The following is a 72,089-nucleotide window of genomic DNA, read 5'->3' on the forward strand; positions in this document are numbered from 1 at the left end:
TTTTAAGGCCGTTTTTGACGAGTTTTGCGGCGCGGTTTCCGCGTAAAAAAACTCATCAAAAAACTCTGTGTGAACATAGCCTTACTGAGCTTTTTTTACGCTGAAGGATTGCTTCTGGGGGCGTATATGTCCAGAACAGCTCCATACGGAGGACGCATACGGTAGCACACAGACTGCATACAGCTCAGTACTATAAAAACGTAGGGACTCCGTGTAGCTCTATACAGCTTCCCTGCACACGATTCTGCAATGTGCATGAGGCCTTATTATAATTATACTATAATTACATTTCTAACATGCAAACACTATGTAATGTGCACAGTGACACCATTTTTTACTTCTCTATAATGCACTTTATGCAAACAGATTTATGATAGAAAACATAAGACAACATGTTTCAAGGCAATTTGGATTTGAGGAAGACCAGTATTTGCAGTTATAGTCATTAAACATTTCCTTCTTTGTTCCCAGACTGAGTTTTGTGTTGAAACCCAGCGTTGCCGATCTGCCTGTCTAATTTGGCAATGCTTACGTTAGCTGCTGCTGTTTGTCTATTGTTATTCAGTGACGCAGGACCAGCAATCGAATGTTAGACGCTGGAACTAGAGAAGAGAGAAAGGACAAGGGGAGAGGAATGCTGGGAAATCAGCCAGAAGCGGAATGAAGTGGAGACCGAGACAAGTGAAAATATACAGGGGATTTCATATGATGATAAAATAAGCACTTGCGGTAGATCATATTTTAATTTTGCCCCATGAATTACTGCTGAGACCCTACATGTCTGAGTAGATATGCCAGGAGCCACCAGTACAGACAAGAGCCCACCAGGACAGTCAAGACAAGCCTGGGTCAAGCCGGGAAGACATACTGTAATTGAATACAATAGAGCGATGCAGGAGAATAGTCTAAAGGCTTAATTTTCCAGGGCGAATGTAAAGAAATCCTGTGAATTCAATCAAAAGTATGATATGCCGATTGTCGCTAAATTTACGTTTACACCAGGCAGTGTTGGCTAGTGCTCAGCAACAATGATGGTCTTCATCTGGCTGGGAGTAGTTCCCGGCCCGCTGGCTGTAAGGATTGTCCTAATATTTTACTTATCATTTGTCCATGGTTTAAAAGTCATGGCATGTAAAGGAGCCATAGCAGTCAGTATAAAAAAATATTGAAAACAGTACAATTGAGGCAAAAAATAAGAGCGAGGACAACCTGTTGAATCATGACCAGTTTTAGTGGGTGGCAAACTGGCTATTGCCCAGGGTCCCCTTTTCTTAGAGGCTCCTGAGGACAAGGAATCCAGGAGCAACCTGAGAATGGCGCGAAAAAGTATTCTGCTCCACTGTCAGCTGCTGTAGTCTATAGATATCTCATTTGCTCAGAGAGCTGTGCGAATGTTAAATGACAGCTGCACAGTATGTTTCTGCTCTGCACTGACCTATATGGCGGTATTAGGTGGGCTGTAGATGCAGTATCATGTGAGCGCTGTATGGGAGTTTTATTTAGGTAGTGTGCGGTGGTATTATTAGACAATGTATAGCCGTTTTATTTGGTCATTGAGAGGCAGTATTGTGTGGGCAATGCATGGTAATGTTATAGGGTGCTGGTAGTATTATTTAGATAATGTATGAAGGTATTATTTAGGCATTGCATGGCGGTATTATTTATATATATATATATATATATATATATATATATTTATAATACCGCATATGTATATATATATATATATATATATATATATATATATTTATTTATTTTTTATTTATGCAAAAAAACTGTATAAAAATGGCAACCGGGAGTGATAGCTAAATGTCTGCAGATATAACACTGTGATGTCCACAGGAGATTAAGACAATAGAAACAGACATGATAGAATTTTAATGTTTTGGTAAATTTACACAGTGTAGGAGAAAACCAAGCAATATGTATAAAGACCTAACCCTCCTCCTAAATGTGGAGCATGGAAGCGATGAATATCCAGAGATTCTTCAGAGGAATGACAATGTCCCTGCCTGTAGCTTAAACATCAAGAAATTGGGTTATGAAACTTGGCAATGCATGACAATCACTGACAGAGTTACTCAAACAGAAGCAATTCACGCAAAAATCCACCTTGTATAGACATTCATCTTGTGAGCTGAATACATATTCCTGAGAATTCAACCTGAGGTCTAATGCAGTCCAGGGCAGACACAGACAACAGAGGACACCCACACAAGAAGAAGTATACGCGCCCTTGCTGTTGAATAGCTCAGCACAGATCACATCCCTTAAAGGTGTTCTACAGGATTAGAAAAACACGACTACCATGGGTTTTGTCTAGTATTGCAGCTCACCTTCATTGCAGTGAATGGGGCTAAACTGAAATACCACACACAAACTGTGGACAGGTGTGGCAGTGTTTTTGGAAGAAAGCAGCCATGTTTTTTTTTTTTAATCCTGCACAACCTTTTTTAAGTCTTTAACAATCCACCAATAATTGTAATCAATTAAATTGATTAGTCCCTTACATGTAATCTAATAGACAGTAGGAACTGCTTTTATGGTTCGTTTACACATAGCCTTGTGTGGCTTTTCTTTTTTTTTTTGCTAAAAAATACAGATGTAGCAATCTTAAACTTGAGGGCACGTCCAGACGTGGTGGAATTGCTGTTGAATTCCGCTGCAGACAGTCCGCAGTGGAAATCCGCAGCAGACAGTTTGTCCATTGGTTTCCACACCTTTTTAGTTATCTTCGTGCAGACGTTGCGGAAAACTCCACTGCGGACCATAGGCTGCGGCGCAGAATTTTTTGTCCACAGCATACACTGTCTGTTGCGGACTTGATGCTTACTTGTTGCGGAATTTCTCCATTGACTTTGACTTTGGAGTTTCAAAATTACGCGATGAAATCCGCAGATGTAATGTGTGTTGCGTTGCGCATTGCTTTCAGGAATAGGATATTTCATCATTCTGGCTGGACCTATGAGTGTCGAGGTCTATACCCAGACTGGGATGGAATGTTTGAAAGAGAGCAGGATGTGATCTGAACCTGAATCCGCAACGACAAATCCGCAGCAATTTACTTAACATTTTAGCCAAATCCGCAACTGAATCTGCAACGCGGATTATGTGCAGCATTGATGCGGACAGTGTCTGCAGAATTCCGCCACGTCTCAACATGCCCTGACACTTCAATGGCTTATGTTGTGTTAAGTGATAATTTGTCACACAGTAGCAAATAATCAGTGTCAAGTTAAAATTTACTACATCTGTACATAAAAAAGTCAGCATTTTTTTAAATAGTACATACATACATTTTTTAATGAATCTTCTCGTGTTTTTTTTTATTCATTAGACCAGGATCACACACATGTAGTTTTGATGCAGTTTTTGATGCAGCTCAGTATTTTGAGCCAAAAGGAAGGAAAGGTATAAAGAAAAGACTGATGCATTTCCTTTTTTGTGTTCACTCCTATGATTGGCTCAAAAAACTGAGCCAATAAGGCTATGTTCACACGGGGTATTTTGCCGAGTTTTTTGACGCGGAAACCGTGTCGCAAAACTCGGCAGAAACGGCCCGAGAACGCCTCCCATTGATTTCAATGGGAGGCGTCGGCGTCTTTTTCCCGCGAGCAGTAAAACTGCCTCGCGGGAAAAAGAAGCGACATGCCCTATCTTCGGGCGCTTCCGCCTCCGACCTCCCATTGACTTCAATGGGAGGCAGGAGAAAGCGTATTTCTCGCTGTTTTATGCCCGCGGCGCTCAATGGCCGCGGGCGAAAAACGGCGCGATAATTGCCGCGAAAATCGGCGTGCAGGGAGAGGAATATCTGCCTCAAAGTTCCAAACGGAATTTTGAGGCAGATATTCCTCCCCCAAAATACTCCGTGTGAACATAGCCTAACTGTGCCAAAAACTGCATCAAAACTCTGCGTGTGATCCTCACCTACAAATTTAAGTTTAGAAAATAAAAACTTTTTGCACTACAAATTCAAACCTATTAAAAGGAGTTGTCGACTTTTGGAGAAATCTTTCACAAATGTGACCACTGGTTTATAGCCAAACATGTGAGCACTCCTGTCGAAAACTTTTTTGATCCTGGGATCAAATCTGCTATTTTGTGCCAAGAAAGAAACAGCTCATCAAATTCGAAACAAAGAAGCATTATTCTTTTGCATGGACAGAAATCTTGGTAACCTTAGCGAATGAGCCAGACAATTCTTGAGCAGTAAGCAGTGTTTTCCTCATACCAAACCACATTATTATTATTAATATTTATATTTTTATGCAGTTATGTATTTAGTTTTATGAAAGTAATGTATAACTTTAGTTTCCATAGTTACGTTAGAGAGCTTTATCAAGTTTAATGTTGATACATCTTGAATGTATTATTATATTGTTCTGGGAAAAGCTCCAACAAGACTGAAGAATAGATGTTAGTAATAGATATTTCTAATATTGCTTTCATCAATTCCTTCTGACTAAATGGATGTTTGAGTAATTGGATAAATGGTCCTAAAAGCTTACAGAAGGTTGTAAAACATCTTTTTATCTTGGCTTAAAAGAAAATGACTTAAAAGAAAGTCTCTGCTTCCTTCTTACCTCCTGTTAATAGTTCCATGAAGGTCCCTCATAATTTGTGCGGGTCACAAATGTCACGAAAATGTTAACTCGCGCAATCTCAAAATTTCTGCGTGAAATCTGACCTGTGATGCGGATTTAAAATCAACATATCTTTTTATATTGTCGATGTTCACAGAAGATTTCACTCCTTTCAATAAAAGGGGCCATATCCACAGCAAAATCCACAGCTAATTCTGCAGAAAAATCCACATTACACGTGTGGATGGATTTTGCTGCATATTTGCCAAGGACTTGCGGTGAAATCTACACAGGCCAATTTTCTATAGATTTTTCTGTCCAGCATGGATGTACATTAATAATGAAGCATCTATCTCCAATCTGTGGCATGTGGGGGAGGCATAAAAATCAGATTGAAAGCAAAGTGTTTTTTCCCCATGAAACCTTAAAAATAGGATCAAGTGATATGGGATGATCGTGTGATGCCTTCTGTTCGTCGAGGTGCCAGTTGTCGCCACTTGTCGCAAACTGAAAGGGACAGAATCCTTGAAGTGAGAGGCCTTGGTTACCCCTCTGGCAGATGGCTATGCGCCTAGGCCGAGATGTCAGCACTGTTCAACATTGTGTGTCCCAGAGGTTGGGAGAACAACAACGAACGAGAATGGCAGATCTGTATGGACGTATCATCTGATTGGAAAAATGGTGCGTAGAGATCCATTTTGTACTGAAAGTGAAATTAAACATCACATCCCAAGCTTAGGGCGGCAAACAGTGTTGACCCAACCAATCAGAAGGCGTTTGCACGACATTGGGCTACGAGCCAGACGTCCAGCTACAGGTGTTCCATTGACCACATTCTACCGCTCTCAAAGGCTAGCAAGGTGCACCGCAAACGGCAATGGAGGATGGAATGGAGGTCTATCCTCTTCAGCGATGAGTACTGCTTTTGTTTCAGACACAATAATAGCCGGAGATTGGTCTGGAGATCACGGGGGCAACGCCAAGAGGCTTTGACAAGGGAACATCATACTGGTCCTACTCCTGGGATTATGGTGTGGGGTGGCATAATGTATGGTAGCCAGACCCCTCTAGTCTTCATTTCAGGTACACTAACAGCTTAGCGTTACATTGATTTGGTCGTGGAAGCTGTTTTTCAACAGGACAATACCAGGCCGCTTGTTGATCGTTCTACTGTGAGCCGCCTGCGTGGCCTAAATGTGCTACCATGGCCTGCAGCGTCTCCAGACTTGTCTCCCATCAAGCACATCTGGGACGCCATTGGTCGACAATTGCAAAGGGAGCTGCCAGCAGCCAATCTTGATGATTTCTATGCCCAAGTGCATTCAGCGTGGCATAACATTCCTCAGATAATCAATGAAAATGTCATTGATAGCATGCCAGGGCTTGTAAGTGTATGTATTACTGCGCATGGCGCTCATACTCGATACTGAATAAATCAAGATGTTTGGAATATTTTGGTTCCATTTTTTCTATCATTTGCATGTGATTTCCACAATTCCAAAACTTTTCCTTCTTTGTGGTGCAATTTAAATCTTGAGTAATGTAGAATATGCTGGACACTTTATGGCAGAAATTTGTTTTTTGTGCAGTTTCAACACTGAACTGTGTCCCATGTCAATGAGTAGCAAGCAGTTTGATTAAGCAGTTAGGCCTGTTTCATTCTTGCCATATCTTATTTATATAGAAGCCACTACTCTGCTCTATTGTTCTATACCCTGGCCTTGGTCTGTGAGCAGTTTCTCAAATGCTTCCGAATTTTTGTTATTTTTTAGCTTTTATCCTAATTTAAACACTCGCTGGTTGTTTAGTTCATTGTGATCCTGTAATGTTTAACTTCTCCTCACCTAATAATACCTGCTCCTATGCTGCTTGTCCTGGCATCAACTTTATTTGTGTTCCACATCTGACCTGAGATACACCCCTTCCACCCGTCATGATTCTACTAGTCCCAGATGTAATTGTTTGCTTCTAAAAAAAACAGCAGCAAACAAATTACAGTATCCAGACATGAGACTAGGCAACAAATTACTAAGAAAGTGGTAAAAAGAAATAAAGGAGTCTAATATACAGTGCTATCTTGTATTTACAGCTTATATTACCCTAGACAAAGTGGAGCTCCACTTAGAAATAAATGTCTACAGCCATTTTATTTATTTCTTTTTTACAACTAATTGGATTTTAAAGGGATTGTCCCATCTGTAAAACTATAAACAGAAGACAGGGAGGAGGTGAGGAGGGGGATGCACCCGAAACTTCTCACTCTGTGTTTCAGTGAAATTGCATGCGGGAGAGTGGGAGCAGCAGAGAGGACACATCTGATTGGCTTAGATCACAGAGCACAGATCCTACTTTACACCCGCAAGAGAGGGGGGGTTGACTTAAAATTGTCTTTATAGATACAAAACGTAATACATTAACAACGTGTGATTATGATGTTTTTTGGTTACGATATGTACACTTAAAGCCAGTATATTCCAAGTCGTCATATGACCAGTATCCAGCATTAATTCCAATTACAAAAATGCTCCCAATATCTCCCAAAAGAAAAATATATGTCCTTATCGATGCTGAGAGTGTCTCCTAATTCTTTACAAAGTGATAGACATTTCTTACCACCCATTACACTGGAGGAAATAGAGGACTTGGTGAGTTCTTTTTAATACACCACCTGGTGGTGCACTGCACATTTGAATGGACCACTGGGGGCGCCCAAACTGTCAGTGCAAAAGACAGATGGGCATAGTAAAATGACCTAATCGACTGGCAGAGATGGACTTAATTACCAAAGATTGGTAGCAGTGTTTATTTCAACTTGGCAGCGGAACTTTATTTTCAAACCCACATATAAAAGGATTCAACAGGACTCAAATATTGAATTATTTTATTATACTTTTATAAAAAGGTATAACTTGAAGCACCTGGGCCCCAATGCAAAATCTGTAACAGGGCCTTCCACCTACCATGTGCCATTTATAAAACTTGGGGCATCTTATGTGGGCCTTTGGGCCACCTCATGCACCAGGCCCCGGGTACGACTAGCACCTCTTATAATTAAGCCCTTTCTACTATACTATTAGCTTTTACTTTGATAAGGAAAAAACAACATGAAGGAAAGTTCTGTCCTCACTGCAATCTCTTAAGCTATGTTCACATCTGCGTCAGTGTGTTCCATTGTTCTGCTCCTCCAGAGGAGCAGAACAAGGGAATAACAGAGGCAAGGGTTCCGTTGGACTACGGGTACCAACCCAGATGTGAATGAAGCCTTACTGTGTACTCATCACTGCTGCAAATTTTTAGCTACAACAGTGTTTGCCTTACATCAATTGTAGTATGTAGAAAGCCCAATGAGACCTAACCTAAAGGCAGGTCTGAAATGGCCCACTCTGAAAAACCCTATGGAATAAAAAGCATGGATGAATTTTTTTTATTGGTGGAGGTCAGTCACAGCATTTATTGATTATAGACGGATAGATAACACTTACCGTCACTGGCATCTTAATCAATACCTGGCAAAATGGAGACATGTTTATGCTCGGCACCATAAATTACCACCATGAAATTACAAGTAGACAAACACGCAATAAAAATCCTTCTATTTTATTTATTTATTATATAATATTTTCATCATTGTGTATAAAAAAAACATAAAAAGAAAGGAAACAGCAAGCAACAAAGACAATCAAATATGGGAGGGCAGGCAGGCAGCAAGGAGGCAGCTAACAAGGGACACTATATGCCAGTGAGGCCACCGCAGATCATTACAAGTGGGCCTCTCACCTATACTGCATTACTTAACCCCTACATAACTCTAAACCTCTGTAGTTGAAAGCACGCACCTGCTAATAAAAATATAATTTTAAACATATCCTTGTATACAGAAAATATTTAGTTAATATAGTCTGAACATCTAGGTGAGAAATTCTTAACAATTAATGTCAATATACTTATAAATGAGAATCAAAGACAAATGTGTTCATGTAGGAGCAAGGGCATACATAGAGCAGGACCATACCAAAAATAAAAATGGCACCTACCCACCTGGAGCTGGTTTCTCACACTGCACCAACTGATATCAGGACATAAGGGATAGGCGGACCTGGCACTTGTTTGTCCAGATACTCATTTCTTCTTGCAGGATTGTGATTGTCCAGTCACTTACCAATACTGTGGTTAACCCTGCCCACAGGTAATAGATCGAGGGGCAATCTCCGCTGAGGCACCATCTTCTTGTGCTCCATAGTAATCACATAGTCTTCTTCTATGATACAAATTAGTCACCCCTCTTTTAGGTTTCTTCAGTTTCCTGTATATCCAGAATAAGTGCTTTTCCATTTTTTAGATTATAAATGTAAGTCATTTTATTATATTCTGCTTTCAGCATAGCAGAGAGCACACATTAAGGCTGTGATATATTTTTTTTTAACACAGTGGAATCGCACATCAAAGGTGTAAACTGTATTTATTGTGCCTCTGACACTTATGTTCTATTTAATCCCCAGGACGTGAGCTGGTTTTCCTCCTTCTAATCCTATCCGTCTTACTTTTTCAGCATTTGAACCTACTAACGTGACTTCCTATGTCTGCAGTAATGATCTGAACTCAAGCTTCTGCAGCTACACTGCTGTCTCCTCGAGCACAGTCTTGAGGGGGTTAATAATCCTTAGATCTGATTCCTAAGCTCCATCATTCACTGCAGAGGTAGGGTCTGTAAGAGCATGGTTAATAGGGGTATTGGAGGCGGAGAGGTTATGCGTAGAACAGACATCATGTGACTATTAGTGTTTTGGTACCCATGCAGGCAGGATAGTTCTCGCATCAGTCAATACAAGGGATGGCAAGGGTTGTGCTAGTCTCTCCAAGAAGCTATCAAAACATGTGTTACATTGCTTGAACAGACGCCTTGGGTGGATTACCGGGGCTGGGATTGAGCCGTCACACAAACAAGGGCAGGAGGCTTGGTGTAGGGGGGATTATTTATCAGGTGGGGGTCTATCCTCTCTGGATAATGCATCAAAGCACCAAGCTTCGTTCTCTCAGCTTGAGCTGTCCGGCACGTTCAACCGATGATATGGATTCTGCATTGGGGGGTCAAGGAACAGAAAAACTGCCACGGCCATGTGGGTCTAATCTGGGGTAAGAACCATCATCATTATCAAGAGACCCCACTCACATCTCCCGTCCTCTGTTGTCCCAACCCTCACATTGTTGCTGTTGTTCACATTACAATACATCTCCTCCGTCACCTCCTCCATAAACTCCCTAAACCCACAGTCTGTGCCAAAATGAATAGAGAAGCAGCAATCAATGTAAATTATGGTGTATATGGCAAATGAAGCGAGCAGTGATGATACATCAGTGCTGGTTAATGTCAAGCGGGGAGGGGGTATTATCAAAGGGACCGAGCTTAACAGCCTCCAATGTTTTGTCATTTTCTGCATCGAAGGAAAAATTCTGATCTCTGTGCACATAATGCGGGTCAATATGAAATTGGTTATTAAAGAATCACAGTCTATATATTTTATAGGCTCATTTCAGCTTTACTATAGTGCACATTATATACATTGTCTCTCGAGGATGTGATGAAGGATCTTGGTAGACTATAAAATCCATAAGAGCTGTTCCTCAAAGATAGCAGCAGGCAGTGAAATGAGAAACACAGATGACAAGAGTCTGTTGTATCTCCAACATCAAAGGATGTTCTGCGGTATTCACTCCGTGACATTATCATATACTGCAGTGTCTATATCTGAGGGGAACGAAAAGTAAACTATGAGGGAAACAGCCATTTGTATTAGGAAGGATGACAGGCGGTCACTGGAGAATGAGACTCATTTACAAAGTCATCAACATGATCTTTGATCTAACACCGAAATTGTGAGGACATGGATTAGGCAAAGTAGGAAATACCGGTCTCTTGTGCCTAGTTACTGCAAAATCTGCAAAGCCGAAGGGACTGAATGGTGCATAGAAATTCATGCAAAATACAGAAAGATCCTACCAGGATCATGTTAATGGATTTATGTACAGAGGATTTTGACAAATCGATGTGTTTTATCTTAATTGGTCAATGCATTGCTGCTCAGGGGAGATGTTAATATAATGATATGAAGAATACTCACAGGACACAGGGTCCAGCCTTTTTTTTTTTTGGGCCCTACACATTATTAATAACCTGTGACAAACATGCATAACAGTATTTCATAATGTGCAGCGTTCTGCTGCGTTTCATAGAGAATAAACCAAAAATAGCGTTTCCTAGGAATATCCACCCTTATCCCGCGTGCAATAAAATTAGAATAATTTTAAGGGTTAATAGAAAGAGATTATTAGATTTGAGGGCACAAACTGTGAAATCACCAATCTCCTTCTGGCACCAAGACCCTTATCTGTGGCCATCTGTGTCGAGAGCAAGCCAGGTTAAGGGGAGATGGCAGCGTTAGCCGGGATATTTATCCTAATGAAAACCTGAATCAGCAGCCTATATTATTCTCCTAACCTCATTGTCACGTATCTGCAAAAACAAACAAGGTTCTTAACAATTCTATAATTGATATTCACATGTAAGATATAATGTTAGTGTTTATAAACAATCCTATATCCACTGTGATACTTCCGAAGCCATTGTGCTACGCTTGCCTCCAGCTTTTTTTGTTATTTTTGCTATATTAAATCCAATTCAAGCATGGTAGGTGGTAATGGGCCTTTAAACTCATGCATCAGACATGATAAAGGAAAATAAAGCCTAGATACCATCGGTATAAATATAACAAATGACTTTATCTTCAAATACAGATTACTAAAATATATATCACTATATATAAATGTATATACATTGCAGCCAGTCATACTAATGGACTGTAGGACTATAGTATGAAGGTGGGGTTCACACATCACTGATGTTTCTTCTTTGTTGCCGAGACTTTCTCCTCCCCTTTTAATCAGATCTGTTTTTTTGGGTAAAAAAATATAAATGGCTGCACATGGTAAAAATGCTCCAATGTGTGAACCTGGTCCGAGACTTAAAAAGTATAAATACAAAAACCAAGACTACACAGCAGAATACTTAAAGTTAATTTCCTGCCAGTAACAGAAAACTCATACATATTTTATCTACTAGTTCCACTCTTTCATCCCAGTGTTTTTTACTCACGACTCCGAGTATCTGAAATGGGATAGTTGTCCCAGTCACGGTTCCAAGGTTCATCTGCAGGGCTGCCTCCCCCAGGTGCCATAAGTACACCTCCGGTAGCCCTGACCAAGTGAGCATTGTGTTATGCATGTACAGCTGTAAGGGTATGTTCACACGATTAACAAAATACGTCTGAAAATACGGAGCTGTTTTCAAGGGTTTTTTGAGCAACTTGCGTTTTTCGCTGCGTTTTTTATGGCCGTTTTTGGAGCTGTTTTCAATAGAGTCTATGAGAGAACGGCTCCAAAATCGTCCCTAGAAGTGTCCTGCACTTCTTTTGACGAGCCGTCATTTTACGCGCTGTATTTTGACAGCGACGCGTAAAATGACAGCTCGTCTGCACAGAACATTGTAAGACCCATTGCAAGCGATGGGCAGATGTGTACCGACGTATTGGAGCCGTCTATTCAGGCGTAATTCGAGGCGTAAAACCCCTCCATTACGTCTGAAAAGAGGTCGTGTGCACATACCCTAAGAGTCTAGGTCGCCCTGGCTACTAACATTGAAGCCACTGGGTTACCTGAACGAGGCAGACTCTTCTCAGGTACTTAAATGGGTATTCTTTTAATGTAATGTCTGTATAATTATAAGTTATACAATATTCTAATATAATTTCTGTATTAATTCCTCACGGTTTTCAAGATCTCTGCTTGTTGTTATTCAGTAGGAACATCCAGTGAATACAATTCTGTCCATGGTCATGTGATGGACGCACAGGTGCATGGCTCGTTACAGTATGTGTATCAGAGCTGTGTCTTCTAATGATCTCAGCACCTGTGTGTCCATCACATGACCATGGACAGAATTGTATCCACTGGAAGTAAACAAATAATATTCCTACTGAATAACAACAAGCAGAGGAATTAACACAGAATGTATATTGGAAAATTGTATAACTTTTGATTATACAAAAAATTACAATCATTTCAGGGGCGGACAGAAACATCTGAGGGCCCCTGTGCGAGAACAGTATATGGACCCCTTACTCTCCAATATCTCATCATAAATTAGCCCCTTATGTTCCTCTTACTATCTATCAGTAATTGTTAGCCATAAAATTTATTAGCTCAGGTATTTACATGCAATGTAATAGACAGAAGGAGGCTGCTTTGAGGTGACAGTGGGCCCCTGTACAGCTACAGAGGTTGCACCAATGTTATTTTTACCATTGATTAATTTGCTGAAACTGGACAACCCCTTTAAAGTACACCTAGGTTGAAGTAACGCTCAATTACATATTTTAGTTAAAGGGGTAATCCGGTTACAACAAGTTACCCCTATCCGTAGGGTAAGGGGTAACTTGCTGATTGGTGGGTGTCCGACAGCTCGGACCCCCATCGTTTACGAGAACGGGGATCCTAAAGTTGCCCGAACCCCAAGTTTTAATCGAGCTACAGGTTTCTCATGCGCACTGCCGCTCCATTCATTCTCTATGGCAGCGCTGGAATAAAACGAACACTGCACTCGGCTATCTCCGGCGCACCCATAGAGAATGAATGGAGTGGCAGTGCGCAAGAGCGACCTGACGCTCGGTTCAATCTTGGGGTTCGGGCAACTTCGGGCTCCCTGTTCTCGTAAACATTGGGGGTCTGAGCTGTCGGACACCCACCAATCAGCAAGTTACCCCTTACCCTACGGATAGGGGGTAACTTGTTGTAACCGGAATACCCCTTTAAGGTCAATAACTAACAGATAAATGACAAGAATACGTGACTAGTCTGATGCAGCACATCTATCAAAATGCAAGAAACATGGTTCCATCATGGACCATATTTAATCATGTTTGGCCCACCAAAGGTTGCTCTGATGGGCCCATGAACTAACATTACAATGGGACCCAGCCATGAGGTCTAGTAGTAGGTAATCCCACCTAAAGATGTTTATGGGGTTACCAATTGTTTGGGGTTATCTCACAAATAACCTGTTAGTCCTTACTCATGGATATGATCAGTATTTGCAATAATAATAGCCAAGTTTATTGTACAATTACAATTGTACATGTATATGTCATGTAAAGCTGTATGGCTGGCCCTCGGAATCATTAACTCTTGAGGTCCAATACTGTGTGGACATATAAGTAAAAAGTGAATCTTATTTTCTGTGCATGATCATTATATTGAGTGATCCCTAAGGAATATAAATATTTCAAGAGTTTAACACCACTGAAGGTTTTGATCATGGGGGTTGGTAGATATTTTCACATGATAGCACTTTCTTTTCATCAACGCCATTGAATAGCAGCCCAGACATTGTCCTCTATTGTAAACATTGCTTGATCATCGGCTCCCAGTCAGCATTTGTTTCTATGTCTGGTCATTTATTAGCAGGGGTAAACTATAACCAGAGAGCGATCATTGTATATTTTACAGGCTGAAAAATACGATGCTGGTTTAGAAAACAAACTAACTTATTTCCAAACCGTTTTTTAATTTTGAGAGTGTAATTGATGCGCATTTTGAGCTTCAATTACGTATTTTGTAAACATTTTTCGAAGTCCACTGGGGTTTCAAATAACTTAATTCACAAGAAAAACTCCCCAACCTCCACCTGGCACCGTTTTGTACACTGTTATGCATTGTTTTGGGAAAAGCATAGCTCACCTTTTTTGCCCCCAAAAACCCATCTGTCTAAAAAGAAAATGAGCAATTCAGTGGTGCAAAGCACATCTGTTGACCAGCAAGCCACATATGACCAGTCATTTGGTACCAGTGTATTTGATACCAGTGTATGTGGAGTGTATTTTCCGACCTCCCAGAAAAGTGGGAAAAATCAGCTCGTGAAATGCTTTAAGACGTGACATGCCCCTTCTTTTTTTTAAGCATCTTTAAGTCCAAATGTGGCCTTAGAACTTGTATGGAGTGAGTTGGTCTGTCATTTCTTTATGGCGAAGGGTCCTTGTGTAAACGAGCGCTGATCAATGAGGCAGCTCGTTGATCGGCGCTCGTTTGCTCCTTTCACAAGGAGCTATGTAAGTGGACAAGCGATCGTTACTACGATCGCTCGTCCCCGTACATTTCCATCATGTCGGCAGCACATCTCCCTGTTTACACAGATGTGCTGCCGACAAAGATAATATTTCATGCTGCATAAACGATTCGATCAATCGGTAATCGAGCGTTTGCTCGTTTACACAGTGCAATGATCGGGAACGAGAGTTCATATGAATGCTCGTTTGCCTGATAATGGGCCTTTAGTAATATATATTATGTTTGAAGACCTCTGCTGTTTTGTATAATACATTTGAATACATTAAATATGGTGTTTATTTTCTCAAAGACATATAGCTATGTATTTAGAATTTTCTGCTGGCAATGAAATGTGTTATTTTATGATATGATCTTAAAAGCACTTAATGTGACCAGTGGTAGTTTTTGTGCGTGGCGAAAGTATTTGAGGCTTGCCTACAGTACATGTTCCCATGCCAGTAGGGGGATTCAAGGGTGTTTTCTGGCAGGCCACGCAGCCTGCCTGTATGGTAAGATCCCAAGTAATAGTTGTCATGACCCACTGGTTGCGAAACCGTTTCCTATACAGGATTCAGGGAGGGTCATGATATCAACTGCCCGGGACCTGAGCATACAGACAGGCTGGAGGAGCTGCCTGCCGTAAGATACCTGTGGATCCCCTAATTGGTGTGGACCACATAAGTGAGACTTTAGGGCTGGGGTGTGCACCTCCACTACCGGCAATAGCTGTATTTTCAGCCTTTACTTGGAATATAATTTTAAATAATTGGGGCTTGAAGAGGATTTGCACCTGGAATCAAACAATCACTAATATGTACCGTATACATTTTTGAGATGATTTCTACTGTAAAGAAATAAACGTTCATTATTTTTTTTTCTATTTGTTTTTCAAGAATAATAGGTAATAGGAGCCATTACAACTCCAATAGGGACTGGCTGAATCTTAATCCACAATACAGTGTGAGGTCCATGCTGGCTGACTAAATTCAGCACATAATCTTAAAAAAAAATCAGATTGTGAATTGCTTTTAGGAAAATTGGCTGTATAGCCGCTAAAGTCACTTAGTTTTTTCTTTTTTTTTATCAACATTAAGTTTTTTATTTATTTATTGGATACCAGGGGAATAAGAAAATCTTATGCTATTAAACCTCCATTCTTTATACCTAATTGTAGATATTGTCTCCTCAGTTAAGAGTGTATTTCCTTTTTTCTATTACCATCGTGAATCAATGAGTTCCTTCCTGGAAATGCTATCGCTGTGGAATGCGGGATTTGACTTCCATGGAGACAAAACACTGAATCATTGAAAATACTGATGATGCATAATCTATCATTACTTACATTTCCTGCAGTTCAGTATTGGACTCATTATACTTTAGCAGTAAATTGTAATTGATTTGGTCTACATTGTCTGGGTGCCAGTACTCTCCATTCTCTGATTTGGAGTGCCCATGTAAGGTACCGGTAGGCAAACATTTCATTAGGAGCCGAACAAACCAATCTTTAATGCATGTGTTTATAGCCTGGTCATTGGTCTAGTAACTAAAGGCCCTATTACATGGGCCAATGATCGCCCAAACGAGCGTTCATAAAATTATATCATTATACTGTGTAATTAGGGCAACATTCAGTCGATGAACTAGCAAATGCATAATGAAAATGTATAGGACGATCGATCGCATTAACAAGCGCTTTTCCCTATACATATCCAATCATTGCTCCGTGTGATAGGAGCAAACGAGCGTCGATCAACGATCTGTCTTGTTGATTGGAGCTCGTTTACATAGCCCATGTCGTACCATGTAATAGTACTGTAAATAAGAGGAATTCTCTGTTTTTCTATTTATTTTGTTTATTAAACCTGATCATGTTTTAAGCTTGTATTTTTTAATATATTTTCTTTTGGATTTCTAACCCTGAGAATAGATATTTTAAGGACAGTAGTTACTATTTGTTTAGGTCCAGCATGTCCAAAATGAGATATATCTACATTGGGTACTATATTCACATGATATGTCCATGGATGTTCTGGATGTAAACAAATACATCAGTGCCAGTAGCCATGGTCCCTGAGGACTACTTTTCGTAACAGAATTCCAATTGAAGACAATCTTAAAATACCAGGCGATGATTTGTTTTTTTTCAGCTAACATTATTAAAAGATGACCTGTCACCTCTCCTGACATTTCTGTTTTAGTAGATACTTGTGTTCCCTCCCCCAAAAAATATTTTTTATCACTTTTTCTTAGAACATTGTTATGCCGTTCCTCTGTTATTCCTCCTATAGTTTTTTTTAAATAAATTAACAACTGGGTGTTACCAGTGGATGTGTGTCCCTTCACAGTCTGACACTGTCCAATCAGTGCTCAGACGTAAACTGTGAAGGGACGCGCCCCTTTGACAAGGAGAATGGTAACACCCAGTTGTCAATTTATTCATACATTTTAAGGAGGATTAACAGAGGATCGGCACAACACAGGGCCCTAAGAAAAGCTGTTACAGAATTGGTATTCACTGAAACAGACATGTCAGGAGACAAGTTCCTCTTTATGGCTTCATTCAGATGAGCGTATTGTATCCGTGTCTTGGGCCGTATGCACACGTCCGTGCAGTATTTACGGACCATGCTGTAATTTGTATAGAAGCACCATCCGTGTCCTATTTCTTTGCAGCTCATTTCTACGGCCCGGATAAATATACGGGAAGGTGTCTGTGGCCGATAGAAATTAATGTGTCAGTATTTTATCTGCAATTACGTATCCGTAATTGTGGATAAAAACTACAGATGTGTGAATGAGGCCTTAAGGCCCTATTACACCGGCCGATAAGCGGCTGGTGCAGCGAGCGCCCATCAACGAGACATTGATGATCGGCCCTCGTTTGCTCCTGTTACACGAAGCTATGGATGGGGACGAGCAATCATTACTCAGATTGCTCGTCCCCATACATTATTATCATGTTGGCAGCGTGTCTCCCTATTTACACAGGAAGATGTGCTGCCGACAATGATAATATTTCACTTTTTTAAAACAATACGACCAGCAGATGATCGAGTGTTTGCACAGGACAATTATAGGCAATGAGCGTTCTATGAACTCTCGTCTACATGAAAATCGCCCAGTGTAAAAAAAGATTCAGCCAGTCCCTATTAGCGTTGTAATTACCTATTGTTCTTGAAGAAAAATGAGAAAAAAATGATGAACGTTTATTTCTTTAGAGTAGAAATCATCTCAAAAATGTATACTGTACATATTAGTGATTGTTTGATTCCAGGTGCAAATGACCTTCAAGCCCCAATTATTTAAAGTGATATTCCAAGCAAAGGCTAAAAATACAGCCATTGTCGGGAGTGGAGGTGCACACCCCAGCCCTAAAGTCTCACTTATGTGGTCCCCAACAATTAGGGGATCCACAGGTATCTAACGGCAGGCAGCTCCTCCAGCCTGCTTGTATGGTCAGGTCCCGGGCAGTGGATGTCATGACCCTCCCTAAATCCTGTATAGGAAACGGCTTCGCAATCAGTGGGTCGTGACAACTATTACTTGGGATCTTACCATACAGGCAGGTTTACACAAGGAGATGTGCTGCCGACAATGAAAATATTTTACTTTTTTAAACCGATACGATCATCAGATGATTGAGCGTTTCTCGTTCATCTGCTGATCGCTGCCCTGTTTACGCAGGGCAATTATCGGCAAAAAGCGTTATATGAACGCTTGTCTGCCCGATAATCACCCAGTGTAAAACCCCTTTACTGTCCATATTCTGGATCTAACACTTGGACCTCCCATGGTTCTACTTAACCAAACGTACAGCATCATTGATCCCTAAGGGCTTAAGGTGTTGCGTTTGCAATACTGACGTATAAAGACATGGTCTTCTATGCCTAAGCTTTGTGAATCTATATTAACAAGTCTACGATACATTATTGCTGCCAAAATTTTATTCCATCTTGGAATGATTAATTAAAGCAGTAATTGTTCATCATAGAGCATTTCCACAGTATTTATACGTAGATGTTACATAACTTAGACGTAAAAGTTTACAGGTGGATGCTGCGTGTCAGAGACACGCAGGAACCGCTGTCACTGAAACCGTCAGGTCTGTGGGACTGACGGTTTCAGTGAATAGCAAACAATACAGCTGCTCTGTATAGAGAATACAGAGCAGCTGTTTATTAAAAAGTTAAAATATTTTTTTAATAAAATGTATTTACAAAGTTTATTAACACACACTAATACAAAACCCAAAAAAAAAACACTTCCAAACATTTACATAGCCTTTAAAATGTAACTTTCCCTTGTCCCTTCTTTGTTATTTGGATTTATTGGACTTTCATCTCCTTTCCTTCTCCTTTCTCTTATTTGCTCACACTACTGATTTGCACATCGCTGTGAGAAGCACCTTTGTTGTATTGTCATCACTAGTTATCTGGATTGTGTAACAATGTGTTTTTGTATTCAAAGATTATTTGGTTGTTCCGATGTATATGCAAAATTGACTTGTATTATTTGTTTTACTAACCCCCCCCCCCCTCCATCTACTTATTTCCTAAACCTCAAATTGGAAAAAGTACATTTATAATAACTATACTCACAGTTTATATTGTACACATGGCAGTATTTTCTGCGCTATATAACAGGAAGGGAGCAGGGTTGATATTGTAGACATGCCAGGCACTTTTTGGGGGGTTTGGTTAAAAGATGAATATTTACTAAAGACTTTATCAAAACTAAAATTGATCAACAGTCCACTAAAAGTACAGGGAATTCCTTCATATAGAACCCTTATATGTGGAACTGAAGCTTCAGTCTGAACACGTGTTGTCTGAATTGTTTTGGCCTAATACAATGAATGGATTGAGATTTACAAGGATGTATGTACCATAGAGGCAGACCATGCAGCCGCTATAGGGTCCCTAGAGTAAGGGGGCCTTGCCCAGGTTAGCTGCATTCCTAATTTTAATAGGTAATGAGAAACTAGGCAGAGTCGCTCTCTATACAGGTCCTACAAGCAAATATCATGGAAATATGGGGCAAACAAGCACTAAGAGCCCTTTTACACCAACCAATTATCAGGCAAACGAGCATTCACAGAACACTCGTTCCCAATCATTTCCCTGTGTAAATCAGCCGATGAACGAGCAAACGCTAGTTTTGAATGCCGTATAAATGCCAAAAATATTATCGTTGTCCGCAGCACATCTCACTGTGTAAACAAAGGCAGCAAGCCCCCTGTCACATATGTGAGCGTAGGCGCATTATCACTTGGCAGAAAACTACAGGGATTCCGGCACCACGTGACTGGGTCCTCAATCCGCAATTCAGAGTGGAATTGAAAATTAAACTATATTAGTAAGTGAGATGTTTTCCTCTGATAATAATAATGGCTAACAATTTTTTGTCACCAGATAACCCCTTTATAAGTCCTTCTATCCCAGGTGGTTAGGACTGTGCTGGTGTTAACCAGCACCTGAAAGGGGATCTATTTAATTAGTTGCTATGAGGCTCACTGACTGAGAATCTGTACAACATTGCAGAAGGAAATTTTCCAACAAGAAAAATCTCCTTGCAATAACCTGATATTTCCTTTTTCTTACACACTGGTGGAATAAGGATGATTAGATGTTTAACCAAACATCTGCCCTTGTGTCACCACCTTAACTTCTAGTTGACCTGACCACCCACTTTCATAGTCCATGTTTTTGTTTTTTTTTGGTCTCGTCCTTTTTTGTTGGTACTTGGGTGGATTAACAGGTATCCAGTTCCCATTTAGGATTATCTGCAACTTTTTGACTGCGACTTTACTGTTTGATTAGACAAGAATGGCAACAATAAGCATATTTATAGTTATATGGAGTTATCTGGATACAGTTGTGGTAAAAATATAGATGCAGCCAATGCCACACCATTGTCTTGCTTTTGTTTCATGTAGTGGTTCAGATCGCACTAGACTTGTCTGGATCACGAATAGGGTCCCAACCCAATTGTGATGAACAAAAGTATTTGGCACACAATGTTGTAGATTGAAGAAATCTTGTTTTATTAGAAATATGCCAATGACTTAGTGCGATGTTTCGGTCATTATGACCTTTATCAGGCACTGAGTCGCTCTGGCAGCGGGTTTATCCTGAAGTTGACGCTTGTGTTTCTAATTGCGGCTAGAAACACAAGTGCCAACTTCAGGATAAAACCACTGCCAGAATGACTCAGTGCCTGATAAAGGTCATAATGACCGAAACGTCGCACTAAGTCATTGGCATATTTCTAATAAAACAAGATTTCGTCAATCTACAACATTGTGTGCCAAATACTTTTGTTCATTGCTTTTGTTTCATGCTAGTCTTTATTGTTATACCATGTTCCATGTTTATGCCTATGTGTATGTATTTGTTATTAATTTGTCCATTGCCTTTCTTAGCAGGAGCAGAGGAATACGTACTCACCTGAGCTGCCTTTCACAGAAGTCAGATTCTCTAAGTGATTTCTCAACTTTACAAAATGATGCCAAACACAGCCAGGCACTAAAGTAAGCGTTTCCTTGCTCACATCCACACATATTATTTTTATATATATATATATATATATATATATATATATATATATATATATATATATATATATATATATATATACAGTATATTGTATTTCTTTTTTTTCATTAGTGTCATTTTTAATTATGTATTTTCATATACAGTGAAGGAAATAAGTATTTGATTCCTTGCTGATTTTGTAAGTTTGCCCACTGTCAAAGACATGAACAGTCTAGAATTTTTAGGCTAGGTTAATTTTACCAGTGAGAGATAGATTATATTTAAAAAAAAAACAGAAAATCACATTGTCAAAATTATATATATTTATCTGCATTGTGCACAGAGAAATAAGTATTTGATCCCTTTGGCAAACAAGACTTAATACTTGGTGGCAAAACCCTTGTTGGCAAGCACAGCAGTCAGACGTTTTTAGTAGTTGATGATGAGGTTTGCACACATGTTAGATGGAATTTTGGCCCACTCCACTTTACAGATCATCTGTAAATCATTAAGATTTCGAGGCTGTCGCTTGGCAACTCGGATCTTCAGCTCCCTCCATAAGTTTTCGATGGGATTAAGGTCTGGAGACTGGCTAGGCCACTCCATGACCTTAATGTGCTTCTTTTTGAGCCACTCCTTTGTTGCCTTGGCTGTATGTTTCGGGTCATTGTCGTGCTGGAAGACCCAGCCACGAGCCATTTTTAGTGTCCTGGTGGAGGGAAGGAGGTTGTCACTCAGGATTTGACAGTACATGGCTCCATCCATTCTCCCATTGATGCGGTGAAGTAGTCCTGTGCCCTTAGCAGAGAAACACCCCTAAAACATAATGTTTCCACCTCCATGCTTGACAGTGGGGACGGTGTTCTTTGGGTCATAGGCAGCATTTCTCTTCCTCCAAACACGGCGAGTTGAGTTAATGCCAAAGAGCTCAATTTTAGTCTCATCTGACCACAGCACCTTCTCCCAATCACTCTCAGAATCATCCAGATGTTCATTTGCAAACTTCAGACGGGCCTGTACATGTGCAGGGGGACCTTGCGGGCACTGCAGGATTTTAATCCATTACGGCGTAATGTGTTACCAATGGTTTTCTTGGTGACTGTGGTCCCAGCTGCCTTGAGATCATTAACAAGTTCCCCCCGTGTAGTTTTTGGCTGAGCTGTCACCTTCCTCAGGATCAAGGATACCCCACGAGGTGAGATTTTGCATGGAGCCCCAGATCGATGTCGATTGACAGTCATTGACAGTCATTTTGTATGTCTTCCATTTTCTTACTATTGCACCAACAGTTGTCTCCTTCTCACCCAGCGTCTTACTTATGGTTTTGTAGCCCATTCCAGCCTTGTACAGGTCTATGATCTTGTCCCTGACATCCTTAGAAAGCTCTTTGGTCTTGCCCATGTTGTAGAGGTTAGAGTCAGACTGATTAATTGAGTCTGTGGACAGGAGTCTTTTATACAGGTGACCATTTAAGACAGCTGTCTTTAATGCAGGCACCAAGTTGATTTGGAGCGTGTAACTGGTCTGGAGGAGGCTGAACTCTTAATGGTTGGTAGGGGATCAAATACTTATTTCTCTGTGCACAATGCAAATAAATATATATAATTTTGACTATGTGATTTTCTTTTTTTTTTTTTATATATAATCTATCTCTCACTGGTAAAATTAACCTAGCCTAAAAATTCTAGACTGTTCATGACTTTGACAGTGGGCAAACTATCAAAAACAGCAAGGGATCAAATACTTATTTCCTCCACTGTATATGATCCAATGTATCTTTGTAGCTGAAGATTTGGTTATTGTATAAATTGTATCACAGGCCTTGCCCAACAACTATAAATGGACCAATTATTCTGGACCTGTTTTCAGTGTCAGTTTCAAAACTATCATATAGTATTCCATTAAGTTCCAACTCCACATAGAAGGATTCGAGCACAGCATGTGTCCATAAAACCAACATTTTATGGATGGGCATTAAAAGAGCATACAGAAAAAAACATTTTGCCATTTAAGGCTTACAGTGCCCTTACTCATAGCATAGTTTTAACATGAAATACAAGCACAAAAATAACCAATCATCATGCAAGACCAATTATGACGTCACAAATAAAGAGATAGTAAGAAAAAAAGCACATATGTATCGGTCCAAAAAAATAAAGAAATCCCATTACATTGATTAGCAGGGGTCTTCGGCACTCTAGCTATTGTGAAGCTACAACTCCCAGCATGCCATGACAGCCAAACGCCTTATTATTACAGCCAAAAGCTCTCAGGGTTTGCTGGGAATTGTAGTTTCAGAACAGCTGGAGTGCCGAAGGTTGTTGACCCCTGGATTACAGCATATATAGCACACAATGATAAATAATATCCTTATTTTAATTTTAAAAAATTCTGTACGTGATTTTAATGCATATCATATCAATGGTTTTACGGACACACGTTGTGCTGGAATCCTGTGGGAAATTGGCACTATGTGGCCAGCTAATTGGCATTTTCACGTTGTTCAGAGCAGTATTCCATAATGAAATGAAAAATATATATATTTTTTATATAATATTACCTTTTTGCAGCCAAGCAATGAACCCATTGTCTGCACAAGTGCTTTGCTGATGTTCTTCTTCTTGCATTTTATAAGAATACCATTATTGATTGGAGGGCCCTGGAGGAAATGTAATTGCAAGACTTAAGTGTACAATTAAGCATATTATATTGTACATATATAGCTATATATTTATGATGTAAATATAGACTCTTTATATTCTTTGATTAGAATGCAATACGCTCATCTTCTGCTTTTCATGCTAGAACATGCTCTGGGGAAATGTGTAGCAAAGGTTTTTTCATATAGTGGTTCCCTAATATGATCTGAAATTGGAATCTTTCTGATTAACATCCACAGTGATCCAACAATAAAGAATGGCTCTGGGAGAAGCTCAAGTTCTCAGAGATTTGCCTAAGGATCTGCAATGGCAGTATGTAGGGATAGGGGATATAGACTACAATTCAGTCTCTTCTTTTGACAGATGACAGAGGGAATTTGAATTTCATCCCAAAATTAAAAATAACTACAAATTCTTTAACCCCTTAATGACCAGGCCATTTTGCATGTTAATGACCAAGGATTATTTTTTGTTTTTACCCAGTCACATTCCAAGAGTCGTAACTTTTTTTTTATTCCGTCGACATAGCCGTATAAGGGCTTGTTTTTTGCGGGACGAGTTGTATTTTGTAATTGTACCATTTTTAGATGCTTAACATATTGATTAACTTTTATTAACTTTATTTTAGGAGAGAATTGAAAATAAGCAGCTATTCCAGGATTGATTTTCACGTTATAAATTTACGCCGTCTACTATGCAGCGTAAATAACATGTTACTTTTATTCTATGGGTTGGCACGATAACGGGGATACCAAATATGTAAAGGTTTTATATGTTTTCCTAAGTTTGCACAATAAAAAGCCTTCTAGAAAAAAATTACTTGTTTTTGCATCATCGCATTCCAAGAGACGTAATTTTTTTATTTTTCCGTTATTATGGCCGTATGTGGGCTTGATTTTTGCTGGCAAGGGTGTAGTTTTTATTAGTACTATTTTGTGGTACATAGGACTTATAGATGAATTTTTATTACATTTTTATGGGGGGAATGGGAGAAAAGAAAGAATTTTGCCGTTGTTTTTTTTGGACGCCGTTCATCCGGCGGTTTAATGAATGTGTTCATTTTATTGTTCAAGTTGTTACGATTGCGGGGATAGCATATATGTGCATGTGTTATTTGTTTTGACACTTTTACTAAATAAAACCACTTTTTGGGCAAAAAAAGTAGTTTTATTTGATTTTCACTGTAATTATTTTTTATTTTTTTTCCACAAACTTTATTTAACTGATTTACATTTTTTTTTTTAGTCCCACCAGGGGACTTTACTATGCGATCTGCTGATCGCATATATAATGCTTTGGTATTCTTAGTATACTAAAGCATTATTCTGACAGGCAATCTGTTAGGTCATGCTTCCAGCATCGCCTAACAGGCATTTGCTGAAGGCAGACCTGGTTGTCTTTGTTAGGCCCCCGGCTGCCATGGAAAACCGACGGCGACCGGAGGCGCCGATTTTGTGACAGAGGGAGCTCCCTCCCTCTGTCAAACACATTAGATGTCGTTCTCACTATTGACAGCGGCATTTAATGGGTTAAACTGTCGGAATCGGAGCGCGCTTTGATTCTGGCAGTTGCAGCAGGAGCCAGGCTGTGTATTACAGCCGTGCTCCTGCCGCTGATCGCGTGGGTACAGTGGCAGTACCCGCGCCATCACAGGACGGATATATCCGTCCTCCTGCGCAAACTAGCAGCTGCTGAGGATGGATATATCCGTCCTTCGGCGTTAAGAGGTTAAGCTTAAATTCAGTGACAAATCTACAAGTGACTTATGTAGCAGATACAACATGCCATGCAACAAGATTATAACATATGGCATGGGATGCAGATAAATAGAAAACATGGAGGTAATGTACATAGAGATGGGTGTTGTGAGAACGCATGTCCCTCCCAGTAATACATGCTGGATGTGAGTTCTGTTTGTCCAGGGTGCTGCTGCCTTCACTAGCTCTCATGTATTAGCACAGCTTCATTCCTGTACTGCTTTTACCTTCTACAGACACTGATGCTGAGGAGTGTGTCATTTCCCCATCCCTGCACAGACTACACAGTCTGCCGTGGGTGCTCTTGTCTCTCTTTACAAAGACACACAGCCTGTGTGATTCACCCCCTCCCCCCTTGCAGACTGCTGACTATGCTTTCACCTCCCCTTTTATAAATTACAGTGTGATTTGCAATCCCTGAAGATTTGGATTGATGCATTCTTCCCCTCTCCACACTCTGATCTACCGTGTACAACCTCCTCCCGTTTCTACTGCTAACACCAAGAGAAATTAGGTGGAGAGAGCTGACAGAGCCCGGAGCAGTGTGCTGTTGGATCTAAGTCAGAAACAGCAGCACAGTCAGCTATGTACAGGAGTTACACAGGCTTTACAGCAGCAGAATGGTTGGAGATATTTTATAAAGGCTATTTCGAAAATTGCTCTATTTTGCACTTAGAAATCGAATAAATAATTTTTTTTTTTAAATTCAGTGCAAAGATTTTCATAGTCTTTAAACTGTTTCTTACGTTTGGAAATACACTACAGTCAAAGTCAATTTTGCAAATGTTGCAGAAGCCTATGCACTTAACACATGCTTCTATAAATGAAGTTCAGAGATTTAAAGCCCTTTCTTTGGCTAGGACTCAGATTATGCCTGTAAATCAGCTTTGTAGCTATCGGTTCGATTGTAATTAAAATGTGCTTCTATTTAATTAAATTACACATGTCTACAAATGGCAAATACTGTTTTATAAGCAATATAACCGACAAGATGTGCACCAAAAAAACCAAAATGTTAACAAAGCTGAATCCCTCCAAACAAAAGCAACAAAACCCAAAAAATAAATGCAAGCGAGAAATGCTCCTCAATTGCATTTTATTTACTCCAACCAAGTATGTCATAGCTATAAGGGCTATTAAGTTGCCCACTATCTTTAATGTTCAGGGGCCAGGACAGCTTTGGTCTGCCAAGAAGAGTTTAGAGTTATTTTATTACCTCTGTGCATCTTTTAATAGTTAAGTAGTTGTAAAGTTCAGGTTTCCTCGATTTCATCTATGTTACTGCTCTGTTGTCTGTAAGGGCATGGCCCCACGTGGCGGATTTCTTCCGCAACTGTCCGCATCAATGCCGCACATAATCTGCGTTGCAGATTCTGTTGCGCATCTGCTCAAAATGTGCAGTAAATTGATGTGGATTAGCCATTGCGTATTGAGGTGAAAGTACTTCCCTTCTCTCTATCAGTGCAGGATAGAGAGAAGGGACAGCACTTTCCCTAGTGAAAGTAAAAGAAATTCATACTTACCGGCCATTGTCTTGGTGACGCGTCCCTCTTTCGGCATCCAGCCCGACCTCCCTGGATGACGCGGCAGTCCATGTGACCGCTGCAGCCTGTGATTGGCCTGTGATTGGCTGCAGCCGTCACTTAGACTGAAACGTCATCCTGGGAAGCCGGACTGGAGAAAGAAGCAGGGAGTTCTCGGTAAGTATGAACTTCTATTTTTTTTACAGGTTGATGTATATTGTGATCGGTAGTCACTGTCCAGGGTGCTGAAACAGTTACTGCCGATCGCTTAACTCTTTCAGTACCATGGACAGGGACTATTTACTGACGTCGCCTAGCAACGCTCCCATAATTACGGGTGCACACACGTAGTCACCCGTAATTATGGGTGCACACACGTAGTCACCCGTAATTATGGGTGCACACACGTAGTCACCCGTAATTACGGGAGCCCCATTGACTTCCTCAGTCTGGCTGTAGACCTAGAAATACATAGGTCCAGCCAGAATGAAGAAATGTCATGTTAAAAAACCAATACGCTCCGCAGCACACATAACATGTACATGACATCTGCGGACTTCATTGCGGAATTTAGAATCTCCATTGAAGTCAATGGAGAACTTCCGCAATGAGTCCGCAACCAGTCCGCCACACGTCCGCAACAACCATTGTATGCTGCGGACACCAAATTCCGCACCGCAGCCTATGCGCCGCAGCAGAATTTTTCCGCATTGTCTAAACGAACACTACTAAAAAGCAGTGGAAGGCAATGGAGAAACGGGTCCGCTGCGGATTAACGCTGCGGAGTGTCCGCAGCGGAATTCCAGAGCAATTCCGCCACGTGGGGCTTTGCCCTAAGACTCGTGAGAAGATGTAGTCGTGGCTCTCAATCGGGACATGGATTATCATTTATCTACTGATATTTATAAAAGACCAATATGTATGTATAGATAGGAGAAAAACAAGTGCAGCCTTCGGGACACAGCACCTGGCAGGTAATTATTTCAGAAAAAGTGTGTTTTTCTTAGGTATACGTTTTATTGTCACTGTGTCCTGAATGCTGCACTAGTTTTTCTCCTATCTATTGATTCCTTCTACCAGGGCACATATAATTCAAATGAGGGATAGCAGCGGGTGCTGTGTCTGACTGGATTACTTTGGGCCCACCAGAGGAAATAATTATTGGGGCCCACCCGTCAGCTATATTGAAATAATACGACCATTCTTAATTGTGTAGTAAAACGTGTGAAGTAAACCAAAGACCAATATTACCACCACATAGTGACCATATAATGGTAGACACCAGTCCTACACAAGCGCTCTGCATACCATGTAACTTAAAGGTGTTTTCCCATCTTAGACATTTATGGCATATGCACAGGAAATGCCAAAAATGTCTGATAGATGCGAGTCCCAACTCTGGTACCTGCAGCTATATCTAGAACTGACCGCAGAATCCAGACGGGGACCAGTGGAGTGAGGGTCACGAGTGCGCGCAGCTCTCCCCAATCTGTTTAATGGGAGTTACAGAAACAGCCGAGCAGGAGCTGCTTGGCTGTATCCATAACAACCATACAACAGAATGGAGAGAGCTTTGCGCACGCGCGACCCCCACTCCACTGGTCTCCGCCTGGATTCTGCAGTCAGTTCCACAATATAGTAGCAGGTACCAGAGCTGGGACCCGCGTTTATCACACATTTTGGCCATTTCCTGGGGATATGCCATAAATGTCTAAGGTGGGAAAACTTTAATACAATACAGCGAAATCCAGTGACTCACCAGTGATGTCTTCTCAGATTGGAGTCGCTCACCTTTCCTTTTCTTCTTCATCCAGCCCAGATTGCCCTGACGCCTTCTCCCAACTTCAAATCGCCTCTGCAGAATTTGAAACACAAACATCTTTGGCTTATCGCTTTTGTAGCACCTCCCTGCCCTCTTCAAAACTCTCACCATCTATAGTGCCCCACATGGAAATAATGCCCCCTTGGTGCCACACACTATAATAGTACCACCTTTAGGCCCCACAATAATAATAGTGCCACACACAACCTCCTGTAGATAGTGTCACACACAGCTCCCCCTCTTGTATAGTGCCACACACAGCCCCTTCTCTTATAGATAGTGCCACACACAGCCCCCTCTTGTAGATAGTGCCACACACAGCCCCCTGTAGATAGTGCCACACACAGCCCCCCTCTTGTAGATAGTGCTACACACAGCCCCCCTCTTGTAGATCGTGTCACACACAGCCCCTTCAATTGTAGATAGTGCCACACACAGCCCCTTCTCTTGTAAATAGTGCCACACACAGCCCTTGCAGATAGTGTCACACACAGCCCCCTCTTGTAGATAGTGCCATACACTGCCTCCTCTTGTAGATAGTGCCACACACAGCCCTCCTCTTGTAGACAGTGCCATATAGCCCCTTCGTATAGTGCCACACAGCCCCCTAGTAGATAGTGCCACACAACCCCCCAGTTGAAAGTACCACACAGATCCTGCTAGTAGATAGCACCACACAGCCCTCCCCCTGTATAGTGCCACACAGCCCTCCTAGCAGATAGTGCCACACAGCCCCCCTAGTAGATAGTGCCACACAGCCCTGCCCCTGTATAGTGCCACACAGCCCTTCCCCTGTATAGTGCCACACATCCCCCCTAGTTGATAGTGTCACACAGCCCTCCCCTGTATAGTGCCGCACAGACCGCCTAGTAGGTAGCGCCACACAGCCCCCCCCCCTAGTAGATAGCGCCACTCCCCATGGGCATTGCTAGGGTTTTAAAAGACTTAGCTACAGGGCCCCAGCAGACAGTATCATACATGATAGGCTTAGATACAGGGCCCCAGCAGACAGTATTACACATAATAGGCTTAGATACATGGCCCATAGACTCAGGGCTCATTCAGACGAGCGTGATTCTCGTCCATGTGCGGTGGGTTGAAACAGTGCACAGCACACAACTCATTGATTTCAATGGGGCTATTCACACGTGCATGAGTATTCACACAGCGAGTGTCAGTTGCGTGAAACTCACTGCATGTCATATGTTAGTGCGTTTTCACGCACCTAGTCGCCCATTGAAGTCAATGGGTACGTGAAAACCACAGACAGCCCACAGACGACATCCATGTGCTGTCCGTGTTTCACGCATCAATTACATTGAAAAAAAAGTGCTTGCAAGTGCGTGAAAAACACATGCAACACGCAAAGCACACTGATGCAAAACGCAACGCACACGACCAGATTTACGCACGTAAATCTGTCACGCTCATGTGAATGTAGCCGTAGATACAGGGCCCCAGCAGTAACTATCCTTGTACTAACCCTCAGGGGCAAATTTGGCATTTCTGGGGCACCAAGCAAAGTTATGTCTCAGGGCTCTAATCAAAGACACCTGTAGAGAATTTCCCACACAATGTCCCCTGTATATAGTGTCACAATCCCCCTGTATATAGTGTCACAAACCTCCTGTATGGTTCCACATACAGTCCCCCTGCCAAACATCCCCCTTGTAGACAGTGCCATGCAGTCCCCTGTAGGTAGTCCCACATACCCACCTTGTCTCAGCACACAGTATCATACATAATAGGCTTAGATACATGGCCCCAGCAGACAGTATCACACTCAATAGGCTTAGATACATGGCCCAGCAGACAGTATCACACATAATAAACTTAGATGGGGCGCACACAGTGACCACCGGGACTCAGCAAAGGACTCTTTATGGGTAAGATTATCCTAGTTATCCTTATATTTAGGGTCTGGTTTAGACCCACTACTTCCATCATCTGATGCTTGTTCTCTGGACCATGCCCTCCAACAGTATCTAAGTATGTAATAAGATCTAACTACTATATGCTACACTAGTGATAGTTTTACTGTAAACCCATACCTAAAGGGTTTACTATACTTACCCTGGCTCTCCTGTTGTGTCTCTATGTAATTTTTTTATTGAGTTTCTCCTATTTACATACCCTTTTAAATGTTTGTTATTGTGCATATTTAAATAAAGTTTTGTATTGACACTTTTCGATAATAGATTGGCTACAGACTCTGTTCTTTCCTTGTCTATATAATAAACTTAGATACAGTGCCCCAGCACTCAGTATTACACATGATAGACTTAGATATAGGGCCCCAGCAGTAACATATGTACATCCCCCTAAAATAAATGTATGTGTGTGTGTGTGTGTGTGTGTGTGTGTGTGTGTGTGTGTGTGTATATGTATGAGACAGCATATCTGTAGCACTCTGTCCCCATAGCTATGGATGGGATTAGATACAGGTGCTCAGCAGTCAGTATCACACATTATAGACTTAGATACAGGGCCCCAGCAGTAAGTATCCTTGTACTAAAATATGTCCACCCCCCCCCCCAAAAAAAGTGTATGCATGTATGTATATGTGTGTATATGTATGTGTGTGTGTGTGTGTGTGTGTGTATATATATAGCACTCTGACCCTATATCTATGGATAGGATTAAATACAGTGGCTCAGCAGGCACATATCACACATGATAGGATTAGATATAGGGCCCGGCTCACTGACATTGCAGCTCATCACTACAGATTATTGGGTACTGGATCGTACCCAGCTCTTCCCGGTACCCCTGGTGGCGGTGGGTACAGGGATAATAATGGGGGGTTAAGGTTTGCCTCTGCACCGCCGAACACTAAGCCTCGGCTTAGTGATGGACACTGTCAATCAGCCAGCAGCCATTACTAAGGCGGTAATAATAAAGTTTAAAAAAAAAGACAAAGACATAGAACAAATATTTTATTGAAATAAAAAAAAAAACACACAACCCTCATTAAACATTTTCTTGAAAATAAAAAAAGCCATTATTATCATCGAAGTAGTCCTCGAATCCGACGTAGTTCAACGACTGAACTTGTAAAAAAACACAAACACGAAAAAAAAGGCTTAGATACAGGGCCCTAGCAGACAGTAATCTTATGCTGTATAAGATTACGGTCTGCTGGGGCCCTGTATCTAAGCCTACTATGTGGTAAGCTTAGATACAGGGCCCATCAGACAGGATCAAACATGGGCCATGTATCTAAGAATACCATGTGGTAGGCTTAGATACAGGGGCCATGTGGGACATGGTCTGTTAGACCCTGTATCTAAGCTTACCACAAGGCAGGCTTAGATACAGGACCACAGCAGACAGTAATTTTATACTGTATAAGATTACTGTCTGCTGGGGCCCTGTATCTAAGCCTAACGAGGAAGGCTTAGATACAGGGTCCATGTGTGATACTGTCTATTAGACCCTGTATCTTAGCCTACCACAAGGCAGGCTTAGATACAGGACCCCAGCAGGCAGTACTGTTACACTTACCCTCCTCTTCGCCTCCGGGTGCAGCGGATGTCCCAGTGGAGGTCCTCCGGTGGGCCAGTCCTACGCTGAGCGGGTGGCCTAGAGAAATACTGTCACTGTATTAATGCAAAGCAGTAGCGTTTTGCCAATACTTGCGCAACAAAACTAGGTGAGTAGACCAGTTCACCATGCACTGTTACCTATATATTTTTAAAACCGTATTACCTTAGAGGAGCGCCGTTTTCCTCTTCTCTCCTTTTTCTTTTCCTTTCACATCCAATAGGTATATGATCTATTCAGCATCCAAACCACTCTGTAGACCTTCATCAAAGTTATTACACATTAGATGATGAAATTCCTCTTTATGGGGAAGAAATGGCTCCTGGCTCATAGTGAAATGTGTTTTAATACATTGCTGTTTTTATTATTAGGAGAAGTTTGCATACTTTAGCATCCATTCCGGATTATTATGGGGGTTCCCATTTATTTTTTTCATATTATTTATATATTAATTAATAAACTGAAGATATCCTTGTTGTAGGCAGTTCACTCCTTGCTTCTGGTATTCTTGAACCAACCAATCAAGAATTAAATCTATTTTTCGCTCCCACAGGCGGTTGACCGCTGAAGAAGCTAGACGGTGGGCTCGATCATTCGATCTACTCTTGTCTCATAAATGTAAGTACGGAGAACATATGATGTAAATGGCAGGAAAGCTGCATTCTATGTATTTGTTTGTGAAGATTCTGGATCCTGGTTAAGCTGACTTTGTTGATTAAATTATACCATATTGTCGTAAAATGTTATACATTTTGTGTGATTTTATTTGTATATTACTTATCTGCTATGTATTTCCATGACATATAGATGTAGCACAGCCGTGTTTGTTGTTTGGCATAACGCCTTGTTAAATCTCTCAATTTACAAATGACTTTATAAATCCCTAAGGCCTAATGCACATTGTGCAGAGTTGTGTGCAAAGAGACTGTACAGAAGCACATGGAGTCTCTATGGTTCCATATTCCATAGCACAGGCTGCCATATGTCGCCTCCATATGGAGCTGTATTATGAAGATATTTTCCCCTGGCAGCATGCTTCTAGAGGATAATATCTCTGTAATATGGCATCCTATTGAGGCAAGCCATAAGTATTTATTTATTCCTGTATGTTTCCGTATGAAATTGGATGCATACAGAGGTACAGTAGGGCCCATAGACGTCTATCTGTGCCACGTTATGACTCCTTATAACTCAAAGGTTGTAGGAAAACATCATATGGTAGTGTGCATAAGCCACGAGTTATCATGATGCACACACAATATAAAGTGTAAAGAAATAAAGACAGATTCAGTTATGCGGCATCTGCCAGACGATAATGATAAAGGGTAAGGCCACACGGAGCAGCCCTGCGACGCAGCCAACAACTGCGCCGGCACCATGATTGGCGCGTCTGTCAAAGAGTCAGCTAATGGCCACGCGTTATTGCAGGTAGAGCAGACCTCTACCTGCAAAATTGTGCGGCCAGTAATTAAAAAACCTTTTATGGCCGCATGATTTTGCTGGTAAAGGGTCGTTTTACCCGCAATAACGTACTGCCGAACATGGTGCCAGCGTGGTTGTTGTCTGTGTTGCTGCCAGGTCAGGGCCACACCGTGTAGCATTACTCTAAGAGTTAGGCTACCGTGGGCAACCTCGGACGTGAAAAACTGCAGTTTCATGGATCCCCTATAGACTAGAGTCTATGGAGGGATTTGTGTAGCATGCATTCATCGTCTATTGTTCCTGTGTTGTTACCAAAGGAAAGATTCATTTCTTTTGATCTGTGGCGCTATAACATATAGGTGGATACCAATACAGAAGTAGCCGCCATGTTCAAATGCCAGAGCTCAATAAGGCAGCAAGTTTTAACAACGGCTACATTCACACAGCAGTATTTTGGTCAGTATTTTGAGTCAGAATTTGTAAGCCAAAACCAGGACTAGAAAATGAAGAAGAAAGTATAATAGAAAGATTTGCACCACAAAATACTGATGCAGAATACTGACCGAAATACTGCTGTGTGAAAGTGGCAAACAGCTGATATTAGGCCTGAAGTTTATGCTTTTCAGAGGAGATTTGCTGCTATGTATTTGTTGGTTTCTATGAAATATGAGTGTTTAGGATACAACATTAAAACCCCTTCCCTCCGCAGCCAATTTCCGGTTTATCATTTTAGTTTTTTCCTTCCTGCCTTCCAAAAGCCATCCATTTTTTATTTTTCCGTATACATAACTGTATGTGGACTTGTATTTTGTGGGACGAGTTGTAGTTTTTCATGGCCCCCTAAATGTACCATATAATGTACTGTGAAAATGAAAAAAGAAAATCGATGTACGGTGAAATGGGCAAAAAACAGCAATTCTGCATATAATTATTTTTCTTGTTACAGAGTTCACCGTGCGGGTTAAATAATGATATATTATAACAGTTTTGAATTTAGGGGACTTCAACCAGCGATCATTGGATCACTTGCACTATATTTATATTGTATATAGTCCCTCTAGTCTAATTGAACCAGAGGTTGTTGGATCGCTTGCATTACATTTATATTGTAATAGTTCAGACTTTTACGGCAATATGGGTTATGGTCTCTTTTTTTTTTTAACATTACCCAAGGGGGAAAATGGAAAAGTTTTTTTTTTTTTAACTTTTAATATTTTTTTTTGCACATTAAAAAAAACAACTTAATTTCATTATTTTTTTTTTATTTTTTTTTATAAGTCCCTCTAGGGGCTTAAACAAGCAGTCATTGGATCACTTAAACTATATACTGCAATAGACAAGCTCTTATACAGGGCCTAATATTAGAACACAGATGGCAGACCTGGTAGCCTTCATTAGGCCCCCAGACTGCCATGACAATTATCAGCACCCCACGATCACGTCGCGGGGGATTGCGATGGACTGTCCTCTTCTTTCTAATGGCTTAGGATGCCGTTGATGCTATTGACAGCAAAATCTAAGGGGTTAAATGGGCGGAATCTGAGTGATCTTTCATTCTGCCCGTTGCAGTGAGGTGTTGGCTGTAACATAACCGCTCAGCCCTTAAGCCCGTTCGATACAACCCCTTAACAGCTGTCACGTACAGTTACATGACATTGCGTTAAGGGGTTAACGAAAGAAAGTCTAACAACCAGGACCAGTGATAAGGACATGTTCCCTTGAGAGTAGACTATTTTAAAGAAGCCTTATTAATGCTCAAAAAACAGGTGCAGAGGGGAGGAGAGTTATCATATATGCTTACATTTCCACCATTAGTTTCTCATTATCTCCTCATTAAAGGCTATGTAAACCTTTGAAAGCAATTTATATACATATATATATATATATATATATATATATATATATATATATATATATATAAGGACAATCAGTGCGTTTTGTGCGACTTTATAATTAGTGTTTATTAAAAATGATTTTTACTTTTTGAGATACAACTGCTCTGTATTCTGTATACAGAGCAGCTGTATCTTGCACTGAATCCTGTACCACGGGACTGACGGCTTCTGTGTCAGTGGGTCCTGTGTGTATCTGACTCACAGGATCCACCCGTTATCCATCACATTTAAGTTCCTAACTTAGATGTGATCTATTACATGTGGATCCTTCTTGTCAGTGACACGCAGGACCCACTGACATTGAACCCATCAGTCCCACGGATCTGACAGATCCAGGTTTTAGTGCACGATACAGCTGCTCTGTATACAGGATGCAAAGCAGTTGTATCTCAAAAAGTAAAAATAATTTTTAATAAAAACTAATTATAAAGCTGCACAAAAAACACTGATTGACCTTTTTATATATATATATATATATATATATATATATATATATATATATATATATATATATATATATATATAAAATGCCTTCGAAGGTTTACATAGCCTTTAAAATGGGTTTGTTCTGATGCCATCTTTCCTTTTACTCTATGGAACACGGGTTAACCTGTGGGCAAATGTCTTTAATTTATTATCATTTCATGCTTCAATGCTCTATCATTCAGATCTTACGTATTACACTTGACTACTTGCATGTTACACTTGAATAAGATAACATTGGCATTTTAATGACAATCAATTTAGAAAATATAGCAGACATGTGACATGACGCATGCAGAAATTGAATGTAACATACCGTGCTTCAAGTAATAGCGTGCATACAGCTGTGTCAGACGGTGTGAAAATAATAGTTCCATACACTACTCCTGCAATAGTGCTATAAAATGTGCAAATACGGTGGATTCTCCCTTGCCCAAACAATCATGGTCACGAGCACGCTCACTCATCCGGAGATTCAAGGTCAAGCATATTCACACATCCAGACACCTAGGCGTAGGCTCATCAATGTCTTCATGAAGAGTGAAAAGTCATAGCCTATAGTTTATAAGCGCTAAGGGATGTCTTCAATGTTCACTTTAACATATGTACGGCTGTGCAAAGCCCAGGAGTCAAGTTGTCAGTGAGGGTAGAAAATTGCTGATCGCACGTGATTTTTTTGGGTACTACATTATTGGGGTCCACAGTTATTCAATACCCCTAGTATTATATCAATATTACAGTTCCTACTGTAGATTATTTTAGATACTACTCCCCTGAGGCTTTCATGAGCAGAGCAAAATTTCACATTTTGGAATAAGTGTTTTGTTTCATAGTCTACCTAAATATATTTTTTTCTCTATTGCATGACACAAATTTGAGCTAATAGTTATTTTTATTTTGTAGGTCTTAGGGCCTGTTCACATATACAGTCAGTTTTCCGTTGTTCTGCTCCGTCAGAGGAGCAGAACAACGCAAATAACAGAAGCTCCGGTTCCGTAGAACTATTGACTTTAACCCCTTAGTGACCACTAATACGCCTTTTCACGTGATTCACTAATGGGCTTTAGGCTAGGCTGACACCTTTTCACGTCAGCCTAGTCTAAGTCCTGCACGGGTCTCCCGTGCAGGCAGGAGCCGGGGCTCTGCTGTGTGATGACAGCTGAGCTCCTGCTCCAACGCCCGCGATCGAAGTTTACTTCGATCGCGGCCGTTTAACCCGTTAAATGCCGCCGTCAATAGCGACTGCGGCATTTAACTTTGTTTACAGAGGGAGTGCGCTCCCTCTGTCACCCATCGGCGGCCCGTGAATGCAATCGCGGGTCTCCGATGGGGTGTCATGGCAGCCGGGGGCTTGATAAAAGCCCCCAGGTCTGCCCTGGACATATTCCTGTTAGGACGCGCCGGAGGCACATCCTAACAGATTGCCTGTCAGATTTACATTGACAGGCAATAATGCTCTGGTATAAAAAGTACAGTAAAAAAAAAAAAAAAAAAAAAGTACACATATGTGGTATCGCCGCGACCGTAATGACTCCATTAATAAATTTAATATGTCATTTAAACCGCAAAGTGAACATCGTAAAAAAAAAACGCAAAAAACCATGGCGAAATTGCAATTTTTTTCCATTGCCCCCCAAAAAAGTCATAATAAAAATGAATCAAAAAGTCCCATGCACCCCAAAACAGTACCATTCAAAACCACGTCTTTTCCCGCAGAAAACAAGCCCAAAAAATCACTACATTGATGGAAAAATAAAAAAAATACGGCTCTTGGAAAGCGACGATGCAAAAGCAAATAATTTTAGTTCAAAAGTGTTTTTATTGTGCAAAAGTCGTAAAACATAAAAAAACCTCCACATATGTGGTATCGCCGTAATCGTAACGACCCATAGAATAAAGGTAACATGTTATTTATGTCGCATAGTGAACGGCGTCAATTTAAAAACGCATAGAACAATGGTGGAATTTCAGGTTTTTGTTATAATCCCCCACAAAAAGGTTAATAAAAGTTAATATAAAAATTATATGTACCCAAAAATGGTGCCATTAAAAAGCACAACTAATCCCGCAAAAAACAAGTCCTCATACAGCTATGTAGACGAAAAAATTAAAACGTTATAGCTCTTTGAATGCGACTATAGAAAAACGAATAAAATAGCTTGGTCATTAGGGCCTAAAATGGGCTGGTCACTAAGGGGTTAATGGTCTCCATTGGGGTGACCGTGGTTTTACTGGAAACATTAGCGCAACATGCTGTGCTATTGTTTCCGATATTTTCGGCCGGATTTGCAATGGATGCCCCTAACGGAGCCTCAAATGCGGATGTGAACAGGCCGTTGTGTGCGGAAAAAAGGTTAATTGGTTCAATCGATAATCTTTGCCATAAAAATGAATCACTCTCACAGCTACCATTCATGAGAGGGTGGGTGCTTAGTATTATCATTGCACACAGATATAGCGTCTATAAGATGCCAGTCACAGTTACGTGTAGTGCACCATGCTGGCTTACAGCCTATAAGTGGCAGTACTTTGTGTGGTGCACTTTGAAGGTGCTGGGCAGCCCACCTGATGTAAGGGTATGGGTGTGACTAATAGGCGGTAAGCCAGCATGGTGCACTACACTTAGCCGTGTGACTGGCACAATTATAGAAGCTTTTTTTGTGCGCAATGATAACACTAAGCTCCTACTCTCCTCATAAATAGTAGGTGTGAGAGTGGCTGTTCATCAACATTTTGCATCTGTGCAATGTCCCTCTATGTAACATTGTGGCTTGTCTGCATTCTGTTCGGAACAAGTATTAAACCTGCCCTTGTATACGTATGGCCTTTTATGTGATTTTAATAAAATTTGATTCATTTTCTGTGAACTGGCCATGTAAAGCACATATTTTTTTGGTTCTCCAAAGTTAGAGAAGCTCTTTTTAGCTTTTTCCGCTCCGGCTAATATATAAGGGAATATGAAAATGTCTTTCCTAAACCAGAAATCCGAATAAATTCAGATTATTTAACTTGTCATTTTACCCTAACAACAGTAAAAACCACCAACATCTATTCAATAAACTGACTTTAAGGATGCTGATAAGGAGAAGATAAAAAATAGCCTTACAGAAGGTGAACTTTTTTATGAATGTTTTGTTATATGGTGATTAATTGTAGGATTTTTTTCCATAGATGGTCGCTCTGCATTTCGTGCCTTCCTACAGACTGAATTCAGTGAGGAGAACCTTGAGTTCTGGGTGGCCTGTGAGGACTACAGAAAAACCCGCTCAGTGAACAAACTGCCTGCAAAAGCTTGTCGTATTTTCCAGGAATTCATTGACGTTCAAGCTCCCAGAGAGGTAAGCTAAGATAACCATCATGTGGTTATGCTTCCGGGTGTTTCAGTAAAACAAAGACTCCATGGTTTTTGTTTACTAGGTAATAGAAATATGAAATGCACAACGCAATCTGTGAAGTTAAGAAAGTTTCAAAAAGTTTCCAACGCTCAAAAACTTAGCTACTGTCTCTGGAGTTTAATGATCACACTTCCATTTACTATTTTTGTCTCATTCAGCCCTGGTATTTCACTCGAACAACATACGGTAGATATTTTTAAATGGAGGCAAAATATGGCAACATGACCCATTGGAATAATTCAGTAAGATGGCCAGAAATTTTAAAAATAACCAATGAGCAACATTTTCATATGATAAGGTCATTACATTCGTTTAAGCATATTCCATCTATTCAACACTGGTGATTCAGACGTTGAATAGGTCTTTTGAATTGACTCGCATGAATCATAAACCATTCATTTTCAACTAAGGCAAATATTTAGCCCTCACATCTAGACACTAGAAGGAATTTTTTGCAATCTTCTGAAAGGAAGAGGTAATTGTAACAGAAAGCGAAACTGATGCGTTCCAAATATGATAAAGGTTTTGAGGAAATTATAAATGGATAGGTATAACTTCCTTCAAATATCTTCAGCTACAGAAGCTTAGTGGTCTGTAGATTTAGATTTGTGGAATTTCTAATGTAAGACATAAATAATGGATACATCATTTAATTAGATGAGCTGTTCTATATTTCACATGCAGTGGAATAAATTTTGGAAAAATGTGTCCAGAATTTTCGCCCAAGTCATAATTTATCATACAAGGTCTTCCAACTAATTATCTTACCCTACAAGCAAATGAGAAATAGAAAGGGGAGGTTTGTTTTTCCAGAAACAGCATCACTTGTATCCAAAGGACATGCCTGGAATTACATCTCAGTTAAATTTTTTGTGAATTTGGCTAATAAAGACTCAGAAACTGTAATACCAGACACATCCCATGGACAGGAATGGCACTGTTTTTGGAAGAAAAAAAAAAGCTGTTTTTCCTAATCTTAGGCAACTCCTTTCTTTAATACAAATCTCAATTTCTGAAAAACTTCATAAACATTTACACACATGTGTATAATAATATTAGCAGCTAGTTTTACCACCAGCACTTTTATAAAATGCTGACTTTAGGTTGATTATCCTTAAAGAGGCTCTGTCACCACATTATAAGTGCCCTATCTCCTACACAATGAGATTGGCGCTGTAATGTAGGTAACAGCAGTGTTTTTTATTTAGAAAAACAATCTATTTTAACCAAGTTATGAGCGATTTTAGCTTTATGCTAATGACTTTCTTAATGCCCAACTGGCCGTGTTTTTACTTTTGACCAAGTCGGCGATATATATCAGAAAACTGGGAACAATTGCAAAGAGTAATGAAAATGTAATTAAGTACCCATGGTCCTCAGCTCAAACCTTTATATGTTTCCTTGTTGTTCAAAAGGTCAACATTGATTACCCAACCCGAGAAATTACCAAACGAAACCTTCAGCACCCTACTTTGTCTTGTTTCGACCTTGCTCAGCTGAGAGTGCGTAGCCTAATGGAAAGGGATTCCTACCCAAGGTTTCTACGCTCACAAATCTATAATGACCTCCTTAGCCACACTCAGAAGAGCCCTTGTTAGTCATATCAGTGGCTGCAGAGACACAGTTATCAGATGTCCATTCCAAGAAGGACCGTCTTGCACTATGGCCAGGAAGACTGAGATGATTCAGTTATGACTGCTTAAGACAATACAGCATCTTCACTGCCAATGCAATCTCATCTTCATCATCATCTGTCTATCCTTAACGTTACTTTTGGATGTTTATAACAAAAAGAAATCTACCCTACATATTGAAGATGGAGAGAAGACCAAGCAAGAACAAAGATGGGCAGATCACATACAACAGAAGGGAAGGTCCTAAAGCCACCACATTAAACATGTTCCTAACTTGTTTATACTGATTACGGTAGCAAGTTGTCTTAACTTATTTTTTCACTTTAGTGTAACTTAATCATTGTGTCCGCTACGTACATCTGTAATTAGTGTATTCCTCACGTTTGATTATAATCTCCCACAGGAGATGCTAAACATTTTCTTTGAGTATAATCAATAACATTCTGTGGAAAGACTGGCTCTTATGGAAGAAGTGTAGCAGCGTTAAATAAAAAAAACATTTCTAAGAATATTACGTTAGTGCAAGAAATGATTCACACTACAAACTGTTACATGGAGGTCCATTATTTAATCTTCCCTTCCGGTCATCAATTAGCTTAACTAGCTAGACGTGGTTATTTACATGGTTATTCTAGGAAATTTCTCATTCTCTGTGTGACCCCCAAGGAATATGACTTCACAAGTAATGTATGGAATATTTAAGCAATTGATATCTAAAATACTGATATTGCAAAAAAATAAAAATAAATCAGAGCTGTAATTCATTCACACTATAAAAAAAAAAGATATAATGACACACTATTCTGCATTTATTTAGGTCATTTATGCTTTGTGCAGTCATGTTTTGTGCCATGTTCTCGACCAAAGCCAACCCTGCATTACGCTCTATTATACAAATAAGAGATAATAAGGAACACAGTGCTAGGGATAGATCTCATCCGCCACATGAAAGCTATGTACAATCTTGTTTTTTCTAAGAAACTGGAAATATACAGATATTCGACAATGGGGTAATACAATTTGGAGATTTCATTGAAATGAGATCAAGGATATTTCTAAGAATATTGGGAGGAACATAGTTAAGAAATAAATTGAGTTTTACAGTTATGGTGCACCAAAAAAGCTTTTGATGTCCATAAATTATATCATTAGATGTTCGCCTCTCTATAATATTTTAAAACAGAACAGTTCATTTATTTTCAAAGATGCAAATTCGTGCCCAGTCATAGACTAAAAATCATAAACCGGTAAGTGTGTGACTTAAAGGGGTTTTCCGGTTCTAGGAAAAATCCTGAGAATAGGCCATCAATTTATTAGAACTAGAAAAAAACCTTTATGCTGGCCATACACATTCAATAGCTATCACCCTTGAGACCCCATAAACTTGCAAGCTTTGTCAAGTGTCTATGTATGGGAGAAGGGAATAAGCTGCTGCCATATTGAAATTGACTGAGAATGTAAAATTCCAACATGCCCGATCCTTCTTTCCCCGACATCTGCATTAAAGGTGTGGTCGGACGGGCTCTATACGTATTAGATTATAGGTTGACTTTGATGTAATGTGAATGGCCAGCGTGAGGCGTCGATAATGTTTATGTTATTTAATGCCATAATGCTCGAAGTGAAGTTGTGTGAATGGCAACTAATATCTGCTACAATTACTGTCAGTAACAGTGGGTGAAATTTACCCCTAAATTTACCACTAAACAAGCTGGATATTAACTGATATATGATTATAGCACCCACTTTACTGTGTATATAAATCAAACCCTGGCATATTCAACGGATTCTTTAAGATGGCAGGCAGTGCTGTTATATTCCTGTTATACTCTGTACAGTAATTAAAGGGGTTGTTCAAGATTAGGAAAAAGGGTCTCCATTTTTCCAGGAGGAGCACCACTCTTATCCACAGGCTGTGTCTGGTATTGCGGCTCAGCCCCATTCACTTGAATAAAAGCAGACCCTTTTTTCTAATCTCTAGTCTTTTTATAGACGCACACTCATATACTGTAGACAAAGACCTCTATGGACAAATCCCATGCCACAAGTATATTTAAGCAATCAATCCAATCCCAAAAGCTGCAGTTCTGAAGATCAGAGTTCAGGGACCACATTTTAATTAAGAGAATATTAGTAATTTAGGACACCCACAGAACCCCTTTTAAGTATGTGATGCTTTCATATTGTCATGTATTTAGCTCATAACCTTATTCTCTGTTTATAGTATGCAAGTATTGAATAATTGTACTTTTCTGTTAGTATATAGAAAGCACAATCCAAATGGATGAATATACCTCATATTCTGCTTGCGCAATATACAAAATTCTAGGTTGCGTTCACACTTTTTTTTTTTTTTTTTTTTTCGTAGGATTCTATTAATTTTTACGGAACTCAAATTGGTGCCAAAATGTATTTTTTTACAGAATCCCTCATAATCAGGTTCTGTTTTTTTTATTTTACCTTTGAGGTCAATTTGTGACTGATTGAAATAACTGATGAAAATTGCTGCAAGCAGATATCAAATTGTTATCAATTTCAGTTCAGAACAGTTGCAGATAAAAAAAAGAAAAGAAAAAAAAACAAGAACAAAAGACGCGTGTGAACCAAGCCTAATATGGTCCTATTATTCATGTCCTCACTAATGGATTTAAAGCAAAAATTGGAACAAAATTTAACTGCAGGTATCTTGTAAGGGAATCATGAAAAGCATAAGAGTGGAGACAATGAACAGTATTAGGCCTGGTTCATATGTTAAGTTATAGCTGTAGTTTTGAAAGCGTTTAACTTGTGGGAATGGATCCCATACAAGAGAGGAGGATAAGGCATCTCACAGGAAAGCTTTAGGCAGGGGCTTCACGGCAACAATTGGTCACGTGCAAGTTATAGCACAATCGCAGTATTAACATGATGCAATGTCTGTGTTTCCCTTATTGCAGATGACCTTCTGACGGTAACAATGGTGTACGTACCATAGAGGCAGACCATGCGGCTGCTATGGGTCCCTTAGAGAGAAGGGACCAGCCTTGTTTGTTCAGTCTCTTGCTATTGGCTGGTGAGAACTTTGCAGGACTCCCCTCTCCAGAGTAAATACATTGTTAGCAAACAAGGGGTAGGAGAATTGGTCCAAGAGCATGGTGGGCAAATAATTTGGCACTTCTGTCCTGGGTGGCAAAACTGGGCGCTATTATGGGAGCCCATTTTAATCTGTGCTATGAAGCTCCCTCTCTTTTAAGTATGCTACTGTTCTGAAACCTTTTTCCCATAGGGAAACATTGGGGTTGCATCACAGTTGTAGTAATCCTACAAATTAACTGTGATTTGTGCATAAACAAACCTCATTATATTCCCCTTAATAATCTTTGTCCATTCCTAGGATCCATTCCTGCTTTATTTTTATTTTTAAAACTAACTAACATTGTTGCTAAAATGTTATTTTTGATCCTGGCCTTATAGGAACAAATTTTCTGTAAATCTAGAGAAATAAAATTAGTAATAGATATACCCTCATGGTAATACTCGGGAGTGTTAGTAAAGAGAGAATAATCCATAAATTGATGTTTGATAATTATTGATAATATGATGATATGTTTTGCATTTTGCACATGTATCCTAGTAATAGTTTTTCTAAAGAAAATAGAAAAATGAAAAAAGTTCCAAGTTAGCAGAGCACTTCAAGGGTGTCCAGTGTGAAAAGAAAAAAAAAAAAAAAAAAAAACCGGGAAAGTTAAAAACAAACCCTTTATAGTCTTATCCTGCAGTCATTCTCCCTTCTATATATCCCCTACTTCTTACATATATTATGTAGGTTAAGGGAGTATAACTGAAAAATCAGACTACACATGGTTTGTTTGTAGTCTGTAACCAAGGAAACACATAAATCAAAGGGGCTGTGCGGATGGGAGTTAATTCCCTGTAAAGTCGAAGAGAAAGCATTGTTTACCTTAATTTTCTTCAGGCAGATCCAAACCTATATTGTTCAAATGTGTGCAATACGTTTTGATCTGTTGGCCATTGACTTCCATTCTAAAAATTAGATACTTAAATGTATATATGTTTTGTGCTTTCCTGTTGTTTTTAAAAGCATTGCAGTATGCTTTTCAGTACTGTCATAATAAGGTATCTTGAAAAAGTATCTCTAGAGAATTTTAGGTGTATATGCTTGATGTAGTGGCCAAATGTGGTGTGACTAGAGCCTAATGTACAAGGTTTACCGGCAGAGTTGTATAAAACCACAGATTGAGGCATCATAGTATGACAATGACTTATGCCAAAGGATAAATTCAGTAATGTATTTCTGTTACATAAAAAGAGACTCGCACAGAGATTTGCACTGTTTGTAGTTTTCACAAACAATATCTGCTCCAAAGTCATCATTATCTGTTATGTGACATGTGTAATCACCAGGTACATGCAACATTTACACTTTAGATACTGAAGCATCAATGTTGCACAATGTATAGCTAAAAATGAACTACAAAGAAAAAATACTAGTAAGGCTATGTTCACATCTGCGTCAGGGCTCCGTGTCCGACGTTCCGTCTGAGATTTCTGTCGGAACGGAGCCCTGACTGACACAAACTGAAACCAGAGGTTTCCGTTTCCATCACCATTGATTTCAATGGTGACGGATCTGGTGCCTATGGTTTCAGTTTGTCTCCGTTGTGTAAGGGTTCCGTCGTTTTGACGGGATGAATACCGTAGTCCGGTCATGGAAAATCCCTTTAAGCAAACTTAATTTTTACCACAGTGACCATGTCATTAAAGGGGTTGAAGGAGATTGGAAAGACATTCCTGCTTTCTTCTAGAACAGCAGCATCCTTGCTCATGGGCTGTGACTTGTATTGCAACTTTAAAAAGGTTGTCTTCCCAAAACAAGTCAGCCACACATTTGTAGCATTACATGCCGACCATTCAAATACATTGCAGTCCATGTAACGCATAGGCATGCCGGGTCTGCAAGGGCAGGAGCTCTCCTTTCTGGCCGATAGAGTGGAATCCGGTGTGGGTAACCCCCTATATGATGTCCATATGCCCTTATGTTGTGGTGAGACATCCCCTTTAAAAATGTCATAGATCTTCATTTTCCTCCTTTACTTCCTAACTGAAAAAGCAACTTCTAGTTGCCTTATTATTTGCATATCCATCTTCAGTTGCGACTGAATGCATTGCTTATATGGGGCAAAAAGTAAAGCGTGAATGACAAGTGTTTGCTGTAGTTGGTACTTGACTATTATATTAATACAATCCATTGTTGTCTATTTACCCCAAAACAGTGCATTTCTTCATACTAATGGCAATATGTAAAGTCCAAATTGGCCATATCAAAGGCTGTCATTACTTTTTTTTTTACTTTTGTTACTATGTAACTTTTCATCAGTAACTTCCATTTCAAAGATGACCAGCTTAACCGGTTTAAGTTGGGTGTGATCCAGGTCTTCCAAAGAACTTGATGTCACTCATGTAAAGACTGGTTCTGTGACATGAAAGGTGAGGGGATATCGATAACATACAGCAGTCCGGTAGGGATTGCAAAATATACCACTCAGAGGATTGTGTAATCTTCCTTATATAAAATGTGTGAACCTGCTCGTACCATATTTCCTGTTGCACTTCTTGTCATCTTTTTATATATCTGTGTGGTTATTCATAGCCTTTTTAAATGGCATTTGGAAATTTTCTGCTGTCAACTTCCGTTTTTAGGTTTGTTCACTGGTGCGTTTTAACTGCCACCATAGCAACATGTCTAGTGCCCTGTAAAGTGATGATTCCCTGCCAGTGCCGACTGGTGTAGTCTGGGTATGTTGAGAAGCTACGGAATATTAGCTGTTGTTCCATTTTTATTCCTATTTGCAAATAACATCTATAGACATAATGGTAACATTTGTGTACACTTTCTTATATTATCCACCATCTCCATACTAATGTAACCCTCAGTATAAAATACATGAATTCCTCTCCCGACATAGTGACCTGAACCTAAACGTACTATAATAGGTAAATACTTGTGAATTGAATGTCTATCAGTGTTCAGTGTATAGTAAAGAGTGAACCACACATGGTTCCATAGTTTCCTTTGTCTTTTTCTTGTCACTAATGTATGAACGTAGTTAAAAATGGAAACCATGACTAACCAGACCTAGAATAGAAACTATCACCTACAACATATCATTTTTTTTTAAATTCTAGTTTTAACAGATGTTTCCATTTTTGGTTCGTAAATGCCACCGTAATAGAATTTTAAAATCTGTGACTGCCAAACAAAAAGAGTTACTGTATCCTTCCTTAAAAAAGTGATTTAGAAAAAAATAAAAATATATAAAAATAAATTAATAATAATTAAAAAAAAATAGTAAAAAAGACAATTCTACAATTTTGCCCAATAATGACTAATAGTAAAAGCAACTGGAAATAGTCATGTAAGTGGAGATAACATTGCTAACAGGATAGCAATTTAGTGGTTTGAGAGAAAGCGTTCTGTTTAATTCTGAGCCTGAGAGTTTTCTATGTGGTTGAAGACAAATTGTAATTGTAACAGTATGTGTCTATGTCTATGCTTACCCTAATAATCTACCCAAATTCAGATATTTGAAGAGATTCAGATAGATATGATTATTTCCAGTGTTATTAGTATTCTCACCTCCTACACAAAGTAGTTTATGACTATTTTTTGTCTATCATATCTATCATCCGGGTTCCCTACATGGGATGTTATTCTGACATAAAGAATACATTTTCTTTTATTTTAGGGTCATCATAGATATTCATTATTTGTTGGACAAAAATGTTTAAAGTAAAGGGGGTTTTACACTGGGCGATTATTGGGCAGACGAGCGTTTGTATATAACGCTCGTTGCCGATAATTGCCCTGTGTAAACAGGGCAGCGATCAGCAGATGAACGAGCAAATGCTCGATCATCTGCTGGACGTATCGTTTTAAAAAAGTGAAATATTATCGTTGTCGGCAGCACATCTCCCTGGGTAAACAGGAAGACATGCTGCCGACATGATAATAATGTATGGGGACGAGCGATCGGGGTAACGACCCCTCATCCCCATCCATAGTTCCGTGTGACAGGAGCAAGCAAGCGGCGATCAATGATGTCCCGTTGATCGGCGTTCGCTGCACTGGTCGATTATCCACCCTTGAAAACGTTTTTTTTTCTAGATTCTGTTCTGATTAAGTTCTTACTTTATCTTAATAGGCATCAGAGCTCTGATAGAGAGATCCAAGTATACTGCTGTCATTACGAGTAGGAGTTTAGCAGCTTACTACATACAATGCATACATTGAACTCAATAATAACCCAGTATGCAGTAAGCTCACCTAGTGATGGCTGAGGGCAGCAGGTATATTATCATTTAACTCTATGCAGGGGATTTGTAGCTCTATAACAGAAAAGGAGCTCGACCACTAATAAGATATGTTAGGAAATTAATTTTGGACCTAAAAATTAAATGATGTTAAAAGGTGGAGATTCACTTTAAGTGATCAATTACAAATGCTGAAAAATGTAGTAATATGTACGTGAAAACTCAGCCAAACTTGCAGGTAGTTTCTATGGTGCAGGGTAAGATGAGAGACCAATAGACACATCTGCCACTTCTTATTACAGGGAAAACAGAAATACAATTTTGGATAAGGATATAGCGCCATTCTGCCAACAAATATCTAAAGTCTATAGAAAGCTTTAATGCAATAGGATTCATGTTCACAGCCTATGTAATGCCACTACAGTGTATTGTATGGGTAATGTTATATGTTAAATCAATGTGTCTATACTGATGTATTACTTGTATTATGGCCTTTTGTTTACTTGTATTTGAAGAACAATCAGAAAAATATATACAGAAATACTGTAAATGGCATATGACTGACTCCCTGATTTCCATTTTCTGCATGCCTCACATATTTCTTATTTTCTGGTCTACCATTTTTTGTAAAAAAAAACAACAAAAAAAATTATAATAAAAAAATTATAAATTATACAGTGAGTACCATTTTCTTATTATCCCGGCAAATGATTACATTTCTATTAAAGACGATAAGGGCTCATGCACACGACCGTATTATGGATCTGTGTTGTATGGATTCATAATACTGAGCTCTTGGACTGCTATGGGCACGTACATTCTCCAATGCATGTCATATTATGGTGTTATTCTACCCTAGAAGCATTGCTTCTAGGTGGGAATATGGTGCCTCACGGTGGCACCATACAGCGGCGTATGTAGGGACTATGGGTCCTTAAACGTAGGCACTCTGTGTGCCATCTTACAGGGTCTGTGCACATAGCTTTGGCTTATAGGATCTTTGATAACAGCTTGTTCGTAAACTGGAAATAAAGGGGACCTGTCACCAGTTCAGGAAAGCCTAATTTCCTACCTCATGTCATAGGCGCTGTCACTTTGATGATGTCAGTGTAGTTTGTATCCCAATCCGTTTTTTACTTTCTGATTTATGAGCCATTTTCTTATTATGCTAATTAGGCTATACTAGCCAAAGAGGTGGTAACGCTGAGGTTTCCCCAGGGGCGGTGTCTGTGTTGGCTGTACGATGCTGTCTCAGGTTCTATCACGAGATCACGCTGTGCAGGGAAGTGGAGACGCTTTGTGATGCTGTTAGGACAGTGTCATACAGACACTGCCCCCAGTGAAACCTCAGCGTTACCGCCCCTTTGGCTAGCATAGCCTAATTAGCATAATAAGAAAACGGCTCATACTTCGGAAAGTAAAGAACGGATTGGGATATAAATTACACTGACATCATCATTGTGACAGCGCCTATGACATGAGGTAGGAAATTGTCCTTTACTGAACTGATGACAAGTCCTCATTAATGGCAACAAATGTTACCTCACACTAGCACTTTGACCTGATCAGAGTTAAATTACAACGTTCTTTCACCTACAAATAAAATTTATGCTACACAATATTTATCAGTGGGCATTTGCAGCGTGGGACTTCTTGATTGTCGGAAGATTGAAAAAGTGTCAACCAATGCACTGCACATAATAGACTTGAAGTGTTACCTCATTATAATGTGAATGAAGGTGTCACATCCCAATTAACTTGAATGATTCTTGCCTTAGGAAATCTTTTGCATAGGCTAGATGAATTGTAAAAACAGTGCCCACCTCACAACAAGCCTAAGGGTACATTCACAGGATATGGTGTGAAAAAAAGTGGTGAAAATCACTTGTAAATACATATGTTGTCACAGTTTACTGCGGTTGGTGGTTGTCATGTGCTTAAAGATGCAGCTCTAGGACATGTTTTTACCATCGAAATCAATGGGGCAAAACCATGACGGATACAAAAACACAGCATGCCTAGAAAACAATATTTTTTTTAAAGACAATGACTGAGACAGCGCCATACAGTCAAAATGAACCAGAATTGTGCTTCAAATAGTAAAAAAAGGAAAAAAAATGCCGCTTTCAAAAAACATATTTTATGCCGAAAACGGATGTAAACACATTGATAAATGCGGGCCATATTCTCAAGCTTATATAATATAATTTATTTTATTGTTGTTGATTTAAATAACATAATATTCCATACTACATAGAAAAAATACTGAAAAAGGCCATACTTACAAATGGACACAGCCAGGTCAGAAACGCTGATGAAGGAGAGTGAGCAGGTGCTTTAAATAATAATAGCCACTCCCACTAGTCTTGAGGGGAGTGGTGTGTGTGGTGCATGGGATGTGTAGGACTCTCTTGGACACAGCCGGGTCTTTGATGCTGGGAGAGCATGGTGTGTTGTTGTTTGGCATAACAAGCAGGGTAGCCCACTCTATGAACTATCAAGGCGTCACAAATAGGCTTCTACCTGGCTATACACGTTGTGCCTCATGACGTACACACTATCCCTCCATGTTTCACACACTTGCACCCCATTATCCATTTATTTCTATTGAGGCACTTCACTCATTACTGCCCTCTATATTTCACCTATAGTATTACACTTGCAAGGGTAGCAAAAGGTTGGATCCAGCGCTGTGGATGGGGTAAAATGGAAGCGATTTCCAAGTTTAATGGTCCTGGTTAAAAAGGTCCAAATGGGTGGAGTCCTGGTGTGAAGAAAGTAGGGGAATATTATCCTCGGAGCCTACGCGTTTTGGACGGCTTCAGCGTCCTTAGACTTGGCTGTGGCGTCCAAAACGCGTAGGCTCCGAGGATAATATTCCCCTACTTTCTTCACGCCAGGACTCCACACATTTGGACCTTTTTAACCAGGACCATTAAACTTGGAAATCGCTTCCATTTTACCCCATCCACAGCGCTGGATCCAACCTTTTGCTACCCTTGTTTCCTATATCGTGTGCCGACACGAGGACCCGGGCGCTATCAACGACACGTCCCATTGTGTCAGGTGAGCTGGAGGATTCCTCCCCCCCTTTTTTTCTATTACACTTGCACATACACTATTCATTTATTATTTCTTACTACACATCCCATGCACCACACACACCACTCCCCTCAAGACTAGTGGGAGTGGCTATTATTATTTAAAGCACCTGCTCATTCTCCTTCATCAGCGTTTCTGACCTGGCTGTGTCCATTTGTAAGTATGGCCTTTTTCGGTGTTTTTGTATATGTCCCCTTGTTTTTATCTGTTTTGTCTGTGCATCAGGAACATTCAGTTCCAGTTAAGGAGTTAGGGACTCGCAAGTCTGGGGATCCTTGTCGTGGATTGCGAGCTTGCGTCCTTTTGGCCAAAATGATCACTAATACCCCAGGTATTTTTCATTATTACGTATACTCACTTCTCTTGGACACAGCCGGGTCTTTGATGCTGGGAGAGCATGGTGTGTTGTTGTTTGGCATAGCAAGCAGGGTAGCCCGCTCTATGAACTATCAAGGCGTAACAAATAGGCTTCTACCTGGCTATACACGTTGTGCCTCATGACGTACACACTATCCCTCCATGTTTCACACACTTGCACCCCATTATCCATTTATTTCTATTGAGGCAATTCACTCATTACTGCCCCCTATATTTCACCTATAGTATTACACTTGCACATACACTATTCATTTATTATTTCTCATTACACATCCCATGCACCACACATACCACTCCCCTCAAGACTTGTGGGAGTGGCTATTATTATTTAAAGCACCTGCTCACTCTCCTTCATCAGCGTTTCTGACCTGGCTGTGTCCATTTGTAAGTATGGCCTTTTTCTGTGTTTTTGTATATGTCCCTTTGTTTTTATCTGTTTTATAGAAAAAATACTACATAACAAAAAAAAAAACTAAGAAAATGTCCCGAGTTAACAATATATTAAACAAAATTTTATGTAGTACAGACACTATCCCAAAAGTCAATGCTGAAAAATAAACAGACACCCCCTAAAACCCTGAAAAATATTGCATAGGGAGGGGAGAGAGAGAGAGAAAAAAAATAATAAAAACTAAGAAATTTTAAAAAATAATATATATATATATATATATATATATATATATATATATATATATATATATATATAAATATAATAAAAAATTATAATAAAAAAAAACAACAAAAAACATTGCTCCTCAAACAATTACTAACACATTTTAGACCAGCCCTATGTTCTTCTTCTGTTCGGGGGATAGTACCATTATCCAATATATTCTCTATACTGTACTTAAAGAGGCTCTGTCACCAGATTTTGCAGCCCCTATCTGCTATTGCGGCAGATCGGCGCTGCAATGTAGATTACAGTAACGTTTTTATTTTTTAAAAACGAGCATTTTTGGCCAAGTTATGGCCATTTTTGTAGTTATGTGTGTCGCCATTTTTTGAGCTAATACACAGTGTAGTAGGTTAATATACAGTAGTAAACACACAGTAAAACACGAACATACATAGAAATAACTTACCTGCTCCTGCCGCCGCCACTCCCTCCGGTCCGTCCGCTCCATCTGCTACCTCCGCTCCAAGTGCACAAATCCGGAAGCCGCGACCGGAAGTAGTAATCGTACTGTCCGGCCGCGACTTCCGGTCCACAATAAAATGGCGCCGGACGTCGCACAGTTCTATTTGTACTGTGGGGGAGCGGCGCATGCGCCGTTCCCACACAGACGGCGTACAGCATAGTGGAAGGAACGGGCCCCGTTCGCATTCACTATGGGACTGTATGTGCCGTATTCCATGTCTGTATGTGTCGTTAATCGACACATACAGAGATGGAAAAAAAAAATGGCAGCCCCCATGGACAAGAAAAAGTGAAAAAATAAAAAAAAGTAAAACACAAACACACAAATAAATACAAAAATGTTTAATAAAACACTAAAAGCAAATTGGTCTAAAAATTGTTTTTTTCGTGACACTGGTCCTTTAATGTGTACTGATTAGGCTTTCTGTATTGTAAGAATACACCAAATAGCTATTCCAGGAGGCCCGTAGATTATAACTACAGATCCAGAGTTACTCTCTGATGTTTTTTAAAATATATAAACTTTTATGCACATAGACAAAGCCCATAATTATAAATGAATATAAAAAATTATATATATATATATATTTATATATAAATGATGGTGTTAACAGCTATTTGGTGCCTGCTACAATAATTAGATTTTTTTAATTTTAGGTGATAATGATTTTGATTTTTTTTTTTATGTTAGAGACATTCAACCACCACATTAAACGGATTACATAGTTACATAGTTCGTACGGTTGAATAAAGACACTTGTCCATCAAGTTCAACAAAGGGATGGGAAAATGGGAGGGAAAAATTTCTAACACATAGTAGCTGATATTTTTTTGTTCTAGGAAATTATCTAAGCCTGTTATAAAGCCATCTACTGTCCCTGCTGTGACCGGCTCCTGTGGTCGGCTATTCCATAGATTCACAGTTCTCACAGTAAAGAAGGTTTGTCGCCTCTGCAGGTTGAACCATTTTTTCTCCAGATGGAGGGAGTGCCCCCTTGTTTTTTGAGGGGGTTGTCCAGGATTTTTGTAAAAAAAACTGCAACATTCTTGACCATGAGCCTGTTTAGTGTTGGAGCTCATTGCAATTAGAATCAAAAAGATAATAATGATGATCTAACATTTATGGGTCACCCATACATCCCTGGGCATCTGACCTTGGAGGAAGGGCAAGGATCGGTCAGGTTGGGTAATAACATATCTGATCGTATTATTTTCGTCAGGTATAAATGGCATCAGAGGCATTGGATTCTAGTTGGTAGATCCAATATCTATAGGAGCTCCCAGATACCCTCAAGCATCTACTGGTGGAGTAAAAATTATTCAGTCACTTTTGGCTGCAGCAACCATTAATTTGGACAGGACCCCAAACGTACAACCTGCCAAAGACTACTGTCTGCTCATCCACATCCCGTCATATCTATAGGCATTAATATACACATTCAGACAAATTTGAGGGCAATGTGGGTAACATTCCAGACCCAAACGACATATTGTCTACGACTAATATACAGATAGAGGCGAAACAGATATGTAAAAGCCAAAATAAATGTAGAAGTTCTTCTCCTAGGTAACAGGTTTACAGGTTCTTTTATCATTAATTATCACGCCGGATACAGAACGATGTTTGAACATAACCAGAACGTTGTACATCTTATCACAACTTACATCTTTTCACTAGGTCTATTTTCCCGGATTTCCTAACCAGAAATTTCAACTATATGGCAACTGTCTTTCAGTAGAAGCGCTATCATGTGCTATCATTGGAAATAAAAGAGAATACCGAGGGTTATGTCTTTTGGAACATCTTGACTATATCAAGTGTTTTACAAGAAAACTTGTCTGTATGGTGAGAACTGTGAGATCTGTGTGTGGAGTATCAAAGGATGTCATTATAACTTATAATTGAGTTAACACTTCTGTGTAAAGATTTCATGGCACTAGTTTTTTCTCTCATAACACACATTATATTTTGCTTCCTTTCATCTACTATTTCTAAGTAAAGTAAGTACAGTATTCTTTTTGTACTCAATTTTTTTATTTTATTTTTGGAAATAATCTTGAAATTTTCCCAAATAATAATAATAATAATAATATAATAATAATCTTTATATAGCGTCAACATATTTCACAGCTCTGTAGAATTCAGGGGGTACATTGTACAGACAATATCAGACATTACCTAGTAACAAAACAAATTATCAATTCAAACAAGAGGAGTGAGGACCCTGCTCACAAGAGCTTACAATCTATGAGAAAATAGGGGTGACACAAAATGTAAAAATGCTTGTTCTGCACAATGGTCCTGCCATCTTTTATACATATATGTAAGTACAAATAAAGTTGCATGAGCCGGTCACCAACCGGTTAATCAGCACCAGCACCAGTATCCGTGTATGACAGACATGAAGTGCATTAGGGTGCAAGGAGTGTGGGGGATACTGCTGAATGATGAGATCAGGATCTAGTGACTAATGTAAAAGTGGGGCCAAGGAAAGGAGTTAGATTAGGGAATGTGATAGGCCTGTCTAATAACGTGTTTTCAAGGCACGCTTAAAACTGGATATTGAGATTTAATCTGATTGTCTGGGGTAAGGAATTCCGGAGGACCGCTGCAGCATGAGAAAAATCTTAGAGACGGGAGTGGGAGGTTACGATTATAGGGGATGTTAATTTAAGGTTGCTTGCAAAACGTAGAGCTTGGGTAGGGTGGTAGACAGAGATAATAGAAGAGATGTAGGAAGGTGAAGCACTGTGGAGAGCTTTGTGAATGAGAGTAATATGTTTCCCAAAGACAAGAGTGTATGTATAATCAAGGAAGCCCTTGCAGCAGCTATGGGGCCCATGAGAAGAGGAGCAAATAGGCAGGAGGTAATACTACTCTCTTCTTCTACAAGTGATGAGAAAAAGAGGGAGGGGGTAAAAAGCTCCAATCCCTCCTGTACCTTGATGTTGGGGTGTGATGGCATTGAGCAGCCCCAGCAGAGGGACGTCACTGTCCAAACATAAGCACCACCAGAAGTGACACCTTTTTTCCCACTGTCAAGCTTAAAGAAATTTCCACTCAAAATGCATGTAAGGGGGGATTCACACGAGCGTGATTTGGCAGCGTGTAGACCGCGTGGTTTTCGCGCGGCACGCAATGCCCTATAGAAGTCTATGGGGCAGTACACACAGTCCGTGTATTTTGCGCAGCGTTTGTTCGCTGCGCAAAATACGCGACAGGTTCAATAACTCTGCGTATTTCACGCATCACGCACCCATTGAAGTCAATGGGTGCGTGAAAACCAGGCAGGTCGCACGGAAGCTCTTCCGTGCGAACTGCGTGTTTGCGCAACAGCTGTCAAAAGGATGAATGGAAACAGAAAAGCACCACGTGCTTTTCTGTTTCCAAGCATCCAAACGGAGTGTCTTTGCGAGGAGCGAACCCCGACAACCGAAGCTAACTTCACCGGGTTCGGCCAAACTCGTTTTGGCCGAACCCGGCAAAAAAATTTCCGGTCCGCGACGTCGGAAGACATTCACTGTGCATGGTGCTGAAAGAGTTAAACTGTTTCAGCACCATGGACAGTGACTTGCGATCCCAAAATACATGAACCTGTAAAAAAAAAACGAAGTTCTAACTTACCGATTACTCCTGTCTCCTTCCTGCAGTCCGACCTCCCGGGATGACACTTCAGTTCAAGTGACAGCTCCAGCCAATCACAGGCCAAGCACAGGCTGCAGCCAATCACAGGCTGCAGCGGTCACTTGGACTGCCGCGTCATCCAGGGAGGTGGGGCCCGATGTCAAGAGAGGCGCGTCACCAAGGACGCGTCACCAAGGACGCGTCACCAAGGCAACGGCCGGGAAGTTCTCGGTAAGTAGGAACTTTATATTTTTTTTTTACAGGTTTTTCGCTGTTGTGTTCGGCATTCACTGTCGAGGGTGCTGAAAGATTTAGCTCTTTCAGCACCTTGGACAGTGACGGGCGTCGACAAGCCTCATCTCTATGATGCCGGCTGCGCGAAAATCACGCAGCCGCACATCAGACACGCATGACACACGCAGCTGTCAAATGGTTTTTGCGCTCGCAAAACGCTGCGTTGTTTGCGCGCGCAAAAACGCAACGCTCGTGTGAATCTGCCCTAAAAATGGCTATGTGCTAGTAAACCAGTAGATGTGTGATACCCAAAGTTCAGCTATAATGTTTTTTATTATTTTTTACATATATTATTCACATTTTTCTATTTTGTTGTGATGGCCATTTTTGAAAAAGTGACAACAGGAAGTGCAGCCAAATTGGTTGTCACTTAGAAATGAGCTTCTCAGAAACTGATGATCTATTGTCATTTTGTCAACATGTTCTATCAATAGCAAAACAAAAGAAGGGGTGTCACAGCACCTGAGCAGCAGCTGTAGAGGATGTAATGGGTGCAAGCCTCATAGGAACCTGATCCAAAGTCCCACAGCAGAATCCAAACACGAGCAGTGCTTGAGAAAGGTCCCGTTGGACTGAAACGTTGCATTGTTGAGTGAATAAATTCCCTTGATTTTTGGAAGTGCTGCCTTGTCTCTCATGTTTGGATTCTATCAATAACAAAGTGACAGTCCTACCATCAGTTGCTTTGAAGCTAATTCAAAGTGACAATCAATATGGCCGCATTCTCAGTTAGTAAAGAAAACACGATTACCAAACTTCTCTCATTTTTGATTTACTGTTATACGACCTGCAAAAATTTCACCATTGACCACAATCACAGAGAACAAAGTTTTCCTGAAAGTACTTAAAAATGCACGTTTTCGTGCTCAGGCCACGTGATCCGATCAGTGTTCTGTTCATTTTATTACCATTTATTATACGATGTAGGAAGCATTGTGAAGGCAGGGATCATACTGTTCTGTCTTTTCTTGCATTCCATTCACATCCCAAGCATGTGTGTACAAACCCTAGAGCAATTTTGAACTTTGTTTTATATAGAACAGTTGTTCTCACCTTAGTTGGTATTTTCATTATTTTCTATAATAATGATCTGCTCCCTGTATAAGAACAGAAAGGCCACGCTTATTTTAGGACAATTTATTTATTTTGCAGGGGATGTTCCAGGGAGGATATTTGGAAAGGAGGAACAGTACAACAGGTACCAATATATTAAAGAGAACACCACCCAAAACCTATAATTAACATTGTTATTTTATATTTTATTACTGCTTGGATAGTAAGCTAAAATAACAGTATATTACACCAGACTACTAATACCATTCCTAAAAGTTCAGCACAATAATAACTTATGCATAAGCACTTAGATGACAGGCTGGCACTTCACTAAAACTGGAATGTTGCCAGATGTTTCAATTTCTGATGGAATTCAGAAGTGGAAATATAACTACTAAATGTTTGATGCCTCTGATCAGATGTGTATCATTGTGTTGTACTGCAGTAACATATGGGGCCATTTCAAATAGAAAAGAGCTTAGCGTGAAATGGTTAAAGCGGTTGTTAAGAAAATTTATTTTAAAATATTTTATTAGGTAACTCTAAGTTAATAGAAGTGGATCCCCTGTCTAGGACTCCCATCTATTGGTCAGAGCAAAATATTTCTCACTCTGGAGGACCTAGCACGTCCATGCATACATAGACAGCGCATTGAATTCCATAAGAAATGTGTAATGCTTCATTTTCCCTGTGGTGGCGCTGTAGGGAAATTAGACACTTCTGCCAAGTTAAGAATGCAGCAGAAGCTGAGGCTCATCACAGCAGGACACACTATGATCAATTTATCTTCTGGGGACTCTTCTAAAAAAGGGATTGTCCAAAGTAGACAAATCTTTTAATTATTACAGCACCAGAGGCATACACATATTATAAACCAAAATAGGGCCTGCTACTGTTGATGGTTGATGCCATTCCTCCCCTCCAGTTATGTTGACATAGTTCTGACATAATATCTTTCTTTGACTCATTAGCAGAATTAATGTAAGTGGGACCAAAATAATATCCCCCAACTATTTTTCCCATTCTATAAGTGACTGTTATGTTATTATGAAAATAAACATGCATAGCAATAGCACTCTGCTTTTTTCTTGTTTTTTTGCGAGCAATACCGGTTATGGATGAACAAATAAGCTGCAGTTTCTATGAACAGTCTTGAAAACTGGTTCAAGCTATAGAAAACCAGCTGTCTTCATTGTGCAGACAGGCAGGATATTGGAATTGTCCTGTATACCTCGGCACACAACAGAAAAAGAGGTCAGGACCATTCTGTTCAGTTCATCTACAGGAGAAGGAGAACTGAAAAGCTGTCCTTGGCAAGAAGTTGTGGACATATCTGGAACTGGTCCATGATGCGAGGTGGCCTATTGCAGCAGCCAGCACTCACCTTATAGATGTCGACTCTCTCAGCTCCTCATAGAGTCCTCCTGATTCTGTCTAAAACATGTTAAGTGTTGGACTTGGGTTCCCAGGGTCCACCAGAGGAAATGATCCTGAAGGCCCCTAACTATACAGAACATGTACCCGTCCACTTTTAATTGCATCATAGACTTTGTTATCATTTTACACACGGGACATATCATCAATAAGTTCTAATAGGTTATTTGTGAATAATTCCATAAGCAAAATACCCTACTGGCAAGTGATTATCTCCAAAGTCAGCTCCAAGTGGGGTTGTTTTACAGTGAATGCCGTAAAAAATGAAATAAAAAACAATGGCAGAATTACTGTTTTTTGTTCAACCTGCCTTCAAAAAAATGTGATAAAAAGTGATCAAAAAGTACTCCAAAATGGTACAAATAAAAAGTACAAGTTGTCCCGCAAAAAGAAGCTCTCATAAAGCTGCATCGGCAGGAAAACAAAGTTATGGTTCCTAAAACATGGCTACACAAAAACAAATAATTTTTAAAAAGACAGTGTTCTTACTATGTAAAAGTAGTAAAACATAAGAAAAATGTATCAATTTGGTATCGCCACAATTGTAATAACCCGCTGAATAAATTTGTTATGCTATTTATACCACACGGTAAACAGCGTAAATTTAGGAGGAAAAAAAGTGTGGCAAAATTGCTGGTTTTTTTTCTATTCCCCCCCCCAAAAAAAAGTTACTAAAAGTTAATCAATAAATGATATGTACAGTAACCCAAAATGGTGCTATTAAAAACAAGACCTTATACAGGTATGTTGATGCAAAAATAAAGAAGTTACAGCTCTTTGAATGCGAAGATGGAAATATTATTAAAACAGGCTGGTCACTAAGGGGTTAAAGGTGTCGTTCTATCATTCCATTAGGGCATATGGACATTATTTAGTGGGCGTCCCTCACTTGACACCCCCTATGAGCCAGAGCAAAGAGCCATTAATAATCTGTTTAGAACTCCATTAAATAGCAGTGAATGCAGGAAATTAGTGTTAATGTAGCCTGTTACTGAGGAGCAACTGACAGCGTTTTAAACGGCACGCATCAAATTTGTACGGTTTCAGCAAAAAGAAAAAGAAAAATCTTTGTATAATGAAAAATTATACAATATTCCAACATACTTTCTGTATCAATTCCTCATAGTTTTCAAGCTCTCTGCTTGCTGTCATTCAAAGAGAACATTCATTGTTTGCTTCCAGTGAATAAAAATCTGTCCTTGTCATCTATTGAACACAATACTTTATTTTATAAAGACATCAACAAAACCCATTGTGCTTTGTTATCTGTGTAGGATTTTCAGAGCCAAAATGCCTGGAGCAGATGTGCTGAATTGGGGCAAATGGTAAGTGCATATACGATATTACTAACAATCTGCATGGTGAAGAGCTTGCAGCTTGACTTCTCAATAGGACATGCTGTACCAAGCCGCTATTACCGCAGATTCACCCCAACACCATGCCATAAGTGCAAGATCATTACACAATAAGATACATGCAAGTTACATTATATATTTTATTTTATTTTTTTATTTTTTTACAAACTCTTTATTTGGTAAACAAGACATAACAATTCAGTTGACATTCCCACATATTGGGAGCATATACAGCTACGTAGAACTTTAATAACATTCTTAGAAGGAAACATAGTGATAGAGATTCCTTTCTATACAGGTGTTGCAAGAATATCACATATTTTCTAATATTTTTTTTATTTTTAATCATGTTGAATAATAAAGTTTGTATTTGAGTTTTATGCTAAAAGGTCTTGTTGTCCCTCATTAGGTTTTTTGAATTTGCTTCACACGAGCCGTATATATATATATATGGGTTCCTTATTAGGCGATATACCAAGACATCCTTCTCTCTTCTGTCTCTAATGAAAAATATTAGCAAATTAGATCAAAGACGCATGGTAATGGCATCGTACAAATTAAGAGTTGTATGCAGCCATCATAAGGTACCTATATGCCTTATGTGCACTTGTAAGGGAGCTGTGCTTTACTATGAGGCTGGCAGTGTGGGCACTACAATACGTCTGACATTTTGGGGACTTTTATACGGCTGGCACTTTTGTCCTGAGGGTACAATCAGGAGTGGTTTAGAAGTACCGACAAGATAATTCAAGAAAGGATCTTACAGTACATCTACTCTCCTCATGGCACGGGTCCACTTTATGTGCACATGTCCTGTCCATAATTTCGGCAAGGGGGTGCCATTTTCCGCCCGCTGCCACCCAGGCAGTAGAAATGGCAGAATAGCCCCTCAACTGCCTCCACTATAGAGGATTTGTCACTGAGTATTTTTGCAGGCGACATCTCCATCCTGTTATGGGCACATTAACGCTACATAATAGCTGAATTTGCCTCCCATTGCTCCGTTTATCTGTATTCTTGCATACACAGAGATGGTCTTCATAGCCGCTGGCCATTGTTGGATAGATGGAGTGATCCTAGACGTCATCAGTTAACAAATCAATAGGAAGCTTAATTACAGGAAAAAGCTTCAGGCCGGCATGACCCACAAAAGAATAACTCACTTAGCTTTTAATCTTTACAAGGAATTGAAATAGAAATATTGCACAAACGTTGTAGCACATTATTCTGTTTGTACTGGACGTTATTAATCATGTCATTTTCCAACCATCATTTGTTTGATGTCACCTGCTTGTAGGCATGTGTTATAACACAATAACATCTTCATTATTTAATTTTCTCGATGTTCCGAATGTATAGGGCTAGTTTGTTGCCATTTGGCAAAAGTTTTATATGTGATTTATCATCATTGCTCAGGCGTTAATTTTGAGCCACTTTAAATATTACGTCAGGCAAATTGCATGTTAGTTTATGTTAGTCACATGTTAGTGTATCCCACCGATTTAGATAGGATTGACTAACAATCTGATGTCTTTGGTAACAGCCCAAGTGCCCACAAAGTCACCTATCGGAGAAAACAGGGATCGGACAGCTACATTTTTACCTGTAGAGTATGTTCACACGAGTCGTAATTTAAAAAAATTCTGCCTTAGAAATCTGCGTGTTTACGTGCAGGTTTTTTATGTGGAAATCCACCGTATTTCCGTGCATGATCTGCGTTAATAAGCGTCATGTCACATTATTATTATTAATTTCCGTGATGTCAGCACTGACACATAGATTTCTCATTGAAATCAATGGGAGGCGGATTGTTTGCACCAAAATCTACATATAGTTGCATACCCCTCGTACATACGTTTGGTAAACTGACTCAAATAGTCCCATCAAATGTAATCCTTAGATGTGATGTAAACCTAGACTCAACTCCTTACCGATATTTGTACACCATAGCCGAAAGGGGGGAGTATGGAGCTCAGTAGCTGAGCTACATTCTGCGGGTGTTAGCTGTATATTACAGGTAATACCTCACTCCAGCAGCCGGGATCGGGGTACCGATGGATTATTATGGCAGCTGGGGGCCTAATGGGAGCCTTCAGGTCTGCATTGTTGATCCTCCTATTAAGCCCTTCGTTTTGTAAAAGTGGTAAAACATAAAAAAAACATAAATTTGTCGTAATCATATTAACCTGCATAATAAAGTAAACATGTCATTTTACCGCACCGTGAAAGCTGTAAAAACAAAAGGCAAATAAAAATGAAGGAATTGCTGGATTTTTTTCACTTCCACGCCACAAAATAATTCTTAAAAGTTTCTCAGTAAATAATATGATATATTAAATGGTGCCTTTGAAAACTCGTCCTGCAAAAAAAAAAAAAAACCCTCATATGGTCATGTCGACAAACACATGAAAAGTTATGGCTTTTAGAAGGTGGGGAGGAAGAAGTGAAACTGAAAAAAACAAAAAATGGCTGTGGCGGGGAGGCATTAATTATACTACGTTACTATCTTCTACCTCTGGTTAATCAGATTACAGATTATTCTGCATTTCTGTTCTGGAAACAAGCGACATACTTTTTGGTTTAGGGTCTGTTCACATTGGTGTCATCCTTCCGGTCTTGGGTTCCGTTCGACCTTTCCGTTGGAGGAACCGATGAATGGAAATCCAAAAGGAAACCATAGATTCCCTTTGCATTACCATTGATTTGAATGGTAATGCTTCCGTTGCAATTGGTTTCCGTTTGTTTCTGTTCTGTAAGGTTTCCGTGGTTTTTCACATAAACAATAGCACAATCGACTAACGTAACCCATGAACAGAAGGCCAACGCTGATGTGAATACACATACTCTGGACTATTGGATGCCGGATTGAAGGAATTTATTTACAAATATATATGTGTGTGTACATACAGAATATATAGTGTATATATATATATATATATATATATATATATATATACAGTATATTTGTAAGTAAATTCCATATACTAGTATATATATATTGTATATGAAGTAACCTTTTATTTAATTTGTTATTTTTTATGCTTTATTTATTGGCTACTATTATAATTAATATTTTTTAAACATAAGCAATACAATGCCTAGATGCGAGACTGGCAGAGCATGTAAGAACATGTCTGATCTGATTGTTTTTACAGGGAGGTGTTATAAAAGACCACCAAGTGGGCTGACTCCTCTGTTTTCTACTACACATTGGAGACAAATGCAGGAATGCAAATAAACATTTTCTAAAATAAAGACAAAGTGAAAGGAGGACAAAGGACAAAGAGACTTCCAATTGTCCAAAGCCTTATCTAAGGGGATAAACTGTTTTTAACTGTTAGATAAGGCGCTGAGTTCAGTCTAATGTCCTTTACATCTAATTCAATAAAAATGTTTACAGCTGTATTATTATCAGTGATTGCGTCATTCCAAACCATGTAAATCAATCAGATCAATTTTTCTTAATCTCTTCATGAATGCCGTCACCATTTATATCAGTGACCCTGCGTGTCCTACTCTCTGACACAACCACTATAGGCATACAGTTCTTATTATTATATATGATCATTTATAATATACAGTTTTCATTATTGACTGCCCTACTATCCTCTCTAAAAGCTCATTTTATATATGGGCAGACTTTTTTGAGAATAAGATTTTATTAAATGTTGGCAAATAGTTAATGTTTGTGCTATCATCTCATAGCCAGATTTGAAACCTACTCTATGACATAGCGGTCCTTCTACACAGGTGAGATCGATGAGCGCTCATATGAACGATCATTCTCGATAAGCAGCCTGTGTAACATGCCCAGCGATCATCCGACAAATGAGCATATAGAACGCTTGTTTGTCTGCTGATCGGATCTTTTATGCGGGCATTAAAATCATTGTTGGCAGCGCAACTCTCCGTGTAAACAGGGATGTACTGAGACATAATACAACTGTTTGTGCCCAAACAATAGAATTAACGATTATTCGGTCACATAAAGTACCAATGATTGTCCATGTAGTGGAGCTAAACGAGCACCAATCGATACTTTGTTGTCAATTGGTGCTTGTAAAGGGCAGAAAATCTGCCATTGTAACCTTAACAAGACGCTATGTGTCCTGACCTCTTTTATTACACGTAAAATATGGCCAGTTTTCAAAGTAGAGTTCTAACTATAATAAATCCCCACCCTCACGGCAGATTCAGTCTATTTGACACTATGAAGGACTGATCAAAGAGGAAATACGAGATCATTTATATAGTCATAGCTTTATGTCTATAGCCAACTCAATTATGTCATGACAGTATGTCATTATTACAACAAGGCATCATGTTCATGGCCATATTACGGCTCCATACAACCTCCGAGCTGGAACCGTAATAAGGCACCCATAGGCTCTTATGGGCCCTACTGTGTCTCATAAATGGGAATATATATTACAACTGTGGAGTAATAGATGAGTATATATGTCACAGCTGGTAAATGAATTAATGAATATAGTGCTGTGGTCTTGTTATATAGGGTGTAGACATTGCACCTGAGGGTGGGGGCAATTACACGAACATATAGTAAGGGCATGGCCAGACGTGGCGGATTTCCTCTTGAATTTCGCAGCGGGCACTCCGCAGCGTTAATCCGCAGCGGAGCCGTTTCTCCATTGACTTCCACTTTTATTTAGCAGTGTTCGTTTAGACGATGCATAAAATTCCGCTGCGGAGCATAGGCTGCGGTGCGGAATTTGGTGTCCGCAGCATGCAATGGCTGTTGCGGAGTTGTGGCGGACTGGTTGCGGACTCACGGCGGAATTTCTCCATTGACTTCAATGGAGATTCTAAATTCCGCAATGAAGTCCGCAGCTGTCATGAAAATGTTATATGTGCTGCGGAAGCGTCTTGCTTTTTTGACATGACATTTCTTCATTCTGGCTGGACCTATGTATTTCTAGGTCTACAGCCAGACTGAGGAAGTCAATGGGGCTCCCGTAATTACGGGAGCGTTGCTAGGAGACGTCAGTAAATAGTCACTGTCCAGGGTGCTGAAAGAGTTAAGCGATCGGCAGTAACTGTTTCTGCACGCTGGACAGTGACTACCGATCCCAATATACAGCAACCTGTAAAAAAATAGAAGTTCATACTTACCAAGAACTCCCTGCTTCTGTCTCCAGTCCGGCTTCCCAGAATGACGTTTCAGTCTAAGTGACGGCTGCAGCCAATCACAGGCTGCAGCGGTCACATGGACTGCCGCGTCATCCAGGGAGGTCTGGCTGGATGCCGAAAGAGGGACGCGTCACCAAGACAACGGCCGGTAAGTATGAAATTCGTTTACTTTCACTAGGGAAAGTGCTGTCCCTTCTCTCTATCCTGCACTGAAAGAGAGAAGGGAAGCACTTTTACAGCAGTCCGCAGCAGCTAGTCCGCATCAATTTACTGCACATTTTGGGCAGATCCGCCGCAGAATCTGCAACGCAGATTCTGTGCGGCATTGATGCGGACAGTTGCGGAGGAAATCCGCCACGTGTGGGCATGCCCTAACACTAGACAGAAGGTCCTACTTTACAATCATATAAATATATATATATATATATATATATATATATATATATATATATATATATAAAATGATGTATATACAGTCTATATATATATATATATAGGGAGAGAGAGAGAGAGAGAGAGAGAGAGCAAGAGAGATCTTTACACTGGGAAGGAATTGCAAAGTTATTGCAGGGGGGACACTGGGGGCAACAAACTCTATTCAGTAAACTCGTATTGACGGTCAGACCTAAAAAAAGAAACTAACTATAATAATATGTCTAGACCTTGTTTTCCCCCCTCTCTTGATAAATGTCTGTTTTCGGGGGTGCCTGCATCCATACATCTTTATCTTTCAGCCTTTATTCTACTTGCTGCCTCTTCTTCTTCTTCTCTGGTTATGTAATGCTTTGATTTTCCTGTAATAATTGTGCCCACAATAGAACTGCAGTGAATGGCAGAATGTAGGGTATCGCCTCATCATATAACACAGTACAATCTGCATTGGCACAACAGGCGTGGGAGGAGGTTTAAGCCTCTTGTGCCTATTTCCTCCCATGAATCTTACGTCCAGGTCCTCCTACAAGGGGGATGGCTTTTGGGCACACACAGATATAAGGCAGGATCCTTCAGTCAGGGAATCAGTGCTAAAAGCATGTGCTAGGGATTTGCAGAGATACTTTGTTACCGAGAAGGACAATAAGAACCACTTACCTTCCAGCTGTCACTGAGAAGACACCGAAAAAGAGCTGCACAGAGCAATGATGTACTTGAATTCCTTTAATCCGGATGCCTTTTTGTGCGACAAAGCGAAGGAATTAAGATCATCCATTGGCACCTTAATCCACAAAGTAGACGTTGGGCACAAGCTTGTGCCATCCAGCTTGTACAAAAAGAAAGACAATCACAGGTAAGACAATGACTAATGCACCTTTTATACTACAATGCGAATGGTCGATCATATCAATGATATCTTAGTATATGGGGTGATGGATCAAATTATTTGATGCCCTTAAAAAATGTCTAATCTGATCAGTACATACAAAGCAGATAAGTAGTGATCTTAAGTGGAGACCCCATTATGGGCAACATCCAGGTTTTGTCTATATAATCGTCTACACAGTACGTCTTTATGATGAAAATGTATCAGCATGTCAGTCTTGCTTGGGAAATTTTTTTAATGTGTATTTGCATATGTCCTTCTAAGCAGTATACATGTCATTGAGTATTATTTCCTGCAATCAACAAGCTACAGATGGAGCAGATTTTGATGTAGCACTTAACCGGACACGTTTAGTGTAATGCACATGGGAATTGTCAATTGTTGTGTCTAACTATATGAAGTAATGGTATACATATCATTCAAGAGAATCATCCCCTCTGAGGATATATGCTGCTCCCGTTTATATCGGGGCTGATGAATTGCCAGCTCTGCTGCTGATTCTTATCGTTGTGTTCAGCAGTTTAGTGTCATCTAGTTATTCATGTCCTTACAAGTCTCAAAAATCTCTCAGGAAGAGGCAGAATTGTTGTGGATTACAGTTGAAAAGAGCTTCAAGTTAATTAAAATGTTGTCTATCTCCTCAGGAACTGCGTGAAAGAAGCCATGAAATGGAAAGAATCCTTCCAGCAGCTGCTTAGTAGTAAAGGTGAGATTTATGCACATCCATATGAAATTGCATATAGAGCATTATAGGATGGGGATTATATTTTGCAGAAGGGTTAGGAAAGCGCATGTAGGTGAGAGCAGCCTATGTACAGAGCGTCAGAATAAGTGGGTACGGAATAAATGAAGACACTATAGTATATTCAATTATATCACATCATAGTATATTATATGACAGTATAGTATAGTATATTATATCACAGTATAGTATATTATTTCACATTATAGTATATTATATCACAATATATTATATCACAGTATAGTATATTATTTTACATTATAGTATATTATATCACAGATATATAATATTTATTATAGCACTGTATGTTTATTATAGTATTAGTATGCAGAAGAGCAACAGTGGTAGAACATATAGAATGTATGAACGCAGAAGGAAATGTACGGTGGATATCATCATCTAAATGTCTGCTCTGTCTGTTCTATAGATGGGCTGTCAGCCTTTCGCACCTTCCTTAAGACAGAATTCAGCGAGGAGAACCTGGAGTTCTGGGTAGCCTGTGAAGACTATAAAAAGACGCCTTCAGTGAACAAACTTCCTGGCAAAGCTCAGTGCATATATAAGGAATTCCTGCAGACCGGAGCCCCACGAGAGGTAGGAAACTGCTATATTTAGAATCATGATAACAAAAAATAAGGTTTCTGCAGCTGCGCTCCAAATATTCTATACAACAAGAGCTAAATAATCTCCATATAGTAACTGCATGGGTGTTATATGTTCAGACGTGGCCGGGGATTTGCAGTTGAATTCCACTGGGGACAACCCGCAGTGGAAATCTGCAGCAGACGATTTTTCCAATGTTTTCTACACCTTTTAAGGTAACTTAGTTCAGATGCTGCGGAAAATAACAGTGCGGAATTTAGGCTGCGATGCAGAATTGTCAATCCGCAGCATGCATGGCCACTGGCGGAGAAGCAGCGGATTTTCACTGCAGATTTCAGCCTTTGCAATGCAAAAAATTAAATCTGAGGCAAGTCCGCTGTGTTATCCGCAACGTCTGAATTACATGTCAAATATGAACATGTTGCTGAAAATTGGCAACGAATTTGCAGCAACACTTGCAGCGGAAAAATTCCGCCAAGTCTGAACGTGCCCTAAGTGTGCAGTGACATGTGGCGTCAAAATACACCACCAAATTCGCAACAGTAAGGCCACATTCAGACGTGGCGGAATTGCTGTTGAATTACGCTGAGAAAAGTCCTCAGTGAAATTCTGCAGCAGCCGTTTTTTACATTTGTTTCTATACATTTTTAGGAAAGTTAGTTCAGATGTTGCGGAAAATAACTGTGCGAAATTTAGGATGCGGTGCAGAATTTTCCCTCCGCAGCATGCAGCATGCGGAATTTCACTGCGGATTTCAGCCTTTGCAATGCAAAAACTGAAATCTGTGGCAAGTCCACTGTCTTTTCTGCAACGTCTGAATTACCTGTCAAATATGCAAATGTTGGTGCAGATTCGTTGCGTAATTTCCCCAAATCTGCACCAACATTTGCAGCGGAAAAACTCTGCTACGTCTGGACGTGCCCTTATAGTGACTACTACATCAGTAATCATGGGGGCAGATATTTTCCTGCCACAAATGATTGATTCACAGAATCAATAAAGAAGGGACATTAAAAAGATTTGCTTATTTATAGTTACTTATGTTAATTGGTCTGAATGGCGCATAGTATTTGTTGGATATACTGCTCGCTGGTGCAGCTCTGCTATGCACATGAACTGCTGGAATGTTCTGGCTTATATTGTGCTATGTGTAGTTTAACATAGAATTGCGAGTAAACCTACCAATCACATAAATGACAAACTCAGCTCTGCTACATCTCCATCTATTACATTATTTGCTGCAAAGTTATCAAATCAAAGCATCACTATATGACGTTTTTAATTTTCTTCTTTTAGGTCAATATTGATCACCAGACCAGAGAATTCACTCGTCAGCAAGTAGCAGTCGCCTGTCGCAGTTGTTTTGACGCAGCACAAGAACAGACTAGAATATTAATGGAAAAGGACTCCTACCCACGCTTCCTAAAATCCCCCCTCTACCAGCAACTATTAACACAGTCATCTATTAGGAAATTAAAATTATCTTTCACATGAAGGGGAATGAACAATGCAATGGAAGTGACATCACTGAGATACTGAGCTCAGTAGATTGACCTAGAGCCTGGTTCATGAAATCACCCTAACCCATGTATTCTGGAGACAGGGCACTGACTGAAGAACGAAGTCATCCAAATCAAGTCCACAGTGTTGATGACCTGAATCTGTAGAGCAAGAGAAGACGATGAATCCAATGGACCTAGGAATCCCGTGGCACCTTAATCGTATCCATGATGTGACTGTGCTTACCTAAACAAACGCCTGTAATCCTTTATTTGCATAGGGGATATATACAGGACTGACACCATCTTCAGGAGACTAGAAGTCTCATTGAGATCCCAGTCTTTTGTGTTCATGTTTGTACAATGTGTCTGGGCTGCTAAGTGTCACATCCTCCCACAGAAGTAGTTATTTTCCTACTGCCAGGAAAGAAAATGTTATAAGTAGATGAGTAATTGGTCAATCATCTGGAAATGGGTTTCACCTGGGACTCCAACGCTGCCAAGTATTTTATCTGTTACCATTAGTAATAATGTTATCTACTTACTATAGCGAGAACAATGGAAGGAAAGAGGAAAGCGTGTATAATATGTGACACATTCCTGGCCGCCGTTTTTCAGCAAACAAGAATTAGAGACATTTATTGAACTTCATAGGGTTTGGAGTGTGGGCAGTAACGCTATACCTCTACATCTGTACTGATATAGACGTGTGCGATCCACAAATCATGTCATACCACCACATGGACATGTTGTATTTCTGGTAAATGCATTTATAGTACTATGTTTATTTAAAGTTATAAATAATAAAAAATATTTTTTTATATAAATTTCTGTCTTTGGCTTCAGTTTTTATTGGCGTTGCTATTAGTAGCTGTATTATGTGATGTGTTTATTGTGAACAAGCGGGGGTATTCAGAGATATCCGAAACATTTAAAGAAGACCTCCAACTGGGAGAAAGTTGTTCAATCCCTATTCATCCCCCTCCTGTCCAACCCTGGATCTCGTTAAACCTAATCCCATTGCAAATCCACTTTCATCTATTTAATCTATTAACTATAAAATACCTTGCCCCCTGCTGCTGAGAATGTCCCCCTCAGATCTTCCCTTCTGCAGGCTCTGATACCTCCTTCTTGTCCATGACTTCTTGTATCGGTGACCACGCTCTCTATACATTTCATAGACTCAAAGTCACATTTTCTGCGCAAAACAGGTGTGCGTCACAATTGTACACTTTTTTTCTGCCAGAAAATTGTTGCAAAAAGTCTAATTCTCCTTTTTTGTTTGCATGCAACCAATATCTGTAGTCAATGCTAGATGGCAGGTGCCGAAGTGGTTCATGACGCACTACTCAGTTATCATGACCTACACAGGTTTCAGCTGCAGGAAAAGGATGGAGAACGGCTCCAGTCAGGTAAGTGAAATTAAGGGTAATCCAGAGCTCCTAGTAAAAAAAATTATAGCAAATCGCCTGGAAACCAGCACTGGCGAGAGATGACTGTAACCGAAAGTGCCCTTCACTAGTATAGAGACGTATCTAGTGTATTTGGACTGCTGCTTGATAAATAATACAAAGACTGAAGAATTTACTATTCATTTCTGCATCATGACATCATATGCCATAAATCTACAAATAAAATATCTTGATATTCCATTTGAGTTCTGCCAAATGGAAAACAAAGTTCT

At 39.8% G+C, this 72,089-nt stretch overlaps 2 protein-coding genes across 2 annotated transcripts; both read left to right on the top strand.

The window, feature by feature from the left end:
• Positions 1-9,286: 9,286 nt before the first annotated feature.
• On the top strand, positions 9,287-49,389 carry RGS8 (regulator of G protein signaling 8). The gene is made up of 5 exons (XM_075833129.1): positions 9,287-9,716; positions 21,160-21,267; positions 33,130-33,194; positions 39,548-39,714; positions 41,187-49,389. The coding sequence occupies exons 1-5, from the start codon at positions 9,589-9,591 to the stop codon at positions 41,367-41,369; spliced, it is 651 nt and encodes a 216-aa protein (XP_075689244.1). The 5' UTR covers positions 9,287-9,588; the 3' UTR covers positions 41,370-49,389.
• A 17,883-nt stretch (positions 49,390-67,272) lies between these two features.
• On the top strand, positions 67,273-71,232 carry RGS16 (regulator of G protein signaling 16). The gene is made up of 4 exons (XM_075833130.1): positions 67,273-67,528; positions 68,206-68,267; positions 68,731-68,897; positions 70,203-71,232. The coding sequence occupies exons 1-4, from the start codon at positions 67,380-67,382 to the stop codon at positions 70,398-70,400; spliced, it is 576 nt and encodes a 191-aa protein (XP_075689245.1). The 5' UTR covers positions 67,273-67,379; the 3' UTR covers positions 70,401-71,232.
• The last annotated feature ends 857 nt before the right edge of the window (positions 71,233-72,089 follow it).

Source organism: Rhinoderma darwinii, chromosome 7 (assembly GCF_050947455.1).
Source record: "Rhinoderma darwinii isolate aRhiDar2 chromosome 7, aRhiDar2.hap1, whole genome shotgun sequence".
NCBI lineage: Eukaryota > Metazoa > Chordata > Amphibia > Anura > Rhinodermatidae > Rhinoderma > Rhinoderma darwinii.

Bases quoted from the DNA above. Each gene is read 5' to 3' on its own strand.
- RGS16 (XM_075833130.1), top strand. From the start codon at position 67,380: ATGATGTACTTGAATTCCTTTAATCCGGATGCCTTTTTGTGCGACAAA. The intron at 67,529-68,205 runs GTAAGACAATGA...CTATCTCCTCAG, and splicing joins AAAAAGAAAGACAATCACAG to GAACTGCGTGAAAGAAGCCA. The intron at 68,268-68,730 runs GTGAGATTTATG...TCTGTTCTATAG, and splicing joins GCAGCTGCTTAGTAGTAAAG to ATGGGCTGTCAGCCTTTCGC.
- RGS8 (XM_075833129.1), top strand. From the start codon at position 9,589: ATGCATCAAAGCACCAAGCTTCGTTCTCTCAGCTTGAGCTGTCCGGCA. The intron at 9,717-21,159 runs GTAAGAACCATC...TGCCTTTCTTAG, and splicing joins CCATGTGGGTCTAATCTGGG to CAGGAGCAGAGGAATACGTA. The intron at 21,268-33,129 runs GTAAGCGTTTCC...TCGCTCCCACAG, and splicing joins AAACACAGCCAGGCACTAAA to GCGGTTGACCGCTGAAGAAG.